The sequence below is a fragment of the Castanea sativa genome, chromosome 1 (assembly GCF_040712315.1).
Source record: "Castanea sativa cultivar Marrone di Chiusa Pesio chromosome 1, ASM4071231v1".
NCBI classification, from domain to species: domain Eukaryota; kingdom Viridiplantae; phylum Streptophyta; class Magnoliopsida; order Fagales; family Fagaceae; genus Castanea; species Castanea sativa.
The window spans coordinates 34,989,882-35,061,970 of record NC_134013.1 but is presented as its reverse complement, the minus strand read 5'-3'; the positions used below and the strand labels follow the sequence as shown (position 1 = coordinate 35,061,970).

General features: G+C 37.1%; 4 protein-coding genes across 4 annotated transcripts; 2 read left to right on the top strand and 2 right to left on the bottom strand.

The window, feature by feature from the left end:
* The first annotated feature begins 26,339 nt into the window (after window positions 1-26,339).
* LOC142613646 (putative oxidoreductase At4g09670) lies at window positions 26,340-30,710 on the top strand. Its single transcript, XM_075786088.1, has 2 exons — window positions 26,340-26,971; window positions 29,867-30,710. Exons 1-2 carry the CDS (start codon window positions 26,393-26,395, stop codon window positions 30,485-30,487), a joined length of 1,200 nt encoding a protein of 399 aa, XP_075642203.1. The 5' UTR covers window positions 26,340-26,392; the 3' UTR covers window positions 30,488-30,710.
* A 15,230-nt stretch (window positions 30,711-45,940) lies between these two features.
* Window positions 45,941-48,655, top strand: LOC142622677 (cytochrome P450 78A7-like). The gene is made up of 2 exons (XM_075796205.1): window positions 45,941-46,966; window positions 47,615-48,655. The coding sequence occupies exons 1-2, from the start codon at window positions 45,974-45,976 to the stop codon at window positions 48,236-48,238; spliced, it is 1,617 nt and encodes a 538-aa protein (XP_075652320.1). The 5' UTR covers window positions 45,941-45,973; the 3' UTR covers window positions 48,239-48,655.
* A 1,853-nt stretch (window positions 48,656-50,508) lies between these two features.
* LOC142625805 (uncharacterized) lies at window positions 50,509-50,982 on the bottom strand. Its single transcript, XM_075799532.1, has one exon. The coding sequence runs from the start codon at window positions 50,980-50,982 to the stop codon at window positions 50,509-50,511; it is 474 nt and encodes a 157-aa protein (XP_075655647.1).
* Window positions 50,983-51,147: 165 nt separating this feature from the next.
* On the bottom strand, window positions 51,148-52,455 carry LOC142625795 (uncharacterized). Its single transcript, XM_075799522.1, has one exon. The coding sequence runs from the start codon at window positions 52,453-52,455 to the stop codon at window positions 51,148-51,150; it is 1,308 nt and encodes a 435-aa protein (XP_075655637.1).
* Between the last annotated feature and the right edge of the window lie 19,634 nt (window positions 52,456-72,089).

Sequence of the window (72,089 nt, the reverse complement as noted above, 5' to 3'; positions counted from 1 at the left end):
CATTTCCCATTAATGAGTCCAGTCCATTGCTCAAGTGTGGCATTTTTTGGCGGGTGGCTTCTTGCATAGTCAGCACCATGAGATTCTACAAGCTTTTTATAAGTTTGATGCAACTTGTTGGAGTTGCAACTCAATAATCTTCCACATTTTGTATTTAATGCTTTTGTTACCAAGTTGGAATCTCCGTGTAGCTCAAACTGATCCTGTAAAATGAAGTGTATATGTATTATAAAAATATTATTATATAAATTTAATATGCTTAATGAAAACAAAGACAAGTTAGACGTTATTAATGTAAATTTACCGCTATATTTTGAAGCACCACATCTCTAGTAGCAACATCAACACTTTTCCAATTTTTCACATTATAATTAGACAAATTACTTCGCACTTGTACGCCAATTTGATTGACAAGCTTGCACGCATTCTTCCCAACAGGAGCATCGTACTCTGCACGCATATTTCCCAGCATGTATACCTCCTACACGGCAGACCCAAGTCACCTAGAAACCACCTCCATTGGATTCTTTCAAAATAAATTATGATGGAGCCATTTTTGCCGAGGATAGTAAATCTGGGATTAGAGTTATCATCCGTGATAATCGTGGGATGGTAATTATTGAGCTTGCCCAACAACTACCACAAGCTTACCAGGCGGAAGAAGTTGAAGCAATGGCAGCAATACGAGCTCTTGAGTTTGGGACAAAAGTGGGTGTTGGCAGTGTTATTGTGGAGGGTGATTCTGAGGTAGTGGTGAAGGCACTGCAACATGATAATCCAGGTTTGGCTTCGCATGAGATGCTACTAAAGGATGCTTATCTTTTTACTGGTTTTTACTCTAAATTGCTATACTCTCATACAAAGAGAGATGGCAACAAAGTTGCGCATAGTTTGGCTAAAATAGCTTCCAATTTTCAGGCTATGTTATGTGGATGGAAGATGTTCCACCACCTATTTTTTCAGTACTTTAAGCCGATATGGCTATTCAATTTCAATAAAACGAATGTCTTCTTTATCAAAAAAAAAAAATCTATATTTTTCTTCTCTATCATCATTTTCAGTCTCTCTCACTTTATTACTCTCATCTTAGCATTCCCAATTTTTTACTTTATCTCTCATCATCCCCTTTTTGCCTTTTCATTTTGTTAATTAGTAAAAGTAAATTATAAAGCTTCATATATACTTTTTTTTTTTTTCAGATGTTGATCTATTCAAGTTCCCTTTTTATTAGATTTTGTACTATTTAAGACTCTCATTTGAGCATTTTCAGTTTTCACTTTATTTCTTATAAATTTATTTTTGCCTTTGTATTCTATTAGTAAAAGTAAATTATAAAACTTCATATATTCGCTTATTTTTGTGATGGTGATCTATTCAATTTTTTTAGAGAGTTTCAATCTATGACGTCCACTTCTAATGACAATTTTTTATTATCAGACCAAGACACCAATCAGTTTTTGATATAGGCAAGGATTAAATTTCAAATCTTTTATTCAAGTTCTCTTTTTATAAGATTTTCTATAATTTAAATTTTTTAACAACTATCTTAAAAAAATTTTGCGGCCACCACCTCACACTAGTGTGTGAGGGTAAAGTCAAACAACAAGAAAAGATGGCAATTCATGTTATGAAGTAGGTGACTCATGCTTCATGCCTAAGTAATTAAGTGAGGCGTGTTTCATGCTTTTTAATAAAATTACCCATGAACTCCTACTAATTCTCATAAATGTTTGTAAGACTAACAAACACTCTTGAAATAAGAGAACATGTTTTCTTATCCAAAAATTTCCAAAATTACATAAATGCCTTTCTTAAAATTAAAGTTGTCTAAGTTTTCCTTTTTCTATATACAAGCTGGATGTGACCAATAAGAAAGAAAATTGTAGACAATACAATGCATGTCATAGTTTTTTTTTAATTAATTTTTTTTATTATAATCCATGTCATAGTTCCTTATTAGAGTTTTAGGAACCTAAAATTTTTATACTAAAATTGACCGTAGTTCTAACATTTTCCATATCAGCTTCATGATATTTAGGCTGGATGTCAGATAGGAGGTTGAAAACACAACCTAATCTGGTAATAGAGAACTAACATATGTTACAATATTATTAGCAAGCATTATGCTTACACATAATGCGTCGTAGCTAATGAGGATAATTCTATAGTACTGATGCTCATCCGTGACAAGGTGACGGTCATAAAAAAGCCGTCAGCTTCACTCATGAGAGATGATATTGGTGTGAAGTCTACGGCTCCACCCCGAAGCTGACGACTACATCTTGGACGACGAAACAGGAAGCTGACGACTGCATCCTAGGCACAGGAAGCTAACAAGGATAAGCTAAAGGGGACACATAAACCTTTGATGAATCTGACATGGCCTTACTTGGTCTCCACGCATGCGTGTATAAGGAAACATCTTATGCTCCATGCTTACCCCTAATCAAGAAGACTCCTATAGGAAAGGATTCTGAGAGATACGCGAATTAATGAGGTTTTCTCTTACAAGGAAAGAACTTCTTAACCAAGATGCGGAGGTCAGCCATACACTACTATAAAAACCCCAGAACCCTCACGAACCAAGGTACGTATAATTTACCCTAGCTCTAGCACTCTAGAGTTGTAAAAAAAGAGATTTCTCTAACTTGATCGTTAGAGGGTTTTTGGCTGATACCACACCCGTACTTTTTGTAGGTTCTTCTTCTTTCCTTTGTGTTGTGCAAGTCCTACTTGGAGCACATAAGGACCGTGTGGTTCACTGGCAATTTTCGACATCATCAGTTGGCGTCGTCTGTGAGAAATTTAGCGACTTGTAAAGCCACACTATCGCTTCCCGGACAAAGAGTTGCATGGTACTTACTCGCTCAATGATGACCACCAACAACGCTTAAGGAGACAAACCACGCACGACTGTGCTCAAGAGACAGGTCCAAACTCTAGCCACTACCGTGGAACGCCTCACCAAACAGAACCAAGATTTGGAAGAGTAGCTGCGCCAAAAGAATGGGGGCGCTAACACTCACGAGGAAGACCAAGAAAGCACTAGCGCTGAGAGAAGGAACCAAGAAGGGTCGGAGGGTAGCAATGCCCCAAGTAGATCGGAACGATGTGACACGAGCCGGCCATCCGTCACCAATACAATTCCATCTCACATAGTCATCGAGATGCAGATGATGAAGGAACGGATGGACCTTATGATGAATGCCCTTAGAGGACGGGTGTCTAGTGACCTCGATGATTTGGTCCATCAAATTGATTCGCCATTCACAGTGTCCACCACTTCATTCCCCCTTCCACCGAAGTTTCGTATGCCGCAGGTGGAAAATTACGACGGATCCAAGGACCTCTTAAATCACTTGGATTCTTTCAAGACCCTAATGCACCTTTAAAGTGTGCTAGACGAGATCATGTGTAGAGTGTTCCCCACCACGCTGAAGGGACTCGCAAGAATTTGGTTCAGCAAGTTAACACCCAATTCTATTAGTACCTTCAAGGAGTTAAGCGCCCAGTTCACCTCTCACTTTATCGGGGGGCACAGGTATAAGAAGTCCACTGCATGGCTGATGAACATTAAGCAATGGGAGGACGAGATGCTGAGGTCTTACATAGCTCGTTTCAACAAAGAGGCCCTCTCGATCGATGAAGTCGACGACAAGATACTTATGGCCGCTTTCACAAATGGGCTACGAAAGGGTAAGTTTTTGTTCTCCCTATACAAAAACGACCCAAAAACCATGTCAGATGTGTTGTACATGGCAATTTAGTACCTAAACGCGGAAGACATGTTGAGAAGAGAGGCCTGAGAAGAAGGAGAGACAGGAAGACGTACGGTAGGATAGGGAGCGGAAGATAGCCAGGACTGGAGAGTGACGAGAGGACAGGCGTTCCAAGCTCCCCGCAGGAAAGTTCACAAGTTTTACCCCGCTGACTGCCCCAATTGACCAAGTCTTGATGCAGATCAAAGATGAAGGAGCTCTGACATTTCCTGGCAAGCTAAAGAGAGATCCTAATAAGAGGTCTAGGGACAAGTCCTGCCGCTTCCACCGTGACCACGGTCACGACATGGTCGAATGCTACGATTTGAAGCAACAAATAGAAGCACTCATAAGACAAGGAAAGTTGCAGAAGTTCGTTAGCAAAAAATGAACGGATCCACCACAAGAGCAGATCCCCCGGCGAGAGAATGAACGTCCTAAGCAGCCCATATGAAATATAAGAATGATCGTAGGGGGCGTTGCGACCTCTGGTTCATCCAAAAAGGTCCGTAAGACTTACCACAGAATGGTTCAAAACGTCCAGCTAACAGGCCTCGTACCCAAGATGGCACAGATTGACAATCCCATCATCGAGTTCTCAGAAGAAGTTGCATGATGTCTCCACCTTCCGCATGAGGATGCACTCGTCGTTAACATCCGGGTAGGGGACTACAACACACATCGAGTCTTGATTGACAATGGTAGCTCAGCCGACATCCTCTACTACCCGACAGTCCAGCAAATGAGAGTTGACAGAGAGTGACTAGTTTCGACAAACGTTTCACTCATTGGTTTTGGAGGAACAAGGGTATTCTCCCTTGGCGTCGTCACTTTAACCATAACGATAGGTGACTACCCCCAGCAAATCACTAAGAATGTAACGTTCCTTGTGGTCGATTGCTCGTCCACTTACAACGCTATCATAGGATGGCCTACCCTCAATTCGTGGAAGGCTGTAACCTCTACCTACCATTTTATGATCAAATTTCCTACTGACTATGGAGTAGGAGAACTGCGAGGAGATCAGGTGGCTGCATGCGAGTGCTATATAGCTATGATTGAAATGGATGACCATCTCTAGGCCATGAACATAGAAGAACATCAAACAGTGGTAGAGCCTGTTGAAAGACTTCAAGAGATACTTCTTGACGATTCCCGACTAGAACGAACAACCAGGATCAACACCCTCACTAGCCTGATGGTCCGTCAAGCACTCACAACTTTCCTCAAAGAGAACCGGGACGTGTTTTCCTAAAGCCACGAAGACATGCTAGGAATTAACCCGTCGATCATGGTGCATAGGTTGAATATGTCGCCTTCCTTTCCACCCATCCGTTAGAAGAAACGGGTGTTTGCCCAAGAGAGAGACCGGGCTGTAGCGGAAGAAGTCCGCAAGTTACAAGAGGCAGGTTTCATTAGGGAAGTTTACTAACTCGACCGGTTAGCGAACGTCGTGATGGTCAAGAAAAGCAACAGAAAATGGAGGATGTGCGTGGACTTCACGGACCTGAATAAAGCATGCCCCAAAGAAAGCTGCCCCCTCCCGTGGGTCGACCTCCTGGTGGACTCTACTGCTCAACACCAGCTGCTAAGCTTCATGGACGCGTTTTCAAGATATAACCAAATCCAAATAGACGAAGCAGATCAGGAGAAGACTTCATTCATAACTAGCCAGGGCCTTTTTTGTTACAAAGTCATGCCATTCGGCCTAAAAAATGTGAGTGCAACATATCAGAGGCTTATGAACAAGATGTTCGCATAGCAGATTAGGAGAAATGTTCAAGTCTACGTCGACGACATGCTGGTAAAAAGCCGAAGGGAGGATGATCACTTGGAAGATCTTAGGGAAACCTTTGACACCCTTCGCTTTTACAACATGAAGCTCAACCTAAACAAGTGTGCATTTGGGGTGACGGGAGGAAAGTTCCTAGGATTCATGGTGTCCTAAAGGGGTATCAAGGCCAGCCTAGACAAGATCTGGGCCATAATAGAGGTGGCACCCTTGAAGAACGTGAAAGAAGTATAAAGCCTCAATGGCAAAGTAGCCGCGATGAATAGGTTCATGTCAAGAACGATGGATAAGCGTCTACCTTTCTTTCGCACGCTGAAGATATCTTTTAAATGGACAACAAAGTGTCAGCAGGCAATTGAAGACTTGAAGGCCTACCTCTCGTCCCCTCCATTGTTGAGTCCTTCTCAGCTTGGGGAAGAACTGTTCCTTTACTTAGCGGTATCTCCAGCTACCGTCAGTGCGGCCTTGGTCAGGGAAGAAGGCAGGGTGCAGAGACCCGTGTATTGCACAAGTCGGGCACTCAGAGGTGTAGAGGAAAGATACCCACCAATGGAGAAGCTCGCCTTCGCTTTAGTTACAGCAGCCGTAAGCTCAAGCCATACTTCTAAGCTCACACGGTGGTTTTCTTGATAGACAAACCCTTACGACGAGCAATGAGCAATCCTGATGCTACCGAACGGATGACGTTATGGGTAATAGAGTTAAATGAATTCGATATACAATACTGCTCGTGTACTGCCATTAAGGGGCAGGTGGTCACTGACTTCATTGCAGAGTTCACCAACGCAAAAAGCCAGGGGGCAGGACAATATCCACAATGGAGTATACACACTGACGGGTTGTCCAACAGACAGGCTGGTGGAGTAGGCATTGTACTTCATTCTCCAGAAGGGGACGAAATCGAATGCATGGTACATCTCAACTTCCCTATAACCAACAATGAAGCGAAGTATGAAGCTCTAATAGCGGGACTAGATCTCACCAAAGCAGTAGGAGCTGCAAGTATGATTATCCATTGTGACTCCTAGGTCGTCACAAACCAAGTAAACGGTGATTATGAATGTAAGGGCGAGAGGATGAAGAAGTACCTGGAGCAAGCAAAGAGAAGGGTGGACGACCTACAGGCCAAGGTTGTTCAAATCCCCAGGGGAGAAAACGAGCAAGCCGACCGTCTTGCCAAGGCCACATCAGCAGAACACATGGTCATCCCCAACAAGGTACTTTCCTTCATTTAGCTTTCACCATTGATAGATGTCGTCTATGTGTAGGAAATGAGTTCCGAAAGCAATTGGACCACCCCTTTAGCCTTCTACCTAAAAGACGACACACTACCTGACGGTAAGGAAGTCACTAGAAAGCTGAAGGTTCAGGCAACGCATTTCATCTTGATAAATGACGTCCTCTATATGAGGGGTTTCTCCCGACCGTACCTAAGATGTCTAAGCCCCAGAGAGGCGGATTATGTCATGAGAGAAGTACACGAATGGATCTATGACAACCACTCAGGGTCGTGGTCATTGGTGCATAAATTGATCTGAGCTGGATATTATTGGCCCACTATGCAGAAGGACGCCCAGATTTATGTCAAAGCCTGCGACAAATGTCAAAATTTTAGCAACATCATCAAATAGTCGACGGAAAAACTGACCCTAATAACATCTCCATGGCCATTTGTCCAATGGGGACTGGATATCATAGGCCCATTCCCAATAGCAGTGAGACAGTTGGAGTTCCTAACAGTCGGCATAAACTACTTCACCAAATGGGTAGAAGCTGAAGCCCTAGCCACCATCATAGAGAAGAACGTACGAAGCTTCGTTTGGAAGAACATCATCTGCAGGTACGGGATCCCTAAGGTCTTGGTCTCAGACAACGGGAACCAGTTCGACAATGACTTCTTCAGGGGCTTTTGTTCACAGTTAGGGATTAAAAACCACCACTCCTCCCTTACCCACCCTCAAGCCAACGGACAAGTTGAGGTCACGAATCGATCCTTGCTTCGAATCATCAAGACTCGGCTCTAGGGGCAAAAGGTGTATGGCCAAGTAGTGTGCCCAGTGTACTATGGGCGTATAGGATGACAGCTAGAACCCCCATAGGAGAAACGCCGTTTCAACTAGCATACGGAAGTGAGGAAGTCATCCCAGCTGAGGTCGGGCTCACGAGCTACAGGGTGGACAATCACGATAAGGGGAGGAACGATGAGGCCATGCGTCTACAGCTCGACCTAGTTGACGAAGTCAGGGCGACAGCTGAACAGAAACTTGCACGATACTAGGACCTCATGACCAAGTACTACAACTCCTGAGTTAAACGCCGAGACTTTAAAGTTGGAGACCTCGTTTTGAGGAAAGTAATGGGTGCCACCAGAGGCCCCTTACAAGGAAAGCTCAGCCCAAACTGGGAAGGGCCCTACAGAATCACGTCATGGCTGAGAAAAGACACCTATCACTTAGAAACACTAGACGGATAGAAGTTGCACCACCCGTGGAACACCGAGCATCTCCGAAAATACTACCAGTAGACATAATAACATGAAAAGTGACACTCCTCATCCTCCAGTTTATTCTAGTTAATTTTTGCTACAGTACTTTTAAGCTCATAGGACTGGTCTTTTTCTTTAAAGAACAATTTTTCTATATGCATTTGTCATAATAAGATGAGTTTATTCAAAAATAATTGGCGTATTTATCTTGTTTCTACATGTTTATTCTACATGCCTACCAAGTCCACGAATGGACAGAATTAGTTAGTCCATGAGTGGACGGATTTGTAATTACGTCCAGAAATGGACATCCTTATCATGTGGGGATGAGTTAACATAAAGTCCACAAAGTGGATGAATTCGCTATTAAGTCCACAGATGGACGGACTCATGATTATGTCCATAAATGGATGAGTTCATCCCACGAGGGTAAGTTAATACTCCTATCCACAAGTGGACGGATCCATAGTTAAGTCCACAAAGTGGATGAGTCTATTACTAAGTCCACAAAGTGGGCGAATTCACTACTAATTCCACAAAGTGGACGAGTTTATTATTAAGTCCACATGGTGTTGAGTCCAGAAAACTGATGAATTTATTACCAAGTCCATAAAATGGACGAATGTAGAAAGAGTCCAAAAAATGGACGATCTTATTACCAAGTCCACAGAGTGGACGAATTTCATGCCAAGTCCACATAGTGGACAAATTTAATGTCCACAAAGTGGACGAGTTTATGCTAAGAACACTAAGTGGATGAACCTATTAATCAGCCCACAAAGCTGACGAGGCTAAGTCCACAAGCTGACGGGATAGTCCTAGTATCCGAAAATAAATGTACATAATCCTTAAGGACACATTCACATACAATCAAGACACATATACACGTCAAAAACACATAAAGATCAATTAAAGCAACAAGTGTAGAAAAATGCCACAACATAAAGTGTCTACAATAAAAAAACCCAAAAAAAAAAAAGGGCCTTAACATCGTCTAGAAAATGGATGAAATACATAAGTAATGAAAAATAAAAAACTAAGGGCCCAAGACATTCTTGGCCAAAGGGTCCTCGTCAGCTTTAGGTGGAGGGTCCTAGGCAGAAGGGTTCTTAGCATTCTTGGCTTCAATGGACGGGATCAAAGGAGTAACAGGGTTCTTTACAACAGGCTAAGCCCAAACGACACCATCATTTTTTGGATCCCGCTCTGACTGAGTGAAGTCGTCACTTTTCTCAAGAATGGTGTCGCCAGCTGGAGTGGGCGGCAGGGGGTCATCCATGGTGACCTTGGATAAATCCAAATGTGGGTAGACGGACTTGACCTGTTTCAGACAGTCCTCAAACCCGTCACCATAATAGACGATGCAGGCATCAATAAAAGGCTGGGAAGCCTTGAATTCCGTTACCGTGTCCACCTGTTCCACTAGAGCCGTCAACTCCTTCTGCATGACCGCTTTAGCCTCTTGCTCTTTTTCCTGTTGATAGGTCTCTTCCTTTAGCTTCTCTTGTAGCTCCGTCACCTTCTTGTTGAGAGTGTAAAGGGCGTCCTTGTATTAATCTTGTTCGTTAGTTAGCGTTTCATTACGCTTCCCAAGATGAGTAATAATCCCTTCCTTAGCCACGCATCTATCTTGCAGGGCTTTCATGCGAACCAAGGCCTAAAAAGGAATTATAACTGTCAGCCAACAAATAAAGCAAAGGGGTAAGAAAGTCAAAAAGGCTTGACGCCCCCAACTCCTCCGTCTCTTGATCAGCACACGGTTCCACGTCCGTCTCCTTAATGATTGATTCAACCATTTCGACGGCGTAGCCTTTGTGTGTGAAAAGATGACGGGTTCCCTCACCAAAGGGGCTAGTTCTCGTCATCAGACCTTTGCTAGCTCCATGAGTGGGCCTAGGAGGCAATGGCTTCTTCTACTTCACGTCACCAATGGAAATGCCTATCCCTTTCTTAAGAGGATGGTCATCTTTCCCTTCGCTCTTCCTTTTGGGAACCCCTTTGGTAATGTCCTTGAGAGCAGACGATGAAGCTTTGTCCTTCTCCTTCTTCTTCTTGTTCGCAGCAACTGCCCTCACTAAGGCCCTTTGTCTCGCTGCCTCCATTTCTACGAAGGACAAGAAACCAATGTTAGGAAGGCAGACGCCGATAAAGATGACGGGATGAAAGAAATAGGTAATATACGAGAGTAATCGTCCAATCTGCAAGCTATAGGCGTCAGCTCGGGACCACCATAGAAAGTGTGTAAAGTGTCAAGGGTTATTATGTCCCGACACCTGCGTTCATTAAGAGGGATCTGCAAAACTCGACGAATGAAAGCTTCCTACTCGCCTGTAATGTGAGGGTGGACGCTGGCTACACAATAAAAGATAGTCAACTACATTAAACCATGAATCAGCATTAGCTAGATACCAAGTAGATGACATTAAAAGATGCAAACGGTACTAAACTTGAATCTTTGACAATGCCCTAGGTATTATCAAAACCATGAGGCATCGTCATCCACTCGTCCCAACGGCACACCCTATCCGTCCCTTGAACAAAAAAGTATCTACTTTTCCAATTTCTATTCTAGTCGAGCATATTTGACACAAGCCTAAGTGTCTTCTACCTCACTGTAAAATGATATATACCCTTGGATGAGGAAATGCGTTGTGGTTTGTAGCACCAAAAGAACTCGTCCAAGGTTAACTAACGGTTTCTTCCACTAAGACGACCCCAGATGACTTCAGCCCCTATAAATATCCTCTAAGCGTTTGGGGCAATTTGGCTGATGGACAAACCAAGGTAGGTGGTCAATTGATAGTGTAGTGCTGTCAAAGGAAGCCCCAATCCAGCCAAGAACATGGCAAGATACATGCCGACGTCCACGGTCTTAACAGAGTAGCATTTCTCATACTTCCTAAGTAAACGGATTGGAATATTATCAGGAATTTGGAAGCGGTCCCTCAAGCCATTAAATATTTTGGTCATCATTGTTTGATAAAAGTCATTCACTGTCTAGATTTTGGGGAGAATAAAGGGACAAGTGTGACCATCACCATGGCTCCTAGAGCTTCCTTAACTCCTTCATCGCCACTACCCTCGCCTCCGTCATCTTCACTCACGATCACTCTAACCTCTCCTCCTTCACCATCACCATCGTCACCCTTTACTTCCTCACCCTCTTCTCCAACTTGACTCTCCACTTCGTCGTCAGGAGAATGGGCGAATGGATCCCTCTTTGACGACCCTAAAAAGCCCTCCTCGAGCTTGTGACCTGATGGGAAAACTTCGTTATAGCCCGCTCCATCACGGATTGACGACTGCTCACTCGTTGCTTCTATGGACATCTATTTACCTACAAGCGACGAAGGTATTCTAAGAACCTAAGTTGACGGTCTCTCTAAGATTAATGGCTAACTAGAATAATGAAAACAAAGGTAAAAAGGGCTTACTTGATTAGTGGACGGCTCCTTGAGGGATGACAGTCTTAGTAAACAAATGACAGCAAAGATGACAAAATCAACAAGTTGACGGGTGCAAGAAAAATCAAAGTGACGAGTTCACTCTTACAATCAGCAATAATGAAAATAGGAGAAATTAGGGGAGGAAGGGAGATATATATATAGGTAGAAAATGCACGGAAGACGAAGCGACACGCTCATCCAGAAGCGGGGCCAATTAGCTTGCGCCACGTACCTAATCATTTAATAAAGGCTGCTCGAGGAATCACCCATAAATGACCTTTCTTTCCTTCAAACAAATAATAATTAATAATAAAGACTGCAAAGCTAACTCCATAACCCGTTAGCTACAGCTGATGAGGCTATGGAGTAAAGGGCAACTGATGAGGATAATTCTATAGTATTGATGCTCATCCGTGACAAGGTGACGGTCATAAAAAAGCTGTTAGCATCACTCATGAGAGATGACATTGGTGTGAAGTTTATGGCTCCACCCTGAAGCTGACGACTGCATCTTGGATGATGGTACAAGAAGTTGACGACTGCATCCTGGGCACAAGAAGCTGACGACTGCATCCTGGGCACAAGAAGCTGACGAGGATAAGCTAAAAGGGACATGTAAACCTTTGACGAATCTAACGTGACCTTACTTGATCTCCATGCATGCGTGTATAAGAAAACATCTTGCGTTCCACGCTTACCCCTAATCAAGAAGACTCCTATAAGGAATGGATTCCGAGAGATACGTGAATTAAAGAGGTTTTCTCTTACAAGAAAAGAACTTCTTAACCAAGGTACAGAGGTCAGCCTTACACTACTATAAAAACCCCAAAACCCTCACAAACCAAGAGTCACATAATTTACCCTAGCTTTAGCTCTCTAGAGTTGTAAAATAAGAGATTTTTCTAACTTGACCGTCAGAGGGTTTTTGACCGGTATTACACCAGTATTCTTTATAGGTTCTTCTTATTCCTTTTGTGTTGTGTAGGTCCTACTTGGAGCACATAAGGACCGTGTGGCTCACTGACAATTTTCAGCATCATCAATAGTAGTATTAGATGTGGTATTTGGTGATATGCCATAAGATTGAGATACATAGGTTAACATTCATAGTTCACTACACCACATCAATGTATCTGACATTCTTAGGAGCCTGCTCAGTCTCCTTCTTGGGCACAGTCACAGTTAAGACTCCATGCTCAAGTGTGCATTTGATCTCGTCCAGGTTAGCATTCTCTGGGAGTTGGAATTGCCTAACAAAGTTGCCACACTCAACATGATGCCACTTGTCATTTTTGTCCTCCTGCTCCTTGATCTGCACCCCGCTAATCTGCAGTATATTGCGATCTTCCACTTGCTGCCTTGCACCTTCACCTCCTCTTTTCTCACTCTTGTCATTGCACATGCCATGTAATGTAGAAAATATAAACTTCTAGTTATCTTGCCCTGGTGATAGTACAATAGCACACAAACCTATTGCACAACCTATATGATTGTGCTTACTTTTACTTCATTTGATGCTCATATCAATTCTTTTTATTTTTATTTTTATTTTATACCAATAGTTGGAGGAGAAGAATTTGAACCTAAACATATCTGTTTAAAATGCAAAGAAATCTTAGTTGAGCTACAAGGCTATTAAAGATGATATTATCAATTCAGTCATTAAAAAAGGAAGTAAAAATATTCCTCTATTTTTTAATAGAGCAGTTTTAGTACTACATAAAAAGCCACAATTATCCTATGTAGCGGACTGTGTTACTTGTTACTTGTAAATGGACTTACCATTTTTTCCCCATCACTCACAATTTACCATGTATGATAGTTGTAACTTTTTATTTAGTTATGACAAAAGCTATCTATAGGTCTCAAAGGAACACTCCTGAGCTTACCATGTGTCTGCTCATGTGGAGGTGTCATTGTCTTTGATGGGCACGTTAGAGAGGTTAGGTACACGATTCATTATATGGTGCCACGTTCATTTTCATAACATAAATAGGGAAACTTAGGAGTGATTAACATTGAGTGTAGGGGTATCAATTCGTGTTAGCATGTCCTGTGCATATATATGTTATGTTGAGGTAAGGATATTCAGGTAAATAGCTTAAGTCGAGCACGAATCATTTAATAATCATGTCATGACTCTTCAATCCTAACACTACTTGTTAATGAAGTTGGTTGACATGACATGCTCCACTTGACACACTTAATAAACGGGCAGTGTGACACAATCCATTTCAACCCGCTTAAAATTAAATAGGTTAGGTTATACACTCCATTAATTTAACCTGCTTCAAAAAAGTAATTCATCTCAACATGTTTGACTTGATTAATATCGTTTTAAATATAATAAACAAAAATTTTAATATAAACTTGTAAAATCAAAATACCAATTAAACATATCATTTGAAAGTTAATAATAACATCAAATACTTAAAACATATAGTCCAAAAGTTCATGGTGAAGGGTTTAGAGATTTAAGGTAACAATTATATCCCTTATAAGTTTTTGTAATTATTAGCTTTTCTTTTTAAGTTAAAAATATAGGTTGTATATATTATATAAAGGTATTTGAAAAATCTAATATAAAATGAATATTTATTTGTTATACAGGTTAAACAAGTCATTTTGTATTGACATGAATAAATTATAGTGTTAAACATGTCAATTGCGAGTTAAATGGGTTAACCCACTTGTGACACATTTTTTATCATGTTACTTTTAGGTTGACTTGATTATAACCTGAACTCATAAAAACATGTGTCGTGTTAACATTGATACCCCTAATCGAGTGTGGTGCGAGGGATGAAACTACCTCCATGGGTATCTGCCTCATTCTCCCTTATAGGGTGGGTTTTACCTGCCCCATAAGGTAAATGAAGCGGAGATGGGGGTTAGAAAATTATCGTTTCGCACTTTCAAATATACACTCCCTAATACTTACACACAATGCCATATTTTCATACCAGATCTCCATATTACGATTGGATAAGAAATAATCAATGCCTCTAAGTTTTATACTCATAGACATAAGTCCAATGGATATTAACTCAACTGGTAAAATTTGTTATTCTTGAATAAGAGATTTAGGATTCGATCAACATCTACACCAAAAACTAATTGGTGTTTTAGCCTAATGATGAAGAGTAATCATTAAGCTAATGATTATTGAGATACTTTCATATCTTTTTTTTATTTTTTTTTTTTTTTATAAAAGACATTAGTCTATAACAGAACATTTAAGATGAGGGATTCAAGTTCTGCCTACACTAAAAACCAATTGGTGTTTTAGCCTAATGATAAAGTGCAATCATCATGGAGTAGATGTCTTAGGTTTAAGAGACGGTCATATCTATTTTTTTATATATATATAAAAAGACATTAGTCAATAACGGAAAACTTAAGAGGATCGGTCATTGTAATTTTTTTTATAAAATCAATTACACCAAAATTTAAAATAATATCAAAAACTAAAAATAAAAAAAAATCAAAGCAAACAAATCCATCTTGCATTTATTTTATAAGACAGAAAAATAAAAAGAGTAGCATCAATTTATTAAAAACAAATTAAGGGAGATTTATACCCTCTAATCCATTCACCTCTATAAATAGCCACCCCTCCATCAAATTAAGGGATTTCTTTTTTCAAAATTGAAGACATTCTCTTTAAATTTTAAAATTTTTTACATTAAAAAGACATTAGGTTGTATGAGTCTCCACTTATTCATTATTATGAAAAAAAAAATCTTCTTGAATATACGTTATTATTGAACAATTGAAAGAATTACATCAATGAATAATATAAAAAAATAAAAAATAAAAATTACATTTCTTCTGTTCTAGTTAAAAATCTATGAAATAAAAAAAAATTAAAAGGCATTGGGGAGAATAATAAAGCAACCTAATGTCTTTTTATTGTAAAAAAATTTTCAAATTTAAAGAGAATGTCTTCAATTTTGAAAAAAGAAATCCCTTAATTTGATGGAGGGGTGGCTATTTATAGAGGTGAAAGGATTAGAGGGTATAAATCTCCCTTAATTTGTTTTTAATAAATTGATGCTACTCTTTTTATTTTTCTGTCTTATAAAATAAATGCAAGATGGATTTGTTTGTTCTAATTTTTTTTTTTAGTTTTTGATATTATTTTAAATTTTGGTGTAATTGATTTTATAAAAAAAATTACAATGATCGATCCTCTTAAGTTTTCCGTTATTGACTAATGTCTTTTTTTTTTATATATATATAAAAAAATAGATATGACCATCTCTTAAAACTAAGACGTCTACTCCATGATGATTGCACTTTATCATTAGGCTAAAACACCAATTGGTTTTTAGTGTAAGCGGAACTTGAATCCCTTATCTTAAATGTTCTGTTATAGACTAATGTCTTTTATAAAAAAAAAAAAGATATGAAAGTATCTCAATAATCATTAGCCTAATGATTACTCTTCATCATTAGGCTAAAACACCAATTAGTTTTTGGAGTAGATGTTGATCGAATCCTAGATCTCTTATTCGAGAATAACAAATTTTACTAGTTGAGTTAATATCCATTGGACTAATGTCTATGAGTATAAAACTTAGAGGCATTGATTATTTCTTATCCAATCGTAATATGGAGATCTGGAATGAAAATATGGCATTGTGTGTAAGTATTAGGGAGTGTATATTTGAAAGTGCGAAACAATAATTTTCTAACCCCCATCTCCACTTCATTTACCTTATGGGGCAGGTAAAACCCACCCCATAAGGGAGAATGAGGCAGATACCCATGGTGGTAGTTTCATCCCTCGAAGCAAGGATGAGGACAATCATCTGGACGACCTTCAGGAGACCTTTGACACACTGCGGCAGTATAACATGAAATTAAATCCAAGCAAGTGTGCTTTCGGAGTTTCGTCGGGGAAATTTTTAGGATTCATGGTTTCGCACAGAGGAATTGAAGCAAATCGGGACAAAATCCAGGCGATACTGAACATGGAGCCACCGAAAAGTATTAAGGAAGTCTAGTCTCTTACCGGACGAGTCGCCACCCTCAACAGGTTTGTATCAAAAGCCACTGACAAATGTTTGCCATTTTTTAAAGTCCTCAGGAAGGCATTTGAGTGGATGAACGAGTGTCAAAGGGCCTTCCAAGACTTGAAGACATATCTAATGACAACGCCGCTGTTGAGTCCGTCTGTTCCTAGGGAAGAGTTGTATTTGTATTTGGCAGTGTCCCTACACGCAGTAAGCTCAGCATTGGTCAGAGAAGAGGGGAGAGTCCAGAAACCGGTTTATTATACAAGCCATGCAATGAGAGGAGCAGAAGGACGATACCCGATGATGGAGAAGCTAGCCTTTGCATTGATCACGGCTTCTAGGAAGCTGAGGCATTATTTCCAAGCTCACATCATCAACGTCCCGACAGACCACCCCATAAAGAAGGCATTGAACAAGTTGAAAGTTGCTGGGCGGCTAATACAATGGGCTGTTGAACTTAGCAAGTTCGATATCAGATACATTCCAAGAAGTGCAATAAAAGCACAGGCATTAGTAGATTTCATCGCAGAGTTCACCCCCAGCCTGGATGAGCTGGACAAGGACGAAGGTGTTGAAAAATGGGTGATTAATGTCGACGGATCGTCCACACTGTATGCAGGGGGAATTGGAGCTATACTGAAGTCCCTTGAGGGTGACAAGCTAGAGTATGCAGCCTGTCTGCAGTATCAAACTACCAACAACGAGGTTGAGTATGAAGCTCTACTCAAAGGATTGGAATTGGCTAAGTCCTTAGGGGCAGAGTCGGTAACAATCAGATGAGATTCTCAGCTAGTCATTAACCAAGTAAATGGAATGTGTGATACTAAGGAAGATCGAATGAAGAAATACCTCAGCAAAGTGAAACGACTTGCACAAAAATTTTCAGCTGTAAGTTTTTTTCAACTACCCAGGGAGGAAAATACGGAAGCAGACGCCTTGGCAAAAGCAGCTTCGGCAGGAGTTACAGACGAGTGCGACAACGTCCAATATATGCCAAGCATAGACATCCTTGACATACAGCAGATAGGAGGAGGAGAAAATTTGATGAGTCCAATAGTGATTTATCTCAAAGATGGAAGGCTCCCAGAAGACAAAGATGAAGCAAGAAAGTTAAGGGTCAGGGCAGTTAAGTACGTCCTCATAAATGAAGTATTGTACAAGCGAGATTTTTCCCAACCTTACTTAAGGTGCTTGGCTCCTGACGAGTTAAACTATGTTCTGAGGGAAGTTGATGAAGGAGCATGTGGAAATCATTCAGGAGCAAGGTCGTTAGTCCATAAGATCGTTCGTGCCGGCTACTACTGGCCTACAATGCAGATAGATTCTAAAGTCTATGTCAAGGTATGCGACCAGTGTCAGCGCTATAGCAACGTACCTAGACAGCCGTCAGAGTACCAGACCCCAATGATGGCCCCATGACCCTTTGCACAATAGGGACTGGATATTCTAGGTCCTTTCTCCATGGGAACCAGGCAAATGAAGTTTCTGGTGGTAGGAATCGATTACTTTACCAAGTGGGTAGAAGCCGAACCTCTCGCAGCAATCACTCAGCAAAACGTGAAAAATTTTGTATGGAAGAATATTCTATGTAGGTTCGGAGTACCCAGGGTATTAGTATTGGATAACGGACGTCAATTCGACAACGCACCCTTCAGGGACTTTTGCAATCATTTTGGGATCAAGAATCACTATTCCTCGCCCTCCCATCCACAGGCAAATGGACAGGCAGAAGTAGCGAACCGGTCCTTGCTAAAAATTATCAAGACTCGGCTCGAGGAGGCAAAAAAGATTTGGCCAGACGAGCTACCAGGTGTTCTTTGGGCCTACAGGACTACTGTATGAACCCCAACAGGAAAAACCCCCTTTAAGTTAAACTACGGAAGTGAAGCCGTTATACCGGCAGAAGTCCATATGGCTAATCACCGAGTGATGAAGTATCAGGAAAGAGAGAACGTAGAGCAACTCCGTCTTGACCTCGATCTTATCGACGAGATAAGAATGGACGCGGAGCAAAGGACAGCAAGATACAAGAACCTTATGGCCAAGCAGCATAATGCCATGGTAAAACCCAGACGGTTCAGTGTTGGGGACCTTGTTCTTAAAAGAGTCTCCTTGGCAACCAGGAACCCAGCTCATGAAAAATTGGGACCTAATTGGGAAGGACCATACAGGGTAATCAACTGCAAGAGGCAGGGGTCTTACTACCTGGAAGCTCTAGACGGACGGAAATTAGAGCATCCCTAGAATGTGGAACACCTAAGGAGGTACTATCAGTAACAAGCAGGGACGAGGGAAGTCAATAACAAAGTTACAGCTATAACCTATGTTCACTTATACTTATTGTTGTGTTCTTACTACTATTATGGTGTGTTAAGAATAAAAAGTGCACTAGTTCTTAAACTTTTGCACCGCTTGTAGACCAACTTATGAAAGACGAGGTTATGTACTCTTCTTAAGTATTTTAATAAGGTACTAGCTTATAAGCATGTGCCACGTTTGTGAACAATGTTCATGTAATAATATGGTTTGGATTTCTTATGTATTTGATGCATAAATCTAGTTTCCATAACAATGCCCATAGAAGGGGCAAAAGCCTAAGACGAATAGAAATCTTTGGACGCAGAAATACTCGTCCAACCTTTCCTTTAAATAATGATAAAGCAAAGAGAAATAAGCTAAGGCATACTCGTCCAAGCTTTCCTTTAAATAAGGATAAGGCAAAAATGCTTTCCTCTAAATAAGGATAAAGCAAAAAGAAAAAGCCAAGGCCTACTCGTCTAAGAAAGAAGGCAGACGCTAAGGCATGACATTCCAAAGACGAGAAGCTAGTCAAGACGCCTCAATGTATTGGGACGAGTAAAACATAATAAACTTCTTGCGGGAAGACGAGTAATAATCGCCTAAAGGACAAACAAAAGCAACGCAATCATCATTATCGTCCTAAGTGGGTCGTCCACGAGGAAATCACTTGGGCGATCGTTCAACACTTAGAACAATAGCATAAATGATAAAAATAATATATAAACTCGTCCATGAAACAACAATAATAGATGAAAATAAACATTCATTAGAAATTAAAGGGTAGACAATCACTGTCCAAAAACCCTTATGAAATAAGCCTTAAAAGGCAATTGTTAATAAACTCATCAAAAGTACTCTAGACGAGGTAATTGTGCTCTAATAAATTTTAAAAAAAAGAAAAAAAGAAAAAAAAAAAAAGGGAACACTTTGAACAAATAAAATCTTCGGGTAGCGAGGGCATCAGGCATTGGGGTTGTCCTGGGCAGGCTTGGTCGAGGCATCGTTTTCAATATTGACATCTTCAGGGCTAGTCTGAAGAAAAGAACTAGCAGCACCCCCTAATTGAAGGACGATAGAGCTAAAATCAACCTTTGGAAACTTCTCCTTCGCCTCCATGCGAAAATCTTCAAATCCAGCAGCATAGTTGGCGTCCAGAAGGTCGGTTAATTGCTTCGAGGCCTTAAATTCCTCCACAGCATCTTCCTTAGCCTTCTCAAGAGAGTTGCTTAACTCGTCAGTCTTCCTTTGAAAGTGGTCAAGATGAGTGTCTTTCTCCACTATGTTAGCTTTTAGCTCCTCGACGAGGTTCAGCAAACCCTTGGCCTCGTCCTTAGCCTTAGCCGCTGTTTCAGCCCAGCCTTTGCAGTTGTCCCTGACTTCCTGTATCCTCCTCTCCAATAAAAGCCTCGTTTTATCCAGCTCAGTAGTCTATCTGGACGCGGCTATGAACTTTGACATAGCCTGCATAAGCAATTACGAGTTTTCGTATCAAGCAAAGCAAATAAGCGTATGACGAGGAAGGTATTAAAAAAAAAAACGAAAAGAAGTTTATGCTAATTACCTTGAAAAGGCCACAGACACTTGAGTGTTCAAAATCTCTCAAGGACATGTTATAACACGCAGCCACGTCCTCGCCAGAAATTGCCTTTTCAAACCTCTCCTAAGCCAAATCCTCACTCTCAAGAAGGTTTAACGCAACTTCAACAAAAGGCTGGGACGAGGTAGGGACACTAGTTTTAGACGGAAGAGTGTGGGTAGGCTCAGACAACTCCACGTCAAGAATTTGGATGGACGGCGATTGAGATGGAGGAATAGGGACAGCAAAAGGGACGACCCCAGGCTTGGACAACCTCCTATGCTTCGCTCTCTTCTCCTTTAGACGACTGGGGAGGTTTTCAAGATTAATAGCCTTTGACAGGCTTCTTTTGTCACCAACAGCAGGACGAGCCCTAGTTTCAACGTCTTGCCTAGTGGGCTTGTCCACAACTCCCTTACCTTTGTTCTCCTTCATGGTTGCCATCCCTGCAGAAAATAGATGAATAAATCAACATATGTGCCTATGACGATATGATTAAGTTGATGGCAAGACGAACAAAATCCCAAGACAAGAACTTACGTCGACGAATTGTTCGTGAGCTAGGGCTTTTGGAGAAGGTTCTGGGCCAAGTCCCCAAGTCGCAAGACGTTGAAGGGTAACCAAAGAATGGAAATCCCTCTCTAGATGAAGACGAGCCTTTTGAACACGTCCCAAATAAAACTTGTTCAAAGACGGCCTTCTAACACCTGCAGTAAGGACGATGAGCTTAGTTAGTATAGAAAGACATGTGATAAGGGTAATGTTACAATAGTGATAAGCATACCTTCAGGACGAAGGTTCCCTAACCTTCCTGTATATGGGGCAAATGGATCCCTGCTCACCTCAACAGGGTGCCCGGCCCAAAAACCTGAGACGAAGAAAAACTCTGTCTTCCAACTCCTATCCGATGTAACCAACGATTTTATAATCCTACAATCTCTTCTCCTGGCTGTAAACTGATAAAAGCCACGGGATTGGCTAATTTCAGAGGGTTTGTAGTAGAAAAGGAATTCGTCCACGGTAAGAGGACAATCCCCTTCAAAAACCTCTCTCCACAAAATTTGTATAGAAATGATTAGTCTCCATGCATTGGGATTAAACTGACACAGCCCTAAACCTAATCTAGTGAGCAACTCCCTAGCAAAAGCATTGAGAGGCAACCTAAGACCTCCTAGAAGATAGGCTTCATAAACTCCAATGCCAAAGTGAGGTTGGTAACACCACTCATCACGGACGGCCAACCTAGGATTTAGCTCATCTAGAATTTGATACCAGCTCCTAAGAGACGCTAATTTCCTCTCATCTGTCCTAACAAGAACCCCTACAGCACAGCTGTATATGGTCTCAACCTTGTCCTTTTGAATGGACGAGGGCGCACAGGAGGGACCAGCCCCAGACCCAGATGCCACTCTCGTCCTGAATTCCTCTTGGAAGACTTCTAGGGGAACCCCAAGAACCCCAGAAACGTACTAGTCTGTGGTATTACTCCCACTTCTACTGCAATCACTACTAGAACCACTGTAACTAGTTGAGTTGTGGTATTCGTCTATCTCTCTATCAACACTATTACTAGACGAAGAAAAAACTTCTGACATTGTGGAAATTTAAGGGAAGCCTAAAGATGAGTGTAGAGAAAATACCTGGCTTTAGACGAAGGAAAACTAGGGACGCTGGAATACTTCTAGACGAGGTGATGGACGAGAAATGTCAAACAAGAAAATTTGAAAAATGGAGAGGGTATGGGAGGAAATCCATTATTTATAGGCGTTGAAAAATGAAACCTGGAACGAAGTGCTTAATCAGGAAGAACCACATGGCAACTTCCTCGAAAACTCAAACCGACACAACGGTTAACCCATATAATAATGACACGTGGCACAATCTGGAGCCATTGGAACCCCACCATCTAGATCGAGACACGTGGGGTGACCTAATGAGACATGTGTCCGAAATCCAAAAGCTTTAGACGACCCTTGGACGAGGGGCCAACTGATAGGGTACTGATTTTGACTATCTTGAAGTCGTCCATAGAGGTCGTCCGTGACCCAGCGTGAACTGCAAACACCCTTGAAAGCCTTACCTATAACTACCTCGTCCAAAGAGGAAGAGCCTTGGATGAGGTCTGCGTGACCAGGGAATGAGGCATTCGTCCAGAGTATCGACAAGCTCGTCCTGAAGAAATTCGTCCGTTGGACGGAATGGCCCCCATTCATGTGCTAAGTACACTCGACAAGGGAATACTAGGACGAGGGTATCATACTTAGGAAAATCTCCGAGTATAATGTGACAATTCCTTATTTCACGCGTAACTGCCAGGTATCCGTTGTGAAAGAAATACATAACTCCTAAATGGTTATGGAAGTTATGTTAAAATCCTTGCACCTCCTTGAATCCAGGGGAGGTTTTAATTGCGATAACAGTCTATTAGAACACTATATAAATGCTTATTCAGACAAAGCAAAGGTACGTTTTGACTGCTCCCAAAAAGTTGGAACTCCAAAAATATAGAGAGAAAACTAACTTCGCCATCAGAGGGTTCTTGGCCAGCAGCCTCGGTCACCTTTAATCGCTTTCCTTTCTTTTTCAGGCCATTGAAAGAGCAAGTGATCCATCCAAGTCCGAAGCATCCAGCCTACTGATTTTCTTTGCATCATCAACATGTTTAACACTATAATTTATTCGTGTCAATACAAAATGACTTGTTTAACCTGTATAACAAATAAATATTCATTTTATATCAGATTTTTCAAATACCTTTATATAATATATACAACCTATATTTTTAACTTAAAAAGAAAAGCTAATAATTACAAAAACTTATAAGGGATATAATTGTTACCTTAAATCTCTAAACCCTTCACCATGAACTTTTGGACTATATGTTTTAAGTATTTGATGTTATTATTAACTTTCAAATGATATGTTTAATTGGTATTTTGATTTTACAAGTTTATATTAAAATTTTTGTTTATTATATTTAAAACGATATTAATCAAGTCAAACATGTTGAGATGAATTACTTTTTTGAAGCAAGTTAAATTGATAAAGTGTATAACCTAACCTATTTAATTTTAAGCGGGTTGAAATGGATTGTGTCACACTGCCTGTTTATTAAGTGTGTCAAGTGGAGCATGTCATGTTAACCAACTTCATTAACAAGTAGTGTTAGGATTGAAGAGTCATGACATGATTATTAAATGATCCATGCTCGGCTTAAGCTATTTACCCGAATATCCTTACCTCAACATAACATATATATGCACAGGACATGCTAACACGAATTGATACCCCTACACTTAATGTTAATCACTCCTAAGTTTCCCTATTTATGTTATGAAAACAGATGTGGCACCATATAACGAATCGTGTACCTAACCTCTCTAACGTGCTCATCAAACACAATGACACCTCCACATGAGCAGACGCATGGAAAGCTCAGAGGGTTCCTTTAAGACCTATAAAAAAAATAATAAAATAAAAAACTACCTTATATTAAGAAAAACAAAAAAAAAAATTGTTATTAGACATGTATTAAACCATCTATTTTTTTAAAAAAAATTTATCAAAAATTAAAAAAATTTTATAATTTTTTTAATTTTTAATAAATGTTTTTTTTTAAAGTTATAAACTATTGTGTGGCTTAGGACACGATTTACTAAAATTATAATAACAAATGATAAGGCTAGCGTTCAATAATAGCACATCAAATCCAACAACAGGACAGTGAGTACTAATATAAAATGAAATGAATGAATGCCCACTAACTGTCAGACATTTCATTTCATTCCCTTACTCTCCACGCTCTCCAGTCTCCACACTCTCCGGTCTCCGCTCCTAAAATCAAGTCAAACCCGCTATCAATATCTGTGTGCTACAGAGAGATAGAGAGAGAGAGACTCACAATTTTGCGGTTTCCTTTCTTCGCCGTTGTAAATGCTAGCTTTGGATATCGCCGTCGACTATTCAAGTACACAAATGCCCTTCTTTTTCCTCTTTTATTACTAGACAGTGCTTCTTCTTTTTTTTTAAAATCTAGTAATAATAATAAAATAAATAACTACCACCTTCGTACTCACACACGCTCGCTTCTTTCTTTCCTTTTTTTTAATTTTTTTATCCAACAAAATCAAGTCATGCAATTTTTTTTTTTTTTTTTACCATTTTGGCCAAGTTGTGTGAAGAATTTTTTACAATTTTTTTCTCATACTTGTACCTACGTTACCATTTTACTAAAAGACTCTCATTAAAATTGTTGAATCAAAAAAAAAATTAAAACAAAAATTAATTATTGACTCAGTAATTTTAAATAAGTGAGTCTTTTAGTGGAATAGTGGATAAGTAACATAATTCACCACGTGGTCTGTATAATTTATCTTATTTGGTAGGTACTATCTGGTACAAATATCTGGTACAAATACTATCTTATAAGTCAATGCCCGCTAATACGAATTGATACCCCTACGCTTAATGTTAATCACTCCTAAGTTTCCCTAGTTATGTATGAAAATGGACGTGGCACCATATAACGAATCGTGTACCTAACCTCTCTAACGTGCCCGTGTACCTAACCTCTCTAACGTGCCCATCAAAGACAATGACACCTCCACATGAGTAGACACATGGTAAGCTCAGAGTGTTCCTTTGAGACCTATAAAAAAAAAAAAAAAAAAAAAAAACTACTCCATATTAAAAAAATAAAATTTGCCATTGAGCATACATTAAGCCACCTATTTTTAGAAAAAAATTATATACTATTCTGCCTTTAGGACACGCTTTAGTAAAATCATAGTAACAAATGAAAAGGCTAGCGTTCAATAATAGCACATCAAATCCAACCACAGGACAGTGAGTACTAATATAAAATGAAATGAAGGAATGCCCACTAACTATCAGACATTTCATTTCATTCCCTTACTCTCCACGTTCTCCAGTCTCCACACTCTCCGGTCTCCGCTCCTAAAATCAAGTCAAACCCGCTATCAATATCTGTGTGCTACAGAGAGATAGAGAGAGAGAGAGACTCACAATTTTGCGGTTTCCTTTGCTGCTGGCTGTAAATGCTAGCTTTGGATATCGCCGTCGACTATTCAAGTACACAAATGCCCTTCTTTTTCCTCTTTTATTACTAGACAGTGCTTCTTCTTTTTTTTTAAAATCTAGTAATAATAATAAAATAAATAACTACCACCTTCGTACTCACACACGCTCGCTTCTTTCTTTCCTTTTTTTTAATTTTTTTATCCAACAAAATCAAGTCATGCAATTTTTTTTTTTTTTTTTACCATTTTGGCCAAGTTGTGTGAAGAATTTTTTACAATTTTTTTCTCATACTTGTACCTACGTTACCATTTTACTAAAAGACTCTCATTAAAATTGTTGAATCAAAAAAAAAAATTAAAAAAAAAATTAATTATTGACTCAGTAATTTTAAATAAGTGAGTCTTTTAGTGGAATAGTGGATAAGTAACATAATTCACCACGTGGTCTGTATAATTTATCTTATTTGGTAGGTACTATCTGGTACAAATATCTGGTACAAATACTATCTTATAAGTCAATGCCCGCTAACACGAATTGATACCCCTACGCTTAATGTTAATCACTCCTAAGTTTCCCTAGTTATGTATGAAAATGGACGTGGCACCATATAACGAATCGTGTACCTAACCTCTCTAACGTTCCCGTGTACCTAACCTCTCTAACGTGCCCATCAAAGACAATGACACCTCCACATGAGTAGACACATGGTAAGCTCAGAGTGTTCCTTTGAGACCTATAAAAAAAAAAAAAAAAAAAAAAAAAAAAAAAAAAAAAAAAAACTACTTCATATTAAAAAAAAAAAAATTTGCCACCTCATTAAGCCACCTATTTTTAGAAAAAAATTATATACTATTCTGCCTTTAGGACACGCTTTAGTAAAATCATAGTAACAAATGAAAAGGCTAGCGTTCAATAATAGCACATCAAATCCAACCACAGGACAGTGAGTACTAATATAAAATGAAATGAAGGAATGCCCACTAACTATCAGACATTTCATTTCATTCCCTTACTCTCCACGCTCTCCAGTCTCCACACTCTCCGGTCTCCGCTCCTAAAATCAAGTCAACCCACCATCGTCTCTCCCAAAATGGCCGACAGTGCTATACGATTCGGAATCATAGGCTGCGCCGAGATAGCTCGCAAGGTATCGCGTGCAATCAATCTCGCTCCCAACGCCAAGCTCGCCGCCGTAGGCAGTCGGTCCCACGAAAAGGCCGCTCGATTCGCTGCCGAAAACAACTTCCCTTCCGATGCGAAGATCTACGGGTCCTACGAGGCACTACTCGACGACCCAAACGTTGACGCCGTGTACGTCCCCTTACCGACTAGCCTTCACGTCCGGTGGGCCGTGCTCGCCGCCCAGAAGAAGAAGCATTTGCTGCTGGAGAAGCCTGTGGCTCTCAACGCCCTCGAGTTCGATGCCATCGTCGAGGCTTGTGAATCCAATGGGGTGCAGTTCATGGACGGTACCATGTGGATGCATAACCCTCGGACTGCCAAGATGAAGGAATTCCTCTCTGATACCCAGCGTTTCGGTCAGCTCAAATCGGTATGTATGTATTGCTTTTGATTTCTTTATTTATTTTTTCATTCATTTCATGCATTGTTGTTAATGAATTAAATTTAATGCTACATTTTTGTTTTTTTGAATTTTTTTTTTCTTCTAAAGTTAGTGTAATTTCTACAGGAAAATTGCAGTTATGAAGTTAGTTTTTCCGTTATTAGTTACACTCAACCCTCTCTATAGTTTAGAATAAGACACACCTCACCTCTCTCTAAAATGCAAACTATATGTTAACCTTCCACTTAAATTGTGTTCCACACCCTCTCTAATAGGAAATTTGGGATTTTAAAAGTTTTTTTTTCGAGATTTTTAAAAAGCTTTTTCTTAAATAGTTTGCATTTCAGAGGAGGTGAGTATCTTATTCTAAACTAGAGGGAAGGTGAGTGAAATAAAAAATAAAAAAATAAAATAAATTATTGGGGATGGTCGCTACTATTGTTCCTTGATTTTATTTAGTCTTTCCTTATGTGTTGTAATCCTGGAAGTTTTACTTCAAGGGAACATTCTGGGACATGTTGAATTTGATTAATAATATAGGATTGAGAGAATTTTTCTTTATGAATTGGTGCTAACTCCGGCCAATCCTAAGTGTTGATTCTTAGGTTTTTTTTTTAATATAATATTTTTATTATCTTGCTGGATGCTGATTCCAAGCAACTGATTTTTATTTTAATTTCTGTTCTTGTCGAATTTTTGATACATCAATATGGTCTCAGAGCCTAACCCTGAACCAGTAAACTAGCCCTGAACAACCCAAAAACTGTGACCCCAAACCCCTCTTTTCACCACCCTAAGTTGTGAAACCACCACAAAACGCCAACCATATCCGTCCACATATTGATCTCAATAGCAGCCCAAACACCATCGTCAAGGCTGAATCTAGCCAATCTTGGTGTTGATTCTTAGGTTTTCTATCCTTGTTGCTGGTTCTAAGAAACCCTAGGTTGCCGATGTTTATTTATTTATTGTTGTTGTTGAATTTTTGCTACATGAATGTCTAGAGTGTGGTTAATTATAGTAGGTTTATGAAAAGTTGAGTTAACAACGAGGTCAAAACTCAGTATAAACTTATCAATAAAAAGGGGGAAAAAAGTAGATAAATAGAATATACAATTGTACAAGCTTTAACTTATGTTCACATTCAGATGTTAAGGTTTCTGCAGTTAATTATGCAGTATTGCAGTGTCAAGGTGTGGAAATTTTGGAGGTCTTGCTTGTGGCCTTGTGCTAGTGGGCTTGCCATAATAAATTCACAGGACATATGGATTCTTCCTCTCACTGCAAGGGGAGTTTTAGGTCTTCTCGTTTTTTGATGCGTGGGGTTCTCCAGGGGTTTTGGGGCTAGATATATTTATGAAGACACTAATGAATACCTATACGAATTTTTTATTTTATTATATATATGTAAATTCCTAGAGGAAGTCTTAGATGCGAGATGACCTAAGATGAGTTAATTTCATTCTTTTAACTGACTTCACTGCAATTTCCACCCCCCTCTGTGTGTGTGTGCGTGTGTGTGTGAAAACCGACTTTGATACATGCTCAGGCATGTGCGAATATGCACTAATGAATAAGCAAGCAACAGAACAAGCTAGACTCTGCTTTTGCTTGGCTTGTACTTGGATTCCACCCCCTTGGTGTCTTTAATGATTATTAGTTTCAAAAAGCACTGATGTCCCTGAAGAGAGTTAATGCTATGTATGGCCTTCATTGTGTGGAGCATAGCTTTGGTTCTCTTTTATAGCTTCCAACTCTACTACCACTCTTACCATCATCAAAATGGGTGTGCGTGCAATTTGTAGGCAATCTTGTCTGCTAATGAAATTGTAGAACTAAAACTTGGAAAACTTGTTTCTAGTTATCTTAAAAAGTCTTGAATATATATATTTTGATTGAACCTTTGGTGTTGAGGCTTCTGCAAAGTTTTCTACCTTTATCCTGTGTAGAAGGGAAAATCTGACATAGAGTAGCAGGGAATTGGTTTAGATGTTGGATAAGATGACTCAGTGAGTTCCTGGTCCTTTAATGCATGAGATTGAATTTTATGGCCGCCTTGATGATGCAATGTGTCTATAAGAATTTTTAACCTGATTTCTACTGCTCATTTCACTGATTACTCCTTTTAAGTAATCATGTTTAATACAAGTAAGAGTATAGGATTAAATAATAAAAAAAAAAAAGGTATTGGAGAATAAAAAAAAATTGTAATGAATTTGTCTAAATGATATGGTAAATATAATAGTGATTCTATGTGGCTATTTTTGATAAATTCAATAGTTACAACCGCCTGGGGTGGAGGTGGGGGGGGGGGGGGTGGTTGAACTCTGGATGTCTCAATTGAAAACACTAGGAGTTGTCAGTTGAATTACAAGGCTTTTGGCATGGTGATTCTATGTGGCTTATAATAGATATCTGTCTAATTAATGTAATAATTTATGCCATCCCTAATTGATACATTTTATAAATGAGTTACAACACGTTATAAAGTCCCTTTTTATTTTTGGTATTTACATACAATAATATTTCTTATATATTCGTTAAAAGGTCAGATCCTAGTGTTAAGGGCACATCTGATATTTGTCAAAGAAGTACGGGCATGTTTTTGAAGTCAATTAGTTACTTTCAAATTTCAGATGCTTCATGAAGTTCTGCATGCATTTTTAGGAAGCATCTGAGAACTAGTGTATTTGATATGGTTATGGGTGGCTCCCATTCTGAAGTTCCTGTTCAATGTAGGTGGAAAATAATCAGGGTTAAGGCATTAATGTCAGCTGCTGATAAATAATTTCATTTTTGAAGTTTTTTATTTTATTTTTTATTTTATTATTATTATTATTATTTTTTTATAGTTTTCTGAGACAATCGGTCTTGGATCTGCAGATACAATCCATCTTTACATTTGCTGCTGATCCCGATTTTCTTAAGAATGACATTCGCATCAAGCCAGATCTTGATGCGCATGGTGCTCTTGGAGATGCTGGATGGTATTGCATAAGGTCAATCCTGTGGGTTGCTGACTATGAGTTGCCTAAAACAGTAATAGCCTTGCATGGAGCAATATTAAATGATGCAGGAGTGATTTTATCTTGTGGTGCTTCACTACACTGGGATGATGGGAAAGTAGCCACCTTTCACTGCTCTTTCTTGTCACATTTGACCATGGATACAACTGCTATTGGGACGAAGGGAACTTTACATCTTCATGATTTTGTCATCCCTTTTCAAGAAAAGGAGGCTTCTTTTTCTGCGGGTACTGAGTGCTGGTTTGATGAACTTGTGTCAGGATGGGCAACGCCGCCAAGTAAGCACACTGTCACCACAGATCTTCCTCAGGAGGTTCACATGGTGAAGGAATTTGCTAGTTTGGTAGAAGCTATTAAAGCAAAGGGTTCGAAACCTGAGCAGAAGTGGCCAACCATCAGTAGGAAAACACAGCTAGTATTAGATGCAGTCAAGGCATCAATTCAAAAAGGCTTTGAGCCTGTAGAGGTCGGGAATTAATTGAAATGTCTTGATACTTTGGTTTCTCATTGAACTGTATTGCTGTTTATTGCATGTCAAATAAGGCATTGTCATTCTGGTATCGACTTGACACATGCATATTTATATTTATGTATTCTGATGTATGCTTGTTTGTATTGATATGCAAAGCCTGGTATGCAGTGCTTTCAAGATTTGATTGTGAATTGGAAGCCTAAGTTATAGTAGTTTGTTTTACACCAAATTAGCATACATATGAACAAGTGGAAACTTAATTGGAATGCCTTGTTACTTGTTAGTACGGTTGGACTGAGATGCATTCATTGACTGCTTCACAGAAGCATGATATACCGAGTCATGAGCGCAAAGCCAAGGCACCAAATATAGGCGAATTAAACCACGAAGATGAGCATTTCCCCAAAACATGTTCTCTTAAAATTTTCCATTACCGAATTGGGCATTATATGAAAATCATTCTGGAACAGCTCTGGATTGTGTGAAGTCGAGTTTGAAAGAAAGCTTAAGAGTGATCCAAACCATCATGAAAATGCTTGAAAACATTTGAGTTCATTACATATTGTTCGACACTAATCAGTAATCTCTTAATGGTAGTAGTCTGAATTCTGAATTTTAACCCTTTACCTGTTTCAATGTGAAATGTGATAGATGTATTTTAATTTAAAGTAATTTTTTAAGCCTCATCCAATTACAACCAACTGCCAGACACATATGATCATGCTATGCAAGCTACAAAGGCACCGACCTAGTGCAAGGTTCTAATAATCTAATTGACCCTCTACATGAAGTAGAAAGTACTCGGGTTAGAACATTATGTACCTATGGTTTGTTTGTTAACGCATTAATTTGAAAGGTTTGAAGTTGATACCGGGTGGTGGGGTGGTAAGAAAAGACCGTCCATGTCTACTATTGCCATGGTTTCCAATTTCAAAGTGAGCATGCATAAGCAAAAATTAAAACCATGCATTAGCATACAGAAATTGACATCTTATAGAAATTTGTAAACAAGGTAGGCCCAAAGCCTAGGCCTAAGGCCCCTATTACAAAACAGCCCTCACCCCGGCCCTCATTATTAAAAAGAAAAATCCAAAACTTTATGATAATAATTAGTTTTTATTTTTATTTTTTAAAAATGGTTGTGAACTATTTTTCACTCATTTAATAAGGCCTCCAAAATATTAGACTAATAGAAATTCAACCCAATTGAAACCTAAACTGTTTGAAAAAAAAAAGTGTTGCAAATGTATTTAATCCATCAAGTTATGTATTTAATTCATTAAATTAACCTTAATTTGGTTAATATCAAACAAATTATTCATTTTTATATTTAAATATAGAAGACCGTACTTAAATTTATTGCCTTAGAACCCAAACCATATCGAGCCGGCTATGACTATAAAAAAACATGTATAAACATATGACACAAATGACCATTAAATCATAATTAAAGATTAGCCATTGATAACCCCAACAGAGTTACCATGGTGAGAAATTGTTACCTTGGTCTTGGGTGTTGGGTTGGGGGCGGCCGAGCGGGCGGGGAGGGGGGGGGTCTCATGAAATATTGTTCCTCATAATGGTGGCTCGAGTGATGATGTTGTCCCTCTTAGACCAAAGATTTTATATTGGAGTCGACATTTTTTTTATTAAACATTAAAAAAACCTAAAAAACAAAAAATAGTATTTACTTCATAAATAAATTTGAATTTACATTATTCTAGATTATAAAAAGAAAAATTACATAACTTTGTTTCCTAGATACAATCTAAAAAAAAAAAAAAACATTGGTTTGGTTCCTAGTTACATTTTACCAAAATGTAAATTACATGGATAAGCATGGACTAAAACCATTGATATAAGTTTAGAAGTTACATTACAGATATGGGAAGGGAATGGGCACTCGTTTTGCTCAACTGAAGTTAGTCTTCTAGGAATTAATGGCCATGGATTCATGTCATGCAAATATACAAGCATAATACAACATTCTAAATATGTCATAGAAAGCAAACTGTTCATGTGAGCATTTAAAAAGCATATTTGAAACCCTAATCTATAGTTGCAAGTTCATGTTTTGATAATCTCATATGAACATGATTGCAAAAAATTAAAAAGCTAAATAGAAAACTATACCTCTAAAGTTTGGGGGTGTTTGGATTTTACATCATGAAATTTCAAAATTTGGATTTTACTCCTTGAAGTTCTATTTTGTTTGCATCATCAATCACTCCATCATATTTTCCATTAAGTGCCACAAAAACTTGCCACGCGACGCACGTTTAGTTTATCCAATAAAATGATACCACATCATTTTTGTAGCCTAAAAAAAAATTAAAAATGACATAACATAATAAATATGATGTGGCATCATTTTATTAGATGAATTAAACACGCATGGCAAACTTATGTTGCACTTAACAGAAAATATAGATGGAATGGTTACTACTGTTAACAAAGTAAAACTTTAGGTGGTAAAATTCAAATTATGAAATTTCAAGGGGTAAGATCCAAACACTCCAAAACTTTAGAGGTGTAGTTTGCAATAAGTTTTTTTTTTTTTTGCAATCATCTTTTTAAATTTTTTTAATTAATCATCTATTTTTAGAAGATATATCAACTTATTTATAAACATAACTATCTATGAAAATTGTCCTATGCATGTAAGTACTCTCTTCACTTTAAGCTTAAGCTAATGAGATTTTGACATCTAATTAATTAGGTGAGAACAAATCATAATCTACTAATTATAATCATGTATAGTTAACCCTAAGTTAAAGAATACATTTTGCCTGCTAAAACTTGATGTGGCCTGATCCCTTAATCTATTTGTTCGATTGTTAGGAGTTATGATTTTCCCTTGAAATTGGCATTTTGGTCATCTAATAGTCAAAATGACATTTGTACCCTTATGTTATGAAATTTCTCTTTTACCCTTGGTTTTAGATTAAGGAACGGATTGCAAAATGAGGCGTCTACAATCTTACTTACAAATACTTATTGAGTGAGGCCTTCATGCATGTTCGGTGAAATTTTTATAGTCATGTGGCCGCTATCACTTGTCCAACTCATACAGACATGACACACATACATGCCTACACCACACACACGTATGGGTTGGGTTCAAATTATATCTAGATCTAGTGTAACTTTTGTCAACGTTACACCATGTAATAACTTTCTATTGAATGTTTTGTTTTTTGACAAACCCTCATTTGGATTAAATTATTTCCTTATATCTTTCACACTTGCAAATATCTTTTTGATCAAAGATTAATAACTAACTCATATGTAGAAAAAGTTTAAATTTCAAGTTAGTTTTTTTTTAAAAAAAATTATGCATAAAAGTGAATTTATGAATCAAATAATATATAACATTATACTAAAATGAGATTTGACATGCTTGTTAATAAGAATGAGAATGTATAATTCATTGATGAAAATTTTAAACAGGAAAAAAGGGATCCCCCCCTTTTATATTTGGGGTAGGTTACAATTCCCCCCTAGACTTTAAAATTGAGGAATTTCCCCCCTCATATATTGTAAACGAGCAGATAGCCCCTACTATCAACTTCTCTATTAAAAATAACAAAATTTTTTTATTCTTGAAATAGTCCATTGCGTAATAACTAAAACATCCCAACTAATTCCTAAGCACTTTCCCTTTTATGTTTAGGCCTTTGGGGTAGTTTACAATTTCCCTCATAAACTTTGAAATCAAGAAATTTCCTCCTTTATATTTTGGAAATTAGCAAATATTCCCAGGGTTGGCCCAACATAATTTGGGGCCTAAGGTGAAAAATTTATGTAGAACATTTTATACGTAAACATTAACTAGATAAACTTAGTTAATATTAATTAAATTAAGAATAATTTGATGCATTAAATTCATAAATTGATGACTAGTACTAAATAAACTAAGGTTAATTTCATATATAAGATCGGTTATTATAGTTGAAGAATAAAATTTATCAAAAAGAAGTTATTTAAAAAAAGAAAAGAAAATTACTTTAACTTGGATAAAAGACGATGCATAGTTAAGTACAGCTGTAATCTAAAATTTTAATTTTATGTCTTCTTTTTATGAGAGAGAGAGAGAGAGAGAGAGAGAGAGAGAGAGAGAGAGAGAGAGAGAGAGAGTTATTATTTGATGTGTTGCTTTGTAGGAGATTAATTTACAAAAATTAAAGTCTTCAAACAATTAGGAGAGATTGGACATCATTGATGATCTAACCCATTTGCAACATTCTTTTTTGGAAATATTTTATGGTTTCAATTGGGCTAAATTTGAATTTCTATTGGACTCCTATTTTGGAAGTCTCTTGTTAGAAATGAAAAAGAAAAATACTAAAGGTACTACAAAATGTTCACAATATGATTTGATAATAACTGTGATTGATGAACTTCAATAATCTAATTAACAAGTGTTTTTATTATCTTTTTTTTTTTAATAATTGATGATATGTTAATTTGTAAGCGGAAAGTAAAATTTGGAATATCACTAACATAACTCAAAAAATAAAAAGTGGTGTTTTTGAGAAAGTTTTAATATATAACGTCTGCTCCTGATGACTCTTTATCATTAGATTAAGACATTAATTAGTTTTTGATATAGGCAGGGATTGAATCCCAAATCTTTTGTTGAACCATTAAAAACTTTATCAATCAAACTAACTGAAATCAAACAGTGAATTATTTAAATTTGTATATTTGTATAAAATTTTGGACATTTAACAACAGGGATGGACCCTTTTTTCTAGGGATATTTTTAGGAGCCTTAGGCCTAGGCTTTAGCCTGCCCCATATCACACAGTGTCAAATTCTCCATCAAACCTAGTAGAATCTTTTGATTCTTGGCATATTCTATTTGTAATTACTAAAATACCACCAATTACTGCTAGAAATGTGACCAAATCAAACTTGAATCCGAACGCGCCCAACGATTTGCGGTTGCTTAATTCTTTATGCAAGTTACGATTGCTTTTATTGCTTTTGGATTTTTTTTTTTATGGGAAATTGCTTTAGGATTTTGATTGTTAGTAATAGTATATAGTTTTGTGTAGGTTTTCTTATCCAGCACTGGCACTTGTGGCCACCAATGTCGGATCCTTGGCTCCAAATTTGAGGACCCATAAGGCTATAGTTTTGCCACGATGATGCATGCATGCGTGTGTTAGGGCGGGCCGCCAGGGAACTCGCGTGTTTTGGCCTTCTTCGAGGTCATACTCACGTGCACCAACCCCATGTCCATGTGTGCCTGCCTGCACGCTCTCCTACTAAACACCATTCCAGATTTTTTCACCCTTCCTATTCTTTTTTATGTTTTCGTTTCTTTGAAATTTGCGTCCACTTCTTTCCTTTGCTTCAATACCTCCGCCTCTATTATTGGATAAGTTATTGCCACATTTCACGAAATTGCTTACTTATTCAACTATACAGACTTTAGAAGTTGGTGATGTCACTTTTTGTTAGGATTGTTGCTTTCAATAAATCTAGCGATATACTCAATTTTACACCTCAATTTTACACCTTGTAATTTGTGCAACTGTGTGTGGTGGAAAAATTTTGCCCACTACTAACTCATGCAACCTTATACTTTTATCAATTATTGAAAATAGTTGTGTCCGCTGTATTATCGATTAAACCTTAATTCCATTTTGTACTTGTATAAATGTACTAATTGAACTACCTCCATCTCGTTTAGCCCAAGAAAAAAAAGAGAGTAAAATACGTCAACACCTCTGAGGTTTGGGCCAATGTCAACTAGGTCTAAACTATTTCAAAATTGATCAACTTGTTTCCTATTTACTAGTGAGAAAGGAGAAAAATAAATAATGATTTAAAGGCCAAGTTGGGTTTAGAGATCAAATTGGTCAATTTTGAAATAACTTAGACTTGATTGAGATTAGGCCAAACCGTAAGTATTTACTGACCCAAAAAAAAAAAATCAACTTAAAAGTGCTACCATCTTGATTTAGAGCATTTGCATTGGGTCTTCTATATGCCATATGTTGGTATATTTTAGCATCAAGACTTAAAAATAGCCCATTAACTCGGTCTTGCAAAATCTTGCAATTGCAAAAAAAATTTGCAATTGTTGCACAATTGTAAACCAAAATATTTATATTTTATTTCCTTTTTCACTTTTTGTTTTCTCTAACTTTTGTCTTTCAACTCCTCTCTCTCTCTCTCTCATTCAATCCCTTCCTCCCTCTCTTTGTGGATCAATGGCCATGCATTGGTGTATCTTAGAGCATACAGCGTGGGTTAGGTGGTGCGGTGGCATGGGCAGGTAATTGCGGCGGTGTGAGTAGATGGTTGCGGTGCCGTGGGTCTAGTGGCTTGGGCAGATCTCTTCCCTTTCTTTCTTTTTTCCTCTCTCTCTCTCTTCCCTTGAATCAAGCCTCTATGGGTCTCATGATTTCGTGGAGCTCATGGTTTGATGTGGCAGATTGGGGTGGTGCCATGGTGGTGGATCGGTTGGTGGCAGTTGTGTTGTTGATGGTGGACTAGGGGTGGTGGCGTGGTTGGCCTTCTGTAATGTGTTAGATGCCAAGCTAATCTCAAAGACTTTATATTCTAAATTGTAAGTTTAAACTATGCTTAAATTGGGAGGTGGTTGTGTTGATGATGGTTGGGTTGAGATTTTGTGCTGGGGGTTTGTTTGGGGTTTGGAATACGTTTCTGTGTTGGGGGTTTTGGGTCTGGGTTTTAGGTGGTGATAAGTGGTTGAGAGAGAGAGAGAGAGAGAGAGAGAGAGAGAGAGAGAGAGAGAGAGAGAGAATGAGATTGAGAGAAAAATATATTTTATTGTGTAGATATATTATTTTAATATGTTGTAAAGAAAAATAAAAGATAAGCAAAAGAAAAAAAAATGATGTTGGGTGTGTTGTAAAATGGTATAATATCTATACTATTATTTAAGGGGCTTTTCCTGTTTGGATTTCTTATTTTTAAGTTCAAAAATGCCCTTACACCCCTATGTTTAAGTAGAGATTAAATTAAAAGACAATTTGGTAAAAATGTAACTCTAACTCCCACTAAAATATTGCCTAAAAAATAGGACCACTCTCCTATTAATTTTTAAAGTGTTTTATTCACTTATAGATTAGATTTTCAAAATAAAAATTATATCTATATAAAATAAAAACATAATTTTTTTTTTAGCTAAAAAAAGTTTTATCGCATGCGCAAATGGCGTGTGCCAAGGTTAGTAATAAACAAAGTAGATAAAATGTGATATATTTTATGGATTTTGTTAATCTGTATCCTTAGGGCACACAATAATAAATCACTTTTGAAAATATCTTCTCGAAAATTGAAAAAGTATTGACAGTTTTTTCAATTCTCGAGAAAATATTTTTAAAAATAAAAAGTTTAATGTGTATCCTAAGGGCATACATTAACCGGACCCATATTTTATATCTAGATGTGAATGGTTTTACAAAATAATCCTACATCTTGTACTTCCATTTAATTACTAATATTTGTACAAGCTTCTACCATAAGAGAAGTCGTTCTGGAAATACACAAGCCAGTCGTGTGCCTTGTAATCCGCGCGGCCTAGACCTAGATTGACGCGTATCAAGGTTTGTTTTATGTTAGGTTTAAATGAAATAGAAATTCAGCTTCCTCCTAGGAGAATGTTGTTCCTAGCACGAATTACCTTTTTACTGTTAAGGGCCAAAAATCCAAAGTAAATAGTAGGGCTGTCCACGGGTCGGTCCGGGTCGGGTTTGTGCCCAACCCGGAACCGACCCGCCGGAATCGGGTGGAGAAAAAACGCACCCGCCGGAGTAATCGGGTCGGGTGGTTCAGATCATCAGCGGGTGGCGGGCGGGTCGGTCAGAATCATAGATTTGAGAAGATGACGAGTAATCGGTGAAAAAACACACAGATCCGGTGAAGAAACCCAGATTCTGGCGAAGTTTTCCAGATACCGGAGATATTTCTCTTAGATCCGGTGAGATTTTGCAAGATCCTGCGAAAATCTCACCAGATTTGATGAGATTTCACCAGATCCAGTCAAAATCTCACCAGATCTAAGGAAATATATCGCCGGAATCTGGGTTTTTCGCCGAATTCTGGAAAAAAGTCGCCGGATTCTGGAAAAAACTTGTCAGATTTTGGAAATCTCTCGGTCGGTTCGGTTTTTTCGGGTTTTAGGGGAGGAAAACCGAAACCGACCCGCCAAAAATCGGTTTCTGGTGGTGAAGACCCGCCGCCGACCCGCCGAAACAGTCGGGTTAGCCGGATTCGGGTCGGATCTGGTCGGTTCTTCGGGTGGGTCGGGTTACCGGATCCTTCTGGATAGCCCTAGTAAATAGTGTTGGTGGGATATGCATATAATATTGTGGTAATTGACTAATAATTGTTGGAGAAACAGAGGAAAATACAGGATAAAAATGCAGGGTAAATAAACGAAGGAAAATTATTCATCAAAAAATAAACGAAGGAAAATTACGGTAAAAAAAAAAAAATGCAATGTAAAGAACAAATAACGTTTCCTCCAAATATTATAGAGAAAGAGGAAGGGAAACAAAGACATGTGAGTAAAAAAACTGAAAAGTAGGTTTTCAATTTCTTCTTTTGATGAGGGACACAAAAGATTGTTATAGTATCTAATTTTCTACCCATTTTTTCCAATGCTATCAATCATACGCAGGGAAGGTATATCTTTCCCTTTCGGCTTGTCTTTAATTAATATCTTGTCACGGAACCAAAAGTAGATGGAAATCCCAAGATTTCCACTGCACTGCAAGGAAGATGTTGGGATCAATTCTGTTCTTGTTCCCATACAGGAAGAAATCAATATAATTTAAAAAATAGATAAAATATAATAAAAAGGAAAGCTTAATTATCTAAATTATTAGTTCACAATTACATTTTGGGATGTCTTAAAATGAAGTCTTTTATAACAAGTCAATAAATAAATTTTCTGACTTACCTTTTACTTTATTTAAAAATTTAGAGTTCTGTTAACGGGTGCTCTTTGAATATATTTTTTTAATTTTTTAATTTTTTTTATATAAGATATAATTTCTACTCTAACCTAATCTAAGTGTATATGTATGTGAAGCTCCCTCTAGAGATTTGAACCCCAGTTCTTGCCCCCCCACATTCCACGAGCATTTATACTTGTAGAGTGACCATTGCACTAAGAGTGCGCAGTGGTGAGTATTTGTTAATAAAATATTTTAAGAACGTTTTAAAATCACAAATAAAAAAGTTAGGTTATGTTTAATAACAATTTTTGTTTTCTATTTTCAAATTTTTTTTTGGGAATATAAAGAAAAAAACAATTTTCTTGTATTTTTGAAATAAAAAATATGTTTGTTAGTTGAAATTAAAAAGATAGTTTTTTGAAGAAAAAAAAAAAGAAAATACTAAAATATGTTGTTACTAGGATTTGACTCTAATTAATGCTAACTCATTAATGAGATAGATTCATTAAATTAAAATATACATGTTTTTTAATTGACTTTTGAAATTTTGAAAACAGAAAATAAGGGGAAAAAATAGTTACCAATCAGTTATTTTTTTTTCCTTTTTCTATAAAAATTTCTAAAAATAATTCATAAATCAATACCCTTAAATCACTCGTTAACTTTTATCCAAAAAAAAAAAAATTAATTCTCATTTTTTTTTTTAATCATAGTCACACAGCGATAGTGGTTGTAAAAATTTGCATAATTTTATTAATTTAAAAGACAATGCATTAAATAATGTTTTCATAAAAAAAAAATTGAATTCTCTAAACAAAACCAACCATTTGGGACGAAAAGAAGTATAATTGTTTCCACCATTCAGTTTCATCCAAGGTCATGTCCTTCAATGATTTTTTTTTTTGGGTGGAGAATCATGTTCTTTTAATCTCAATCCCCTGTCAAATATGTTCAATCAAATGACATTAGTATTTGAGTTCTTGCTCATGCATTTTCCTTTAAAATTGAGATTAATGAGGGATAAGATGAAGACAAACAACAGGTAAAAGAGTATAAGTAAACTAAAAAAAGAGAGAGTAGGATTTTAAGAAGTTGTACCTAAATTAATTAGCTTAAAATAAGCTAATCTAAACGTACTTAGAACTAAGATCTTTTCCATTTCATGTTTAAGATTTTATTTAATATATGTAATGGTGTATAAACTACAACGTTATTAAAAATGTTAAATGATATTGTAATTTGTACTTCTTTAGAATTGAAATATTTGATTTGGACCATGAAATTACTCTATTTTAGATAGAGAAGATCATTTTCTTATTATTGTTTCTAGATAAAAATTCTAACAAGAATTGCCTTGTTGGGAACCTCTCAATTTGGCTAATTCATAATGGGGGTTTAGTGGTTTTATTCGGCTTAGGTCTAGTAATGAGAATGATACCATTTTTTTTTTTCTTTTTCGAGAAGGAGTGAGAATGATACCATATCACTTAAAAGCTATTTTTATAATAAGATGCTATTTTAAATACATGACAATATGTACACTATAGATTGTCACACTCCTAACTCAACAAATAGGCTAGGCATGTGATAATGTCTGCACATGATTGAAAAGTTTAAAGGGTTGTAGATTGGTATTAAGGTTGTGTTTAGTATTGGCTTAAAGAGCTAGTTTTTTTATTTTTTTATTTATTTTATTTATTTTTTAAATTTATTTACTATTTAGCTTATTTTTGTTACTATTTAGCTAATTTTTGCTACTATTCATGGGTTCTATTACACGTTTTAATACTATTTATAGGTTTTACTGTACTATTTTAGCTACCTTTTAACTTTATATACAATACTTTTAACAAAAAATTTTCAGTTTTACCTAAATAAGCTGTTCCTAAATAAACTCTAAATTAGTTAAATGATTGTTGTGTGGGCCGGTGTGTGTTGAGTGCTATATTGAGCATATATTGGGTTGATATGAGCTTTGTAAACAACTACAATAAGCCTTAATTGTAACTAGATTAGTTCTTTTAGGACATAATACGGTTTTTAATGTTTTTTCTTGCCTTAATGCCATCAATTCAGCTAGTAGTTAATTTTTTTGATAAACAAAAAAAGGAAACGTAAGATATCCTAAGCGTCCCTCTGCCCTTTGCATGTAATAATCTAAACACATATTACCAACCAAATTATAAGTTTTGACGTAAGCGTTCTTTCTTTTGATCTAAGAAAAAAAGGTTTAAGTTTTTTTTTTTTTTTTGAATAAATAGTGATACTTATTAGAATTTAGAACACACAACACAAAATTAGTATATAGAATTTTTTAAACACACTTATAATGTATTACATAATCAGAGTACCACTACAAAATGACCTAACCTTTGTAGTACTAGCCTGGGGTTATAAGGACTGAAACTCTAATATATACAACCAATATGAGATAAACATTTTTTTTTTTTAAAGAAAACAGTAATACTTATGAGTAATTCTTAGATACTCCCGGAGCACGGAGAATGGTGCTCCCTCCTCTCACATTCATGGTGGGGTCCGCTCATTAAATTTGTGATGGGGTCCACCATAAATGTGAGAGGAGGGAGTACCATTTCACTATACTCCGAGACTACCTAAGAATTTTCCAATACTTATTAGAATACACATTTTGTAAAGTATTCTACTTGTTCACATGTCACAAATAAAATGGTGGTAAGGATCAAATATTACAAATTTTATTATAAAAAGAGAAATGATATGTCCATAACATTTTTACAACAAATCTTAAGTGGCAGGTTGTTACTGGTTGTTATTGTTGGGGCAAAAAAGTAATCTTAGTGTTAAGTTCAAATTTGAACCAATAATAACTAACCACCTATGATTATAAATTTACATATTGATGTGTCATCAATTAATTACAAATTAATACTAATTAAGATATTTATTTATTATCTGTTGAAATGGTACTAATTATATATATTTATTGTTTCACTAGTTTTAAACTTTTTGTAATAAAACTTACCTGATTGGTACCTTTTAGTGTTTCTAATGAAGACATTTAAAGTTCAAATTTTTCATTTGCATTAAAACAATTGAATTAATAAAAAAATTATAATAAAATTTGTATAATGTTAATTTTTTTTTGAGATTATGTATTTTTTGATTTATTTATAATTAGTGGTGGAAAAATTTAAATGTTAAATATCTCTGTTAATAAATACTAAAAAAATATCAACTAATTAAAATTCAAGGCTTTCCAATAAATTTTATAATTTTTCAACTCAAATTATTGTAGATTTTCCTTCGAACGGTGTGAATATGCGCAGTCCAAAGCCCTTCTTGAATGTCTTCACGGCACCATATTTTAATGGCTAACTTTTGGCAATTAATTAGGACAAGTACCATAGATCCCAACGTATTTATGGAGTGGGATTGGTAGTCGTGTAATCAAATGCGATCTGAAATAATTAATAGATGAAAATAATGCATTTGGTGGGGTGTATGAAATCTGAGGGTTGATAGAATAGGTGTCCATATAATTATTGATGGTATATTATTTGACAATATATTAAATGTTACGGCCCTTATGGGCTCATTATTATAATTTCACGTGAGTAGCGCAAATTATAGAACAAATATATATGCTAATGAGCAATGATAATGTATTTTACCAAAAAAGAAAAAGAAAAAGAGTAATGATAATGTAACTCGTTTGTCGTCATCGTCGACGTAACCCTTAGAATTAAGTAGTTAACTAAATAAAATTTGACCTTTGATTGCGTGTGTTTATGTATTGATCTTTTATATTCTTTACATCCTATATCCTCTTCATATCTCTCCTAACAGCATTATGATGACCGAAAAACTTTGAGAGATTCTCCATGAGATACTATGCAATTAAAAAAAAAAAAAATACTAATTTTATAATATTTTTATAACAAATCTTAAGTTGTAGTATTATTTGAGAGAAAAGAAATAATAAAAGTGGTAGATTTTTAAATTAGTATCAATAAAAATTTATTATATTTATAATTTGTTATAAAAATATTGTGAAAATATTGTGAACATAGTACATAAAAAAAAAAAAAACCATCAGTAAAAGAACTTGACTAGATGAAGTTTTTCAACCTATTTGGCGATTGTTTCAAGAAACTGACTTCAAAGTATTTTTGTTTTTCAGTAAGTTTTTTACTTACGCCAATGGCATGTTCTTCTTAGTTCTTAGTAAGAATTATTGCAAAATTTGAGAGACATTATGACAACTGGATTTCCCACCTTATGACCTACTACGTACTTGTCAAATATGATTTGGTGTTTTTCCCATTATTTGGATTAGAATATTTTTGCTTTTCATTGCGGGAATTGACAAGAAATTTCTTGTCTGACTCTTGGGAATTCATTTACACTCGGGAAGGAAAGTTTGAATAACTGTCTTATTATAAGGTTAACCCTTTTAACATCAATAACATCATATTTTTACTCTTATAAAAAAAAAAAAATCATATTTTTACATTATCATGTGTTAATTAATTCTTTTGTATGATATGGGGACGATCATATTAAAATTGGAGATAAAAAAAGTTTTCAAATCGTTGAGATGATACATTATAATTAGTGTTAATAAAATTATGTAATAAGTCTATGTATAAATAATGTTTTAATCACTATTTATCGTGTTAATAATTATAAAAAATGTAATTTTTGGGGTTGGCTTACGTTACTACATATATTATAAATTAATAAAGATAGGACTTTTCATAAGCTGCATGGGTTAGAAATCAAACGACAGTGAGTACACGCTAGTCCCTTTGACTAGGACATGCTAAACTGGTCTTTCTGACCATACTTGACTGACCCTCCGCAGTCCCAAACAAGTATGAAAACATTAATAAAATTTGATTGGAAATTTCTCTCATTCCTACTACGTAAGGAGACTTGCATGTAACCCCCAATTCGAAGCAAGTCTCACACCGGTTAGTTTACAAGTAATTCTCTAGTGAGCGATAAAGACATTATAAATTTAATTTAATTAGCATTCTCAAAAAAAAAAAAAAATTATATATATATATATATATAAAGGATTTTACTAACATGTGTCCTAAGGCACACAATAGTATACCATTATTAAAAAAAGTTTTATTGAATATTAAAAACGTTTTGACAATTTTTTTAATTCTCGATAAAAGCCTTATAATAGGTAACCAATTATAAAAAATGATAATAATAATAATAATAATAATAATAATAATAATAATAATAATAATATAATAATATATTATTATTATTATTATTATTATTATTATTATTATTATTATTATTATTATCATATTAAGAGTTTTGTAATTTAAGTGATATTTGATTTAAAAAAAAAGAGTAAAAAAAGTGGTATTTTTTTTATTGTTTTCAATGAAAATATCTAAAGATTCAAATCTTAATTTTCCGTTGTAACTGTAAGTGCACAATTGCACCTGGCCTCAAGAACAGTTACGGGCTCAGGCCCAACGAGCCTTAAACAATATAATTTGTAGAGTGTGGGCTTGAAACCCAAGTTAGAAGTGTTTGAGGATTAAATAGCAAGCCAAAGATTATAAACACTTAAAAACAGAAAAGAATGCTATAAGTCAATCTGCTCGAACGTAAGCCGAGAACTGTTCTTATATAATTTCTCTTTCTCTTTTTCTCTTTCCTTTAGGTTACAAAGAGGGGGATCCCTCTTTCTGTCTTAGATTGCTCTTTAAATACTACTCTTTTGAATACTTTGTACACGTGTTGCTTTACCTCCCCTTTAGCCTAGATATTTCTTTTCTCAGTGCCTTTGAATAGTAACCAGAAGTTTCTCTTCCACTGTTCAGGTGTCACTTCCCCATAAATGCGGCCAGGGTGGTAGGTGCAGGGTCTTTAATGTGGAGGTGGCTGCCTTTATCTTTGACATTTCTTCAACACCAGTACTTCTGGGGCATTCTAGGGTTTACCTCTTTTAACCATTGGCCTTAACCGTGTCATCCCCCAATCTTTATTACGAAATCCCGAGTTCTTCGGTGTCCATCCGAGGGTAAGTTCACCCTCGGCTGGATCCTCGGACCCTCGGCGTATGGGCCGACCCATAGTACCAACAAATTCTAAACCCAGTAGCAGGTCGGCCTTCCTTAACACGGCCCAAAAGGCCCACATTCTCATCAGGATCTTTTTGCCCCCTACAGTAACTATTAAATAAATAAATAAATAAAATCCATTAACCACGTTAAGGAAAATAGTAGTTTGTAAGCTTATATAATAAAATTTATAATATTATTATAATTTGTGATAATAAGGTAAAATTTAATTTAATTTTAGAAAGCTAATTTTGCAATTTGTAAAAATAAAAAAACTGATACCAAACAAAACATATAGTATTTTTAGCAATTTTCTTAATTTCTTTTGAGTTAGAAGATAATATTTCGTTTGGCAAAAATCAAATTCCGTACTTCTTACGTCTGCTCTTCTATTTAACCCAAAATTTCCCCTCTTAGATGACCACCACTACCTTCATCCCCAATCCTCTCTTTCTCTCGCTCATTCTCTCTTTGCTATGGAGTTAACTTCTTCTTTAGACACTACTTGGTGGGTGTTTACTCTCCCAGCTGTTCTGGAAACTCAAAACTTGTTTAATGGTTTTGTTTTGTTTTCAATCTTCATGTCGCTTTTATCAATTGGCTTTCTAACCTGGGCTTTCTCCACTGGAGGTCTAGCCTGGAAAAATGGAAGGAATCAAATAGGTTCAGTCCCGATTCCTGGACCTCGTGGCCTTCCTCTCTTTGGCAGTTTGTTCAGCTTAAGCCACGGCTTGGCTCATCGAACTCTTGCTCGCATGGCTTCAATCCATGGTGCCACTCAGCTCATGGCATTCAGCTTAGGCTCAACCCCTGCCATCATCACCTCTGACCCCAAAACTGCTCGTGAAATCTTAACCTCTCCCCATTTTGCCAATCGTCCTATCAAGCAATCTGCTAAGACCCTAATGTTTAGCCGTGCCATTGGGTTTGCACCAAATGGAACATACTGGCGGCTCCTTAGGAGGATTTCATCAAATCATCTATTTGCTCCCAAACGCCTTGCTGCCCATGAAGCCGGACGCCAGATGGACTGTGCCATCATGTTGGATGCCATTACCACTGAGCAATCACTTCATGGTGGTGTTGTCTTACGAAACCACCTCCAAGCTGCCGCGCTTAACAACATTATGGGGACTGTGTTTGGCAAAAGATACGATCTCACGTGCAATAGCGTCGAGGCAAAAGAACTGAATGAGCTTGTTAGAGAAGGGTTTGAGCTCTTAGGTGCTTTCAACTGGTCCGATTATCTCCCATGGCTTAGCTACTTGTATGACCCTTTTTGTGTCAACCAACGTTGCTCAGAGCTTGTTCCTCGTGTCAGAAAGCTTGTCAAGAAAATAATAGATGAGCACCGGTACCGGCTTGGTGACTCGAGCAAGCTCTCTGACAATGCAGATTTTGTTGATGTTCTACTCTCTTTGGATGGGGATGAGAAGCTTGAAGAAGATGACATGGTCGCGGTCTTATGGGTTTGTATAAATTTCAATTAAATATTCTCTTTTCGAAGGATATTAAAATATTATAAATTTTATTATATACACTTTATAACCTAAAATGAAACTAGGGAGTAGAGACATTATATAAACCTTACCACCAATAATAAAAAGATAAGTCAGATATTTATTCACGAGTTGTTGCCTAACTGCAGTGATACTAATCAAGCTTATTTTTATGTCAATTTGTAAGGTTTTTTAATGGTAAAATTTATAGTAGTTTTAGTATTATAAATTATCATATAAATGTGAATTTCAGTTAGTTTAATTAGTAAAATTTCTGATAGTTGAATAAGAGATTTAAGATTCAATTTTTGCCTACACCAAAAACTTATTAAAGTATTGATCTAATGATAAAAAACTATCATAAAAAACAGAAGCTATAAAATAAAATTCTCTTAAAAAAACCTATCATAATTATGTGAAAAATTTACTAATTTTAATAATATAATAAATAAATATTCAATTATTTTTTTTAATTACAAATAGCTACCTCACTTCATAAAGTTTATATAATAAAATTTATAGTATTAAAATAATACTTTTTGGTTTTATATGAGATTCACAACTTTTCATGTTTTTAATCTCATGGGTGTAAATGTCTGTTTTGTATTGTGTGTGCAGGAAATGATCTTCCGTGGTACTGACACAACCGCACTTTTAACCGAGTGGGTCATGGCCGAGTTAGTTTTAAACTATGAAGTGCAACACAAGCTTCTCCACGAGCTTGACATTGTTGTGGGAAACAAAAATATCACGGACGCTGACGTGGCCAAATTACCCTACTTGCAAGCCATTGTGAAGGAAACCCTACGTGTTCACCCACCTGGGCCACTCCTATCGTGGGCCCGGCTGTCCACGTCGGATGTCCAGCTAAGCAACGGCATGGTGGTCCCGGCCAACACTACGGCCATGGTGAACATGTGGGCCATAACCCATGACCCAAAGGTGTGGGAGGAGCCTTTAGTGTTCAAGCCAGAGAGGTTCTTAGATGCTGACGTGGATGTTAGGGGAGGAGACCTTAGGCTCGCACCCTTCGGGGCTGGTCGTAGGGTTTGTCCAGGCAAGAACTTGGGGCTTGTGACTGTGACCCTTTGGGTTGCTAAATTGCTTCAACACTTTGAATGGGTTCAAGACATGGCTAACCCAGTTGACCTAACTGAGGTGTTGAAGCTCTCATGTGAGATGAAGAGCCCTCTCTCTGTTGTGGCTGTTTCGAGGAATGGTGTTCCACCTATTTACACTTAGGGTTTGTTAGAATAATACAAATCTTATCCCATTATGAGTGTTCTATTTTATGATCCACTAATTGCCGTGTGTCAAATTGATAGAGAATAAAATAGAATACTAAGAGTGAGATGAAAGATTTTTATTTAATTGTTACAATCTACTACTACTTGTTTTAAAATATTTCAGGGCAAAGTTGTTGACGTGTTGTGTGGTATTTTGTGAAAAGTATCTAGGGGAGAATAAACTGGTGGATGATAGAGACCATTGCTAATTCGCCTATAACATAAGAGTGTTTTAGAGATTGTTCTCTGACATTCGAGCTACTGAATAAATTGTATTTTTTGTTGTTGTTCTAATACAATAAACTGTGTGTCCTACTTTCAGAAGTGTGTTTGTTTAATAATGTTTATGAGACTGTAATAGATCTATTGAATAAATTTGGTGTACGCTTATACTTGAAAAGTATATTATTATATATTAATATTGTACGTGTATCTCTTGTGCAAATTTCTGAATAAAAATTTTATATTCCATTTTAAGTGTTTCATTTTATGTTTTATCAAGTATAAATTGTCACATATAATTTTTTATTTTCTTATAAAATAATCAAAGGATAAAAAAAAAACATACTACAATTGATAGAGCATAAAGTGAAATAACGAAAATGAAACATAATTTTTAATTTTTATTTATCTAGAATATAAAGTTCACTCAGTTATTAATTCTAATATAAAATTGATAGTGTTAATACAAGATATGAACAAGGAGGTATTTTCCGTTGAAAAAGAATAGCTGTCACAATAGTTTGTACATTAATCCCAAAAAGAAAGAAACAAAAAAGTTGTATAATTGATATATATTAATTGTTTGTATCTGCAGAGTTACGTATAAGGTTGATTTGCTGCATCTATTTTTTTTAAAACATTTAGCCCTTTTCCCATGTGATATCGATCAAAATTTGAATATTGATGTAAGTGCACAATTGCACCTGGACCCAAGAACAGTTATGGGCTCAGGCCCAATGAGCCTTAAACAATACGATTTGTAGAGTGTGGGCTTGAAACCTAGGTTAGAAATGAGTGGGACTTAAATGACAAACTAAAGACTGCCAGTACTTAGAAACAACAAGGAATATTGTAAATAGGCTTCCTCGGACGTAAGCCGAGAGCTGTTCTTATATTATATCTCTCTCTTTGTCTTTTTTCTTTTTAGGTTACAAAAAGTTCTCCCTTTTTCTGTCTTAAATTGCTCTTTAAATACTACTCTTTTGAATGCTTTGTACACGTGTTGCCTCACCTCCCCCTTTAACTAGATATTTCTTTTCTCAGTGCCTTTTGAATAGTGACCAGAAGTTTCTCTTCCACTGTTCAGGTGTCACTTCCCCATAAATGCGGCCAAGGTGGTAGATGCAGGGTCTTTAATGTGGAGGTAGCAGCCTTTATCTTTGACTTTTCTTCAACACCGGTGCTTCTGGGACGTTCTAGGGTTCACCCCTTTTTACCATTGGCCTTAACTGTGTCATCCCCTAATCTTCACTATGAAATCCCAAGTTCTTCGGTGTTCATCCGAGGGTAAGTTCACCCTCGGCTGGATCCTCGGCGTACGGGCCGACCCATAGCACTAACAATTTCTAACCCCAGGGTCAAGTCGGCCTTCCTTAACACGGCCCAAAAGGCCCACGTTCCCACCAGGATCTTTTTGCCCCACACAATTGACCAACGCAAAAACCTGGTGACCAAACGCAGGGGCGTAGCTAGGAATTTTTATATAGGGGGGCTGATTCGAAATATTGATATAAAAAATATAAATCACAAGTCTATTGAATATGAAATTTCAATTTTGATATATCTTAAACATTAATGAACATACAAAAACTATCTAGTTCACTATAAACATATACAAAAATATTCACACAAAAAAAAACACTTCACATCAAAATCATGTCTGGCGACGATTTTTCATGGAATAGAATTCATCCATAATAATTTTCATGGTGAAATTTTCAGCAATTTCATTTTCTATATAAACTATCATATTATCTACCAAAAGTTCATCCTCCATTCTATTGCGAAGTCTTGTTTTTAATAGTTTCATAGTTGAAAAAGGTCGTTCTGTAGTTGCTGTAGAAACTGGAAGAGTCAACATAAGACGAATCAGTCTATCAAGTAAATGATAGATTTTAGACTTTTTTGAATTTTCTAATCCCTTTCATAGCTCAGATATTGTACCCATATTTTGAAAATCTGGATGATTTGTCACATCAAGCTCATAATGTTGTAATTGATGCTTTAAAAGACAAATTTCCTGCTCAGTGAAATCTTGAGGATAATAATTTTCAGCCAAATTGCAATATCACCAATTTTGAATGATCTAAAAGCATCCTTAGGATTTAATGCTGAACTAAGAGTGAGAAGATCTGCTGTTAGCTCACAAAATCTACTATTCAATTCTTGCAATTGAAAATCTATTGCAACTGTAAATATGTCAATTCTTAAATGATGTTCAATTGTTGTCAAAGCTTCATCTTGATGATGGTATCTACCTCGAGCTTTAGTGTAACGAGCATTTAAATCAAGAATATCAATTTCATGTTGTCCACAAAATGATGTAACACTATCAAGTAAAGGCTCCCATCCATCATCTCTCAACTTTTGAATAAGTGATTTTGTAGTTAAAATTAAATGCATGACATTTAAAAGATCTTGAGAATGTTGTTGCAAAGCTTGACAAAGAATATTAGTAATTCCCATAATCTCTTTCATCATATGAAAAATTAAAACAAATTCAAATGATGTTAATACCTGATAAGCTCCCTTAGCATCACCACGTTGTTTATAATTAGCCCCTTCCTCAGAGATGGTATTGATAAATTTGCAAGTTGCAACAAACGTTTTTATCAAACTACAAATAGATTGAAAATGAGATCCCTAACGTGTATCTCCAGCCCGTTGCAAAGTACCAATTTGGTTTGCTCCTCTTCTAGTCTCAATTTCATTAGAAGCAATCATATTCTCAATTTGTTCCCCTTGAGCATATTGCAATTCATCATTACGCTTACTAGAACTAACGGCAAGATTGATAATATTAGTCAAATGATCAAAGAATTGATGAACAACTTTTACTTCTCTAGATGCAGTAACTAAAGCCAATTGCAACCTACGAGCCATGCAACGTACATAATAAGCATAAGGGCATTCTTTAAGAAATAGAGCCTGTAATCCATTCCATTCACCACGCATATTACTAGCTCCATCACACTCTTGACCTCGAATATTCGCAATGTAAAGGTTGTAACGAGAAAGGACATCACATATCTCCTTCTTTAGGGTCAACGCAGTAGTATCTCTAACATGCACAACATGAAAGAAATGCTCTTTGAGGAAACCATTTTTATCGACAAATCTCAAAATAATGGCCATTTGCTCTCTCTTCGACTTATCCTGGGCTTCATCAATGAGAATGCAAAATTTTGCATCCCCAATTTCTTCACGAATAGCATTTCGCACATTACTAGCAAGAATATGCAAAATCTCCTTTTGAATTGTGGGTGATGTATATTTGGCATTTCGTGGAGCATTTTTCAAGACAACACTAGCTATTTTGTCATTGAAAGTTGATGTGAATTTTATCAACTCAATAAAATTACCTCTATTTTTTGAATCAAGACTTTCATCATGACCTCTAAAAGCACAAGCTTGGAATGCTAGCCATCGAGCACACTCTATTGAGGTTTTGAGTCGCAACTGATTATTCTCTAATTCTTTTGACGTTTGTTTCTCAATTAAATCCTCGCAACATTTCACAGCAATTTTATGTGGGGATTTTGGATCTTTCCCTACATGACGAAGTAAATGACAATTCATTCCATCATTCACCTTTTTCCAATTATTAAAACCTGTTGAAATGAATGCATCTGATCTGGGATGATCTATTGATTTCTTACTAAAAAGGTAGCAAGGTAGACAATATATCACATCCATTGAAGGTGAGTATTCCAACCAATCCCTATGTGAATGTAATTCAAACCATGAAGGTTGAAATCGACGACGATGAGTATCATTATTGTATGAATAGTCTATATTTTTAGGTTGATATGAACCTTCTTTGAGATAAGCTCGTCGGATTTTATCTTGTTTGTTGATAGGGAATTCACATATTTGTTTACGTGATCCTGGATCACGATCTATCTCTTCAAATTGAATTCTTGAACATTTGGAGGGGTGTTCATCAGGCATTGAAGTATCAACATTTGTTTTGACAGCCACAGGTGTCCTAATTTTTGAATTCTAACATCTTTTTTCCTTAAAGAATGCATCAATTGTTTTTCGTTTGCTCATAATTCTTTTAACTTTAAGAATATTACTCAAAAATTAACCTGAAAAGAATTTTAAAAAATAAAATTTTAATTAGAAATTTTTATTTAGTTATATGGATGTTATTCATACTCAAGAAAAAACAAAATTTCCACTATAATTTAAACATTCAACCTATTTTTAATACAACTATAATTAATAATAACCCCTCAATTGATATTATCCATGCATACCCATGATTTGGTATTTTCACACGTCCTTCTTAGTTGGGTTGAGTTGGACTAGTGGACTTGTTGCACTCGATTTGGGTCATTATACAAGTCTAATATATTATAGACAACTTCGGCCCATGCCTTTTTTGTGATATCCTTCTTTTTGTTAGTTTCCCCTAACATGGATAGAAACGGACTGCAGGAAGGACACAATCACACAATTATAAATGATAATTATAATCTTGACTGATATTGCCCATTTTGAGACAAACAAGTTGTTTAAGTTCTTCATGCTCTCTCTTGTGTATCTCTTACCTAATATTTTTTAGTCATATTTATTTACTTTACATGTGGGTTTCACTAGTCTTTTTTAGAGATGATTGTTGAGCTTATTATCTGAGAATCTTTGGTTTTAATTTTATGACACAGTTTGTTTTGGGCAGAAAAAAAAATGCTTCACTGTTTTTGAGTTCCGTTGGCAATACTATTACTAGCATTAAGCATAACAAGCTCACATGCTTTCCAGAAATATAGACATCCTAAGATAAAATCTTCAGTTTACCTATCCCCTAAGTTTGTGCTGGCCTCAAACAAAAACAAAAATTAAACACACAAATATTGTTACACAACATAAACCAAACAATTTAACAACACTCATAATCACATCACATGATATCTAACTAATTAAAAATAGGTAATGAATCAAAATAATTTTACCTTAGAAACTTTGTCTTCACAAAGTGCAAAGATCAAAGATGGGTGTGGGCTATGTGGCAAGGCCTATTGCCTCTCCCTTCAAGACTGCCTTCAATAATGTATTTCTCTAAAAATCTATGAAAATATAAAGTGCATGTGAATATTTAGGTGTAGATAGTTGAGAAAATCAAAAAAAGAAACTAAAAATAGATGGATGTCTAATGCTTAAGAAAGAGATGAAAACTCACCAGGCAATCACCAAGTTCCAAATCTTGAAATTTGACAATGAAATATGTTGGGTGATTTGTTTTAGAAAGCAAGAAGAAAGAAAAATTTGGTCAGAAATTTTTTTTTTCGGGACTGTGAGAACAGGGGACTGATGGTGCGGAGTTTTTGGGCTAGTACTTTGGTAGGCAGTGGAGTCAGGAGTGGGAAGTGTATCAAAGAAGGAAGTGTATCGAAGAAGACAAAAAAAAAAGAAAAAAAGAATAAGAAGTCAAGGGAATGGATTCGGTGAGGTGGGTTTTGAGATTGAGAGAAAAGTGGAGTTTTGTTTGTATTGTTTGGACTTGAGTCTTGACTATTTAATTGTAGGTGGGCCAATGTTTTGTTTCACTTGGAGCCTAAAACTGAAGCTGGGTTCTGAGGCTGAGAAAGTGAGAATAGTGGAACTACTATGGGTATGGGGGGGCTGGATGTCATATATTGGGGGGGGGGGGGCAATTGATTTTTATGCATAGCTTAATGGATTTTTTTTTTTTTTTGCAGGGGCCACAGCCCCCCCCAAGCCACTACGTGGCTCCGCCCCTGACCAAACGGATAATCATGGTGTCTCTAGATTATATCACAAACAAAATCCTTGCCCACTTCTGTCTAAACAAGAGGCATCAACGGAGACAAGGATTTCCTGTCTACATTTTATGGTTAAATTATTTTATTTTTATTTTATCATGTTACATAAAATTTTAAATGGGGTGATACTAAATATACAATTATTTTTGGTAATAACAGGATTTTGATACCTCTTGACACTTGTCAATCTATCGAAAATAAATGAATCTTGATACTTGACTCAACATCTCTCGATTTATTGAGTTTCGAAAAAACTGAGTAGTACATAATTTATGTTTCATCCCAAGCTGACTTGGTCTATTTTGGAATTCGTGCACTAGAGTTCTAGAACATATGAATGAGATATTTTTTGGCTATCATATATACAGAGAGAGACATGCATACTAAGAGTTGCTGCGATGTTTTATGCACCTAGAATTTTGCACTAAGCTATTACTAGTTCATCAAAGCATGCATGTCTTAAAGAACATTGCGCATGAAAAAACTACAACAATCAAGTTGTTGATGTGGTGTTAGTCACAGATAAAAGATTCATGCAAAAGAGAAATCTTGTCTAAGTAGTCTAATTAGGGATTGGGGCTAAGCTTCCTTATAGATCAGTAAGTTCTACTATAGGTAGGTACTTCAAGATAGAGTAAGATTCCTTATATTTGTAACCTCTATACTTGTCAGTGAATTCCTTATATTTGTAACCTCTATTCTTGTTAGTGAATTCTTAGGAATTGGTGACTTGAAATTCACATAGTGAGTTTTTGCCTACGAAGGTTTTTGCCATTGTGATCAAATCGATGCGTCAAACTTATTATTTCCTACACTTAACTTTAGTTTGGAGATTGATTGTGCCATAATTGGATTTACATGTAATTAAAATAATTAATCAACTTGGGTAATTGGTTAATTAAGTGGAGTCAAATTTTATAACCTAACAATGTGAAAGATAAGTAAACCAAGTAAATGAAAAGCTACTCCATATGTCTACTATGAACTATCCAACGTTGTTTATTTTTTGTTGAAGATTATAATAATTATTAGCTAATTGGAGAATGGAAGGGGGGGGGGGGGGAGTGCAAAGGCATGGGATAGGGAGGGAGGTGATGGCTAAGGGTGTATATCCAACTTGACAAAATTGAGTTAATCCAATTTTGACACTTTAGATTGCTTTTTGGGGGTTGGGTTGGGTTGGGTTGGGTTGTGTTTTAATTTTATTTTTAGTGTTGAGTTGGGTTGGGTTTGGGGTGATAGTTTTTTCAATCCATCTGACACAACCAGGCTCACCAAATATATATATATATATATATATATTATTACTCTTATTTTAATTTTGGTGAAAATTTCATTTTTATCACTATATTTTGAGGTCATAGTCAATTTGGTCCATACATTTTGATAGCAGCCAATTTGGTCCTTGCTATTTTTAAGTTGTAGTCAATTTGGTCCATTTTGATCCATTAACTCACTAACAAAAAATACTTTTTTTTGAGCAAAAAGTAAGCAATATTTTATTAAAAAATTAAAAATATCCATACATCATTATTTGCAGCTAAAGCTCCTTGTTTAGCAAGGCTATGAGCCAATCTAAATCACTAGGTAAATCCTCTACCCATACATCAGTATCTGCAGCTAAAGCTATTCGTTGAGCAAGGCTATGAGCCAATCTATTACCATCTTGACGTATATGTTGAAATTGACACCGTCTTAAAAAACTACCCAACCTCTTAGTCTTCTCACTATTGTGGCCAAAGATAGTAAATGAACAATTAGAGTCCTGCAAAGCCTGGAAGACACGAAGACAATGACCTTCAATTTGTACATCGAAAAAACTTAACTCCCTAGCAAACTCAACTGCCCTTCTAGTAGCCAAAGCCTCTACCATCCCCACCGACTGAACCGGTGCCACATTCTGACTCAAGGTAGCCAAGACATGGCCTTCACAATCCTTGCACATAGCACCTATCCCCACTCGGTTTGAACCTTCCAAAAATGCTGCATCAAAATTAACTTCATAACATTTAGCTAAGGGAGGCAACCACCGAACTGTAGATGGGCGAACACTGATCAGCGGCTCCTTATAGTGGATATCCCAAAACTCTTGAACCAAAGCCTTAGCTCTATAGCCAACCTCATGGAGCTGCCAGGTCTGTTGACATTCCCTGACTCTATTCCGTCTCTCCCACAAACACCAAGCAATCATGGCAAAAAAGGCACACCAAAATCCCAACCCAACAGAGAACAACGTCTCCAAAATCTCCATAAAAGGCTTGCAATTCTTCTAAGTTAAGAAAAGAAAGCCCAAATCAGACATCCACATAGGCTAGGCCTGATCGCATAGCCATAAAACATGCATAAGGGACTCTGAGTGATAATTGCAACCATCACAGGTATCATCTAGTGGGATATGCTGAAGCCTCTGGTTTTGCTTTGTAGGGAGAGAGTCTTTCGCCGCTTTCCACAAGAAATGATGAACCTTAATTGGAACTTTAAGCTTCCAAATCTTCTTCCAAATAACATTTACGGCCATCGAAGAAGAAGAACTCGGAAAAGCAGAATTTTCAGCTTCCATAAGCATACGATATGCACTCTACAGACTATAACACCTTGATAAAGATAACGGCCAAATCAACACATCCTCCACCTCAGCCTTTATGACGTATATACCCCCCACCTTCTTGGCTTCCCAAGGCAAAAAACAACTAGCCAACTTACCTGGGTCCCATGTCCTTGAATTTGGATAAAGCAAGTCATAAACCCAAACCACAAGAGAATTAGCTTTGGGAGACACAATCTTGCTACAACTCGATTCAAGCAGCCATTGATGATCCCATACATTAATTGCTTCCCCATTCCTAATCCTCCAAATTGCTCCCTTGTGGATTACCTCCTAGGCCTGCAAAATACTTTTCCATGCGTAAGAACTTTTCGGATGGACAGGCGCATCAAGAACATTATCTTCAGGAAAATATTTGGCACTAAACACCTTATACACAAGAGTATCTTTGTTGTGAATTAATTGCCAAACCTACTTGGCTAACATAGCACTATTAAAATTTTGAAGGTCCCTAAACTCCATACCACCAATTGATTTAGAAGAGCAAAGAGAGTTCCACTTCACCCAATGAATCTTTTTTGTCGTACCATTGCCCCACCAAAACTTCTGAATCATTGCTTCAATATCCTTGCATAAGCCCACAGGTAATTTAAAAACACTCATAGAATAAACTGTAATAGATTGAACCACCGCTTTGATCATGACCTCTTGCCTGCCTGAGATAGAAGCTTCTCCTTCTAACCTTGCATTCGAGCCCATATTCTTTGTTTAATTTGAGTAAAGCACGCCACCCTATTCCGTCCAAAAAAAAAAAAAAAACTTATGTGGCTAATAGTGCACACCGTTAGCACACTTAAAGTTGGCGTGACATATAAAATAATAATAAAAATACCACCTTAGTATTGTAATAAATTAAAAAAAAATCACGTAAGAAAAAATAACATAAAAAAAAATCTAAAGCCACACTGTAGACGACTAAATTTCTTAGTTCGAAATAAATCAAAAAAGTAAAATAGTTTCACAAATGTGAATTTGTATTGATGAATGTATGGTACAATTCTCTGTAATTACAAAAGAGTGATCCTCTGATTTGATCTCCTTGAAAGATTTGTTGATTGGAATTGTGGTAATATAATTTTGATTCAAACGCCAAATATACTTCAATTTGGCTGAAGAATGGATCGACGATATTTGAAACAAAATTACAATGAATCTCTAGTTACAAGCTTGTTAGAAATTCTTTGTTCTTTGTGTTCTTTGAGTTCTTGATACGTTCTTCGTGTTCTTGGAGTTTTTTGTCTTTGGAGGTTTTTGGTGGAAGTTCTTTGGTGCTTTAGAGGCTTGAGTCCATAGAGTTTCATTGATTTGTAGTTTGTTGAGGTTTCTGGAAGCTTTCAAGCTTGCTTCCAGTGAACTTTGAGATCTAGGTTGACAGCTTGGATGGTTTTGCTTTGATTATTCTTCGGTTTTGAAGTTGAAGTTCTTGGAGGCTTCGAGACTTGATTCCTGCAGAGCTTTTGTACTTCTGAGTGCTTCTGTACTGTTGAGTGCTTCTGTACTTCTGAGTGCTTCTGTACTTCTGAGTGCTTCTAAATCTTCTTCGATGCTGCTTATGCTCTAGATGGCTTGGTGTCCTAGAGTTTCTGAAGGCTTTTGACCTTGATTCTAGTGACCTTTGAGATCTAGGAAGATGATTTGGATGATTTCTCTTCGAATGTTCTTTGTATTCAAAGTTGAAGTTCTTAGAGGCTTCAGGGCTTGATTCCAGTATAACTTCTAGATTGCTGAACTCAAGATGTCTTCGTCTCTCTTTAAATGTCTTAGGAAGGCTTCTATTTATAGGAGTTTGGGGGGTGGGTGAGTGACACGTGGCGGAGTCTGATTGGTGACACATGTCATAGCCTGATTGGTCCACTTATGTCATCGCTTACATGTGCTGCATTGCTTATGTTATCGCTTACACATGCAGGGCTGCTTATATTATCGCTTACACATGCTGATGCGTTTTATGCCCCAATTTCAATGGAACTTGGTAAATTTCTGTTGGTTTCTGAATAGTGATAGCAAAACCTAGTAGCAGTACGCAGTGCTTTGTAATTGGTTGTATTTTGTGGACTTGGCAGTATGGTGTGTCAGCTTGTGATAGGTCGGGAATTTTCCCTTTCTACAAATGCCCCCTCGAGAATCGTTCATGCACACAGTTTTTTGGAGTGTGGTGAGTGAATGAGTCTTGAAAATTGATTTTTATACTTGACTCTTCAATCGAAGTAGTTGAAGGTGGTGGAGCTTTTAGCAAGATGAAGTGATTTCAGAAGAGTAGACCCATCCATATGAAAGGCTTTGATGAGACCGAAAAGGGGTTTGTGAGTATTTGAATGTACTCACGTGACCGAGTTTTCTCAGCACAGGTTAAGTCGAAGTAATTTCAAAAGAGTGTTCCATGGTAGCTGGAGTAGGTTGGTGAGGCTGAAAGTTATTTGCAAGAAGTTGGATGTACTTGAAAGATTGAATCATTTCAGTAGAGGTTAAGTTGAGGTAATTTCAGTGACTCTTCAAGTGAAGTAGTTGAAGGTGGTGGAGCTTTTAGCAGGATGAAGTAATTTCAGAAGAGTAGACCCATCCATATGAAAGGCTTTGATGAGACCGAAAAGGGGTTTGTGAGTATTTGAATGTACTCACGTGACCGAGTTTTCTCAGCAAAGGTTAAGTCGAAGTAATTTCAAAAGAGTGTTCCATGGTAGCTGGAGTAGGTTGGTGAGGCTGAAAGTTATTTGCAAGAATTTGGATGTACTTGAAAGATTGAATCATTTCAGTAGAGGTTAAGTTGAGGTAATTTCAGGAGAGTATTTTGGATCGTTTATGGCAATCACAGGGTGTAGAAGACGGAGAAGAGGTGAGGATGTTGGTTGGGTACAACATGCAGAATCATGGGGCTAGCCTCGCATTTTTAAGAAGTCCAGGCGAAGTTATTTCTGAAGAATATACTTTGGATTACAGCAAGGACATGTGGGAGAGTGGTTGAATGCGCATGTGTCATTGTTTTACTCATGTTAAGTTGAGGTAATTTAAGAAGTTTATGGATTTTGGGTATGCTGATGTTGGTGGTGAAGAAGATGGCGATGAAGAAAAGTGAATGGGTGAAACATATGACACCATGGCCTTGGCCCTGTACGTTGGGGACCTTCTGGTGTAGATGTTTCTAGGAAGTACACCTTGGGATGCGGGACTGACTGCATGTTGAATGAGGTCCGATAGCAAGTCGTTGAATGCGCCTGTGTGACGGGACCATGCTGAAGGACATTAAGTTGAAGTAATTTCAGAAGTATATTTTCTAAAATTCTTCAAGTTGATTTTAAGTTGGAGTAATTCCAGAAAGTGTGTTTTGAGGTACTAACAACGATGACCTTTGGGCCCCACGCTGGTAGGAACATGGAATGAGGCTTTGGCGAACATTTATCGACACCAAAGGCTGATTTGTGATGAACTAGTACCTTGAAAGTCATCGTAAGTGTTGGATGGGAGACAATTTGTAGGATACCCTAACACCTTTCACCACCTTCACCTAATGCAACTTGTTGGGAAAGCACAACAAAATGAAAGGTGGAGCTAACTTGCTATCCTGGTTTTAGAAACCAGCCAAGTTGCTGTTTGTTCTGAACCACTGCTTTTGATGGGAGACCAAGCAGTTGGAGAGAGACTACGGGAGCCTTGATCATAGGAACAAGTGTCTTTGCTGGACTTAGATTTCCTGGCCAACCAAGTCCAAGGAAGCATGGAACAACGATATAGACCTTGTTATGAGTAACTTTATGAACAAATGTGGTCGTTAAGTGGGGAAAAAAATTTGTTTGGATCCTAAAACAGCGATGATGTTGTAAGAAGGGTTTTTACTGAACCATGAAGGGGTTGATTTCAAATTGATTATGAAGCGATTTTGGTTGCTAGGTGTTGAGAATGATGAGGCCATAGTGAGAAATGGCTGTGAGAAAGAGGATTTGAAAATTCGAAAGAAGCAAATCTTCATTTCATGATTCAGTGTGTTTATCTTGGTGAGTTTTCGATGAGTCTGACCCTTCTATTTATAGCAGAGAGATGAAGAACGGTAGTTGAGAATGGCAAATGAGACCTTTTAGTGAGAATGGTGGACGAGAATGGTAGGCACCGAATGGGAATGGTAGGTCAGAGACTGGTAGGCACCGAACAGGAATGGTAGGCTGGAGTAGTGACCCAATGCAATTTCAAGTTCGAGATACACTTGTGAGCGTTCATCTGTTCTTTGAAAGGGAAGCTTTGATGAAGTCTGGAGGATACTCTTAAGGGAATTTAGACCAAATGGATGGATCTCAAATTCTGATCTTGAGAGCTTAAATTTTGGACACCACTAGTATGTTGGGGAAGTGGGTTAGATTGGTGGTTTCCAAGTCCAAAGCAAATATGCAGATTTCAAAATCAGAATCTTTGTGAAAATCTGAATAGGACAAGCTTTGCTCGGACATCTTGATTCTTGGTCAAAGTTCAAATCAAAGCCAACAGTTGTAGAATCGCACTATTTGAGCAATTTTGGATTCTCAAATGAATAAATAGACCCCAAAATTGGAATGTACATGAAAAATTGAGCGAGACAGGTCATTTTTGAAAATTTTGACTTTTGGTCAAGATTTGTTCAAAAGTCAACTTTCTAGAAATTGGACTGTTGTACAATTTTCGAGTTTCGGTTGAAGATACAAATCCCAAAATTGGAAAGTACGCGAAAAACTAAGTGGGATAGGCCCATTTCGAAAATTTTGACTTTTTGGTCAAAGTTAAAGGTCCAAACTAGTCAAAGCAAATTTTTTTTTTAAAATTTCAGGCGGTTCAAATCCGGGTCAGATTTTCAAGTCTGTCCGGGTCAAACCGGTTAGCGGGGGATGATGTCATCAATGACATCATAGGGGTGTGTGTAAGCGCATGAGGAATCATGGAAACACGTGGGAGGAGGCTCGGCGCGTGGTCTCATCTGGCGGCTCGTGGGAGCACATGTGTATGCTGGATCTTTTGGTGACGCGTGGCAGTGCGTGGATAATTGTTTGGGCCTGAAATTTTCAGGTTTTGTAGTTCTAAGGTTGTAGAAGATCCCTGTAGGGTCAGTTTTGTGAAATTGTGTACAGATTTGCACAGTTTTAAGGGACTAAGCCGTTGATCATCACGAGCTTGTGATGGCGCGTGGAGGCATGTGGATGATCTTTTGGACCTAAAATTTTCAAGTTTTGTAGATCGAAGGCCGATGGATCTAGTGGTAGCATTGTTTTTGTGAAACAAAGTTTGGACTCGCACAAACGTGAAGGAGTAGACCGCGATCTTCGAGGCTTTTGGCGGCGTGTGGCAGTGCATGGCTGGGCATATAGGCCTGGAATTTTCAGGTTTGGTGGATCAAAGGTCGTAGAAGACTCCTGTGGTGTCGATTTTTTTGGATTTATGGTCTTCGGCGACTCTAACAGCGTTGACAACTCGGGTAGATTGATTAACCAGCAATTGTCTATTACTGTTCTCAAGGTCGGTAGCACTGTCGCTTCGAAGAATATGCGGCCTAGATGATACGTGTACTCTTTGCAGACCTATAAGCATTTTTTGAGGTCCAGCACACATTTTTTTTTGACAACATGATCCATAAATGGGTACTTAGTGCAGTATTTTTTTTGACTTTGGTTGCATTTGAGTTGCAAAGTCTGACTTTAAACATTATCTGTTTGGTGGCAGCATTTAATGGCTTGCCTACTCTCCTTTTTTTCTTGTTAGTTATCCCAGTAGTTTTCTATATAAAGGCATGCTCTTGCCGTCGTTACTGAGGCATATGCTTAACCTTCAGCTTTCTTCTCCTGCTTTCAACATTTTTTTTACGTGCTATGAGATCTTTTCCCTAAAAAATTTTTTTGTTGCTAGTTTTTGTTTTGTAGCACAGTTTCCTTGATCTTTGGGCTTTGACATCAAACTATACGTTGGCGTTTTCATAGAAGTGTTTGCCTTCATTTGGTGGCTTTGTATTTCATTGATAGCAACGTTCTTGCAGTGATGTATGCCTTCATGTTGTTACATTCTTTTCTTGCATCAACAATCTTTTAGTGATATTCATCTTTGCAACGACATTTCCATAATGATATTCAGCTAGGAAATAATGCTATCATCAGTATTTGTCTTTGAATTCGTACTAGCTCTGGTGTTGGCAATTAAGCTGCACCAACACTTGTCTTTGCAACACAGCCACATCAAGAGTCTTTGCAACATAGCCACATCAAGAGTCTTTTGCCATGTGGCCACATTAAGAGTCTTTACCATGAAGCCGCCCCAACATTTGTCCTTGTACTGAAGCCATATTAACACTTGCCTTTACAATGAAGCTGCATCCATATTTTTCTTTGCATCGAAAGCGTGTCACCACTTATCTTTGTCATGAAGTGGCGCTAACACTTGCATCTGCTATGAAGTCACACCATCATTTGCCTTTGTGATGAAGCTGCACTAGCGCTCTTCTTTTGCCATAAAGTTACCTCGACACTGTATTTGCATTGAAGCCATGCCAATATTTATCTTTGCAATGAAGCCACGTCAACACTTCATTCGCATCGAAGCCTTACCAAAATTCATCTTTGTCATGCCAATGCTCATCTTAGCGATGAAGCCACGTCAACACTCCATATTATCACTTGCACTCGTATTGAAGTTGCACCAATATTGGCCTTTATAATAAAGCTACATCAGCACCAATTTTCAGAGGCAACATAGTTCATACATTGAGGGTGCATAGCACTGTAGCCAGACATCAAGATTTCAGAGATGCCAACAAGAAGATGCAATGAGTCCCTTTCAAGACTATGAAGATGCAAGGAAATGTCAACAAAACCTTGAAGTTTCATGAAGCTCCCATCAAGACCTTGAGGATGCAAAGAGATGCCAACAAAACCGAAGATGCAAGGAAATGCCAACAAAACCTTGAAGTTTCAAGAAGCTCCCATCAAGACTTTGAGGATGCAAAGAGATGCCAACAAAACCTTGAGGATGTGAGAAGAATGCCGCCAAGACTTTGACATTGCATGAACATGCCCTTAGAGGAGAGATGATGCAACACCAATTTCAGATGTTGGAGGAAGGTGACGTTGTTTAGATTTCAGAGACATGATGTGAAGCAACACCACTCAGAAGGGAGATGATGTGGTTCAAATTTCAGAGCTATGAAGTGGCACAACCTAGAAGAGAGACAATGTAGCTTAGACTTGCAAGGTACAAGAAGATGCTCCCAGGAGATAAGTGATGCAAAGCATACTTCATAAACGTGGGAAAATGTCCATAGAAGATGGGGAATGCCATGCAGACTTCATTTCTTGCAAAAGAAGTTGAAGATTTTATTTTACTCCATAACCAAGAAACAACTTATATTTATCATCATTTCAAGGAAAGCTAAGCAACGTCAACTCCTTACATTCTTCATTTTCTATTACAACGATCTTTGAAAAACTCCTCAAGCTAGACTTGCAATCCTTCTTCTTTTTATGTGACTGAACTTAGTGAAAAGTACTAAGCTGCCTACGTATCTGATAACGCCTTAAAATGTACACTTGTTATATATTTATGTGGGCGTTATCTCCTTATTACTATGCTTAATTTGTATAAATTAAGTCATGATTTGCATTAGTTCCTATTATTTATCTTTACATAATTTCTTGAATAAGATGTCATTTATTGTGGGTAATTTTCTACTTTCAGGAAATCATGTGAGAAAGACGAGTTTACAGGAATTTGTGAGAGAATGGAGGCCAAACTAGAATTAAGTGGAGCTAAAGGACCAGGCTTAAATATCTAAGGAGGTGCAGCTGGAGTGTTCGGATCACCTACCATGATTGGAAGCTTCAAATAAGGAAAGAAATCAAAGAGGCAGAATTTGAAAAGGAAAAATCTAATTTGAGTATCAATCAGTATTTTGGGCATATCTCTCTTCTCAAAAATCCAATTGACACAAAATTAGATGGGTTGGAACCGTGACTTAAATATCTAAAACTTTCCAGTTTTGAGTTTTTCATAATTCTCAAGTTTTGAAGGCCGAAATTAACTCACACGTTACCGTTGTAAACTTGGATGGAAATTAAAAATAGAAAAGGTTTTATTTTCTTAGGACACTTTATGTTAGGGTTTTGAAGGGAGGCTGTGGGAATGAATTTTGGGCAGAGAAAACTTGTATTTTCCTTTCTCTAATGGCAGCCTAAACTCTTTGCTAGGGCTAGGGGTTATGTTTCTTCTATACGGTATGGATATTCAATGTGATTCTTTCTAGGGTTTTATCAACGACATATTTGATTGTTCAATTAGATTTCTTTTGATGTATTAGTTCTTCCTATTAGGACATATGTGTTTCACTTTTTTAGAACACATGTCGTTCATTATTTATGTAATTGGCTAATCCTTTGTCAAAACGCACTTTACTTGTAATTGGGTAGATTTAGGATGTGGTTAATACTTCAAGAAACAAGGTTTCAAGATCAAGTGTTAAACCATGTAAGTCTGTCCAAGAAACAAGCTTAGAATTGCTTTTCATTAAAGCTCGATAGTTGCATCTATTGAGCTTTAAGAAGCTATTCTAGCCCCAAGGCTCGACAGCTGCTCGACAGCACCTCGACACCTGTAGCTGTCGAGATTTAAGAAAAACAGATTCTAAGTTCTGTTTTGATTCTAATCCGTGGATGTGTCTTTAATCCTTCTTTTCTCCTAACCCTAGACATATAAAAGGATTATTCTAAGGGCCGTCAAAGTGTGGTAAGTTGTACAAGCATTGAAAAATCCTTGTTCATGCAAATTGTAACTTGAGACGAAGTTCTTGCCCTAGTTCATCTCTCTTGTGAAGAAATTGCTGTGTCTTTACACTGTTGGGTTTTGTAATCGAGCATCTTCTTGATCTTCATCGTATGGATGAATTGAAGAAATTTGCAGCCAACAATCTTCTCTAGTTGGTAATTGACGTTGCGTACTAGGATCCACGCAATTGGTTAGTCACGTACTTGGGAGCCGTGTATTGAAAGGAGAAACTGTTACTACAGAACAAGTCCAATTGGGCATTGGGGTAAGGCTTTAACTGTAGGTTGGTAAGGTACTTGGGATTCCTTTACTTGTAACTGCTTGTTATGATAATAGTGGAGTTTCGGGAGTGGTGACCTTAAAATCACCCGGTGAGATTTTTGCCGTGTAAGTTTTTCCCATTCGTAAACAAATCACCGTGTCATTTATTTTCTGTTGCATATTTAGTTTAATCAGTGATTTGTTTATGCTACCACGCATTTGCATGTTAATTTGATTAATTAATAAACTTGGCTAATTAATCAATTAATCCATCACAATGGGTCAATACGTTTTTGGCCTATCACTTCCATGCTTTCAATAAGTTCAAACATGTTTTTCTTAGTATTTAGATGAATTTCTAATAGTTTCAAATAGAAATTAGATTTTAAAGTGAAGGGGTTTTTCTGAAAAAACTTTCTAACAACATTAATAATTGAGGTTATCATGCGTTTTTAAATTGTCTCAGTTCAACTGAATTATAAGTTTTTAATTATATAAGAACAATCAATTATGAAATAGATATTTTCCCAGATCACAAAGAATTTCATATCGATATAGGGAAACACTTTGATGCCCTAGTATTTACATTAACAATCACTAAGCAAAATTATTTTTCTTCTTCACCCAAATTGTTATTTAATTATATTGTCTTTGAATTTACCCTGCTCCTTGTAGTTCGACCTTGGTACTCCGAGAATTATATTGCTACGATCTCCTGCACTTGGGAGTGAGCAAGCAGTATCCCGGAGTGGGATCAAGTCATTACGTAGTTCAACAATTTTTTTTTTAATGTTTTTTTGTTTTGATGATTTTTTTTGTTTTTTGTTTTCATAAAAAGGGAGGGCTCACATGTGTAGTCCTCGCCCTACACCCCACAACATTTCATGGGTACCAATTGTGCAATAGTAGATATCACCTCTAATCGAACCTGAGACCTCGGCCTCAAGGGCGACATGGGCATTCAGGCACTATGCCACACTCGTAAATGGTGACATAGAGTGGGATTATTTTCTCTTTATTTGTACATTTTCAAAGGTAATGGGAAGACATCATGTACACTTGTAGCGCTGCAGTGGGTAGTTTAAACTCTTACCAAGGAGCAGTCCTCAGTTTTCAAGCATAGAAGCATTTGAGGATCTTCCCATTGATAGGGCCGATCCTTACGCCATCATTATCAATCAATTTGTAAGCCTTATTGGTGTTTGCTCCCCGCCTTAGAGTTGGAAGTACATCATAAGCAATGGTCACATGGTTTGACTCGACAACTTCATCAAGGTCTAGATCAATCTTGTTTTCTTTGGCAAGCTTCATGATTTGTTCTTTGAAGACGAAACACTTTTGGATTGGGTGGCCAATGATGCGATGATATTTGCAGTAGTTAGGGTCATCAACTTTCCCCATGTCTTCTGGTCGCTTGCATTCTGGCAATTCAATCAGCTTCAATTGCAATAGTTATTCTAAGATGTTTGAGACATCTTCATTAGGGAACGGATATGCTTTTTGCTCACGTTCCTTAAAAGTCAGATGACGCACTTCGTTCTTTTTCCATCCTTCAAGTTGTTTTTCATTTGCCTTTGCTGTTCTCCTTGGAACCTTAACTATGGCAGTGTTAACACGTATTAGGTCTTTGAGATTGATTTTTGTATTCCTATCATTCCTCCTTACTTCCTTTCTGCTTTCCTCAGGTATGAGAGGTTTTGTATTTCCATGGCTAGAGATACTCAATTCCATGTCGTGTGCACGAGTTGCCAATTCTTCGAATGTTTGGGGCTTTATCCCTTGCAGGATGTACAGAAGTCCCCAGTGCATGCCTTGGATGCACATTTCTACAGCAGATATTTTAGAAAGTCTATCTTTACAGTCTAGACTCACAGAACGCCACCGATTGATATAGTCAACAATGAGCTCGTCTTTCCACTGCTTAGTATTGGTAAGCTCCATCATGCTTACCGTGCAGCGTGTGCTATAGAACTTGTTAAGGAACTCCTTCTCAAGTTGTTCCCAACTATCGATTGACTTGGGTTCTAAGTTCGTATACCAATCAAAGGCATTCCCTTTTAGTGAACAAACAAACTACTTTACAAAGACGCCTCCTTGAGTCCTTGTGTTCTCGCAAATTTCTACAAAGTAAGCAACGTGTTGCTTAGGGTTTCCCTTGCCATCAAATTGCAAGAACTTGGGGGGTTGATACCCATTAGGTATTCTTATATTGTCAATGCGCTTCGTATAGGGTTTTGAATATATGAGAGAATTTGTAGAAGAACCTCTATATTGTGCTCGTATGGTATTCGTTATCATGTCCTGCAGTTGTTGGGCAGATATCAAGGCCATTAAGGTGGAATGTTCTTGTTGGGGAGTGTTTTCAATTTCTCGCCCTTCGTCATCCTTTGCAGATGTGATTTTAGGACCATGGCTTGGTTCACTAAGATCTTGTACCTCGAGTTTGTTCATTAAAGTTACAATTTGGAAGTCCTTATCTTCAAGTGCTTTTGTGAGAAGGACGATCCTTTGTTCCATTTCAGCCATCTTTTCTTCCATGGTAGAGGTGTTAGTCATCATGACTGACACAACTTCCACAAATGATGGAGAAGGAAGTGAATTGAAGTGAGCACGTGAAATCTCATCTTTTGGGTTTCCTTTGATGGGAGAGAAATCATGCGGCCAACTTCTTGTGAAGGAAGAAGGGGATTTGCCCCTATACTTGAGGTGTTCCAAGGTGGAGATGTCCTTGTTGATGACCTTGTTTCTTGTAAGAGGGTCTAAGGAGATGATTGTTTGGACCTTAGCTTCCTTGGTTGATTAAGCTCGAAGTTGATTGTGAGCTTTAGGCTGGCTACGATTGATTGCACCAATGCAATTGTTGGTGGTAGCTGTACCAAGTTTAATTGAAGTAGCTATTGTTGAAGCTTGAATGTTCTTGATAGAGGCCATAGAAGTTGGTAGCAAGATGATGAAAATTTCTTCCTTTGAAGGAGAATAAGATGAGAGGCGGCAAAGTCCCACCAGGCGTGCCAGAATTTGTAGATGACTAAATTTCTTAGTTCGAAATAAATCAAACAAGTAAAATAGTTTCACAAATGCAAATTTGTATTGATGAATGTATGGTACAATTCTCTGTAATTACAAAAGAGTGATTCTCTGATTCGATCTCCTTAAAAGATTTGTTGATTGAAATTGTGGTAATATAATTTTGATTTGAATGCAAAATATATTTCAATTTGGCTGAAGAATGGATCGACGATATTTGAAACGAAATTACAATGAATCTCTAGTTACGAGCTTGTTAGAATTCTTTATTCTTTGTGTTCTTCGCGTTCTTGATACGTTCTTCGTGTTCTTGGCATTTTTCATCTTCGAAGGTTTGTGGTGGAAGTTCTTCGGTACTTTAGAGGCTTGAATCCGTAGAGCTTCATTGATTTGTGGTTTGTTGAGGTTTTCGGAGGCTTTCGAGCTTGATTTCAGTGAACTTTGAGATCTAGGTTGACAGCTTGGATGGTTTTGTTTAGAATATTCTTCAGTTTTGAAGTTGAAGTTCTTGGAGGTTTCGAGGCTTGATTCTTGCAGAGCTTCTGTACTTCTGAGTGCTTCTGAATCTTCTTCAATGCTGCTTATGCTCTAGATGGCTTGGTGTCCTCGAGTTTCTAGAGGCTTTTGAGCTTGATTCCAGTGACCTTTGAGATCTAGGAAGATGATTTGGATGATTTCTCTTCGAATGTTCTTTGTATTCAAAGTTGAAGTTCTTGAAGTTCCTGGAGGCTTTAGGGCTTGATTCCAGTAGAACTTCTAGATTTCTGAACTCAAGATGTCTTGGTCTCTTTTTAAATGTCTTAGGAAGGCTTCTATTTATAGGAGTTTGGGGGTGGGTGAGTGACATGTGGTGGAGTCTGATTGGTGACAAATGTCACAGCCTGATTGGTCCGCTTATGTCATCGCTTACACGTGCTGGATTGCTTGTGTCATCGCTTACACATGCAAGGCTGCTTATGTTATCGCTTACACATGCTGATGCATTTTATGACCCTATTTCCATGACACTTGACAAATTTCTATTGGTTTCTGAATAGTGATAGCAAAACCTAGTAGTAGTACGTGGCGCTTTGTAATTGGTTGTATTTTGTGGACTTGGCAATATGATGTGTCAGCTTGTGATAGGTCGGGAATTTTCCCTCTCTACACACACTAAACTAAAACTAAGAAAATTAAAATAGTATATTTAAAAAAATTAGTCACAAAATTTAAAATTAGCTAAGCAATTCAACAAATTCACAAAAACAACATAGCTTCATGATTCTATAAAACCAAGATCCTTCTAATACTCGTAGTTTACAAAAGAAACTATAAATTTTCCAATGAAGAAAAATAAGGGTGAGGCATGTGTCTAGTGGCCAATTCCATTGGACACGTTGAGATGCAGACACATATTCAGTTTTGGACACATGTCCGTATACTAGCGTGTCCAGTGGAACTAGCTATTGGTCACAAGCCCAACCCGAAAAATAAAAAAGGAAAGAGTAATATTATTACCAAAAAAGAAAGATAAAAAAAAAAAATAAAGACAAAGGAAATAGAAAGAGAGTTGAATTTGGACATGGCTATTTACAACATGTTTATTTTTGGAGAAATTAGAGAATAAAGAGGGGTTTTCTCTGCAACATTTTTGTTTTTGGGAAGTAGGGTAAGGGGCTAACAAACTCTGAACATTGATATTTGAGAGAGAAAAGAAAGGATAAGGAAAGAATCAAAACTCATGGCCATCACTCCTCAAGCTTGTTGCCTTCATCCACCACCAGCTCCACTACCACAAACGGTGGTGGGTCTTAACCCCTTTCTCTTTTGGATGTTCTCACCGTGAGGAACCCAAGCCGAACTCCTTAAGCTTCAATCCTTCGTTGTTGAGGACCACTGCCACAAATAGCACTAGGTCTTAGTTCTTTCACCTTAAAAGCCATGAGTCCCTAATTTCTTTGTTGCCATGATTGGGGTTTTTCTGGGCTTGGTTTGTTGGTTGATTTTCAAAACGACGATGGTGGTTGTTTGTTTTAGGAGTTCCATTGTTTTCAAAGTGAGTTATGCTAAAATATCTTTGTATTTGTGGGTTTGTGAATCTTATGTGTGTTGTATTTGAGTTCCATTGATTTTGGGTTTGTTGTTTTTGTTATTTTTCTGGCCAATTTCTCTTTGATTAGGCTAGTTTGGATTGTGAGAAACTAAAAGAAAATAATATAAAATTTTGAGTTTTTTTTTTTATGAATTTATTTTACTTTTGTTTTTGTTTTTCCATGATGTGGCTTTTTTTACTAAATTGCAGAGGTGGTTTTTTATTTATTTATTTTTTTATATAAAATTTTTACTATTATTTTAAATGCCACATAAGCTTCAAGTGTGCCAACAGTGCACACCGTTAAACACGAAGATATTTTTCATTAGTGACTTAACAGTAAGAATCAAATTAACTGTAATTTGAAAATTACATGGACCAAATTGATTGCTACTAAAATGCAGGGACCAAATTGCATTGTGACCTTAATATGTAGGGACCAAAATGACATTTTCGCCTTTAATTTTTAAGTTTAATTTATTTTGGTATTTTGAGAATTTAGTTTTGATGAATTTTGAAATTTACAATAAAATTTATGCTTGTTATGTGAATTGTAATAATTTATTGAAAAAAAGTAAATAAATTGTTTATGGAAGTCCAATTATTTACAAGGCATGAAGTATGTAAGCACAACTCACTGACCTAGCCCAACCTAATTTGACCCACGTGTGTTGGATAGTATAAGAGTCTGTTAGGCATTAGCTTCAACTTTTGGCTTTTAGTTTTTATGTACAGTTTTTTAAAATCTCATTTTTTCTTGTCATTTTTCATTTTTTCAAAATTTTTTAAAGGTACAAGTATATGTTAGCATACTTTTAGCAAAAAGTTAAGTAAGCTATTCCCAAATGGACACTAAGTATCTACAAATTTGATAGATGGTGGGTTGAGAATTTTCAACCTGACATGCTTGGGTTGGGTTGAAAAAACTCTCCAATTTGATTCATAGACACCCCCTAATGGTGGTACAATGAGGGAGGAGAGAGAGAAGGGAGGTGGTGGTGTTAGGGCAAATAAGTGGGGGTGGAGGTAAGAGAGGGGTGGCAATAGTGAAGACGTGTGTGTGTGGTGACAG

Coding starts and splice junctions, on each gene's coding strand:
- LOC142622677 (XM_075796205.1), top strand. CDS start 45,974: ATGGAGTTAACTTCTTCTTTAGACACTACTTGGTGGGTGTTTACTCTC. Junction 46,967..47,614: donor ACATGGTCGCGGTCTTATGG/GTTTGTATAAAT, acceptor TTGTGTGTGCAG/GAAATGATCTTCCGTGGTAC.
- LOC142625805 (XM_075799532.1), bottom strand. CDS start 50,982: ATGAAAGAGATTATGGGAATTACTAATATTCTTTGTCAAGCTTTGCAA.
- LOC142625795 (XM_075799522.1), bottom strand. CDS start 52,455: ATGCCTGATGAACACCCCTCCAAATGTTCAAGAATTCAATTTGAAGAG.
- LOC142613646 (XM_075786088.1), top strand. CDS start 26,393: ATGCCCACTAACTATCAGACATTTCATTTCATTCCCTTACTCTCCACG. Junction 26,972..29,866: donor GTTTCGGTCAGCTCAAATCG/GTATGTATGTAT, acceptor TTGGATCTGCAG/ATACAATCCATCTTTACATT.